We start from the raw sequence: 72,089 nt of genomic DNA on the forward strand, positions 1-72,089 counted from the left end.
ATTCCTGGGTTCTGACCCCTGATTTCTGTGGTTTCCCCTTTCAACCACATTGGTAGAATTTTTTGAAAAGAAAAGTGTAAAATCTATATTTTTTTTCCACTGTGAACAAATAATTTTTAATAGGATCTGACTGAGCACAGAGATAAGTGGAAAAATCCCCTTTGATTTCTGCAGAGTTCGAACTGCAAAGAAATGGGATATAAAAGTAATGTTTTCTTGCGACATGCCATTTCCTCCTAGAAACTGAGTTCCAGTGCAAATCCACCCTAATTCAGGGTGTTTGCCCACTGATGTAACCCAACACAGGTGAGCAGGTCCTTGGCGACAGCAGTGACATCGATGAGCCTTAAGTTGTACTGGGGTCAAGCATCTCGCTGATGCAGGGCCCTGGGCTTAGCAAACGCCGGGTTTGAGAGCTGCGATTTCCATTTGCGACACAAGGTGGCTGCAGAAAATCAGTGTTTGGTTTAAACTGACTCGTTCCCCACTCCTCCGCCCCCGTCACCCGTCCCCGTCCCTGTGTTTTACTGGTTTTCCGGAGGTGTATACTCTTGGGACTGGTGCATAAAACCACCCCCCCGGCCCTGAGATGTCAGTCTCACTTTTCAACCTCATTTACGTTCACTCAGCCACCTCACAGCTTTGGACTTTGTACTCATTACCCTGATTGTCTCTGTTCTCATTGTTTTTCTGTATACTTTGGTTTTAATTTCAGTGAGTTTATAGAGATAAGTTAAATTTTAGACATAAGTTGTTTTATAGCTAAGCACACAAAACTCCACCACATACATGAAAAAAGCAGCTTCTGTTCAATACTGAACTTTGAATCAATTCATGTCCAAGGAAGAAAGATATCTGAATATCACAACAGGAAACCCCCTAGGTTAACATACAGGTTTTCTTCCTTCGTTGCAGTTGCAACTTCTTCACTAATTACATTTTCACTCCCATGTGTTACACCCATTCTAATTGTCATCCTAAAAGGATGCCTGCCTGGCTGAACGTGCCCATGAGTTCTCAGAAACCTGTTAAGTGAAATGGCTTTTACGTCACGTTTCTCCAAGGTGATCTACAGAGAACATCACACCCTCTGTCAGGCTACAGGATTGCATTTTACAGCCTTTCATCTCTGAATCAGAGTGATCTATAGGGCAACCTGATACCAGGTTAACGAGTCACCAGGTAAGGGTCTGTCTGCTTCAGGTGGGTGTGCAAACATGACTGCAGATTCTTCGGGTAACAGCTAGAAAGTGATTATATACATACAGAAACACATACATATATGTATACGTCGAGTGGTCACAAAGCTGAAGAAATGCCTCGTGTTTTCGTGGGAGAGCACGTGGCACCTGAGTTTAGGCTTGAGCATGTTTTGCCATATTACAGATCGATCTGAAGAGAGAATATACATGAATTAATGGCTTCAACTCTGTATACCCAATCTGACCTACATAAGCGTTACCCCAAATGATAGTATTTTCCATTCTTCCATTTAACCTTTCTGGAGGCATCTTTGTCTTCCCTCTGCAGATTACAAAGTGAGCCGAGACGATTAGCTTAGGCTAGACACTGAAACTCTAGATGTTAAAACCAGGTTAAATAATGTAAAGGTGATTAAGTTTAGATTGAGTTTAAACTTAGAATGCTTTAGAGGCTGAAAATGTTAGAAACTGATGGAGAGGTTGTTTTCAATGTTACCCATCTCCTGTGGAGAAACTGATTATCACAAAAAGACAACAAGAAGGTATTAAATATTCACTGGCTTAACATAAGTAGGTATTATTATATTAAGTTTTACAGAAAACTTGCAACCTCCTTTAGTCTGCACAGGGAAAACTTTTTAGCTGGCAGCATTGTAATTATTGCTGTTTAATCTCTAATAGTGCGGTGAGTAGCAAATCAACCCTCAGTTATCTCTGTGTCTCCAAAATTCTCAGCTCTACCCAGACAAAAGCCAACCTGAGCCTTGGTTAGGCTTTAGTAACGCTGTGATTTTTAGATCACGGACATCATGGAATTGTCAGAGTTGGAAAGGACCTCTAGAGATCATCTGGGCCAAATCCCCTGCCAAAGCAGGGGTGCCCAGAGCACATCACTCAGGCCTGCATCCAGACGGGTCTTGAAGATCTCCAGAGAAGGGGACTCCACACCCTCCCTGAGCAGCCTCTGCCAGGGCTCTGGCCCCCTCACTGTAAAGAAGTTTTTTCTCATATTTAAATGAAACTTCCCATGTTCCAGCTTGTGCCCGTTGCCCCTTGTCCTGTCACTGGAAACCACTGAAAAGAGTCTGACTTGGTGGCCTATATGGGGATGAGTATTTTGTGACAAATACTCCAAAAATACTCTCATTTTCTGCTCTTGGGATGTCCCTGTACAGCTTATGATGTTCTCCATTTAGCTATTTGAAACCAGAAATTAAATTTTCCGTGAAGTCACATAATGCAAACTATGTTCCCTGGTTTAATGAATATCTCAGAAGTCCTATTTTTGGCTTTAACGGGTCTAGAACATGAATTTTACTGTCACCTCTCACACACATTTCAAGAGATTTCAATTCTGCTAGTATCAGATTTACAGCAGACAGGAAAAGATATGATTTGATATGTCTAAGATCGCTTTTCTTTCCCATCATACTTCAGTCCTGTTTGTTAGCTGACTGAGGTGAGGACAGTTAAAGGTGGAGTGCCAGCAGTGCTGGTAGGGCCCTTTCCTGACCTCATTTAAACTGGGGAGTGAGTTATTGCAGCTGAATAAATCTGGCTACAGCAGCAGCAAAGAGAGCATTAATGCCATTAGCTGATCTCAGTATCAACTCTGAAGATTTGCTCTGAAAATGTTAGGGAGCGCTTTTTAGACAGCTGAGCTACTGAAGAAAAAAAAAGTCAAACAGAACAAGATAATAATAAACATACTTACCACAAGCATCCATACAATCCTTGAATATTTTTTTATTAGTGGGGGTTTTTTTGCCATCATCACGTCTATAGACTATTTATCCTGTAAAAATATGTTCATCTTGAGACTATTATTTACTGGAAAATCTTTTGATATAGCTATAAAAAAATCATTAAAAAATACAACTTTTCATATAATACCCTATGAGCTCTTGTATTATACCAGCTCTGACATCCCCATTGCTTGCAGTGTCCCTACGCTCAGCTACACTTGGGGTGAAAGGAGCAACTGTTGAAAATCAGGGGATGAGGAAATCTATCACAGAAACAGATGAAAAAAAGATTAGGAATATTTCACCTGGTAGAGACTGGAAAGGGCATGATTTGCATGTAGGATACACAGAAAAGAGACTGTAAATGTCTTCGTACCTCCCTGTGCAAGAGCAATAACATAATTTTGATATCTAGGGTCAAAATAACTGTCCATCTGGAATGCAACAAGGACTTTATTTCCAAAAATTGTTGCAAGCCCAATTGTTGCATGTCCAACATACTAAGCTACACTGCACTGGACCATACGTGTCCTTTGGTGTGACTTTGCCACAGTTTATCTATTTAAAACATCCAAGACAGAAGAATTTACAAGCCTGGATGCAAGTTCCCTGTTTTGGGATGCACTTCCTTTATTGTCTACTCAGAAAGGGGAAATACTATAAATGAGTAATCGGATACAACAGACACTTTCTACATCCCTCCTCTAAAGACAAACATTTCTTCTGTACGAAAGAGCTACAAGCATGAGAAATCCCACCGCCTCTCCACATCCAGGCAGCTCAGCCCCCAGCTTCACAGGGCTTTCCAAAGGCGTCCGGAATTGCCTGGGGGTGTGCAGAAGCTGCGGAGCAAATAGCAGCTACAGATGATTTCAAGAGAAATATTAGTTCAACTGCAACCAATTTCCTGCCCTTTGCCACGGGACGCTATTTTGCACGAGCCTATTTTTAACTTGGGTTATTATTTCTTTACTATGTTGTGATAGCTACAGGAGTACTGCTTTCAGTTTATCAAAGCAAATATTAGCTTGGAAAAATTGACTTATTCAGATAGCATGTAAAGGCAGGAAGGATCCTTCTGCCCTTTAACGTAGAAGCAAAAATCAGAGCAAAGGATTGAAATTTTGAAAATGGAAAGTTGATTGAAATATCGAATGCACTGATGCAAAACATTATGAAATTAAGGTCCTGGGGACAGATAAGGAAAAACTTAGAGTAAGACAATCTGCCTGCCAGCTTCTGCAGAAGATGTGACCTGTCGTGTTAACTGCTTCAGGAACTCCCAGGTTAACGTCTTCCAGACAAGCTGCTGAACTTGCACATGGTGGACTTTCTACTGACAGTCGTTGAGGGTCCCACAAGCACCACTGGGGTTGTTCCTGTGACATTCCAAGTTTAGGGTTTGAAGGATCCTCTGAAACCGGTCTCTTGAGACCGCTTGCACCTTCAGATCTGCAATTTCTTACCTCTGTGTTTTGCCTGTAGAAGCAATTAAAACCACAACACAACTTGTTGTTTTAAGGAGTATGTGTGTCCCAACCCTGTTAGGAGGCCAGGCGATGCCCCAGCTGATACACCCGTATGAATGCCAGTAGCAACCATAGCTTTCACAAAGAGCTTCCCAGACTGTTGACAAGAAGAGTCAGAGGTGTGGAAGAGGGAAAGGATAACATTATAAAGAAATAGCAAGCAATACAGAGTAAGAAAAGCTGGTACACCTATTTGTTTTCAGTTATAATGCAGGCAAACGGGGATGGAATGAAATCCCCAAGGCAGTATTTAAAAAGTCATTGAAGATGTTTTTAAAAATGTATAACTAACCCATAAATTTCACTGTCTAAATACTGCAGAAGCATAACAATAGAGAAAATATTTTAGTCTTGAAGAACTTGATTGAACCAATTTTAGGATGATTGACAACACATAGTTAGCAATAGATGGGGTATGTTTTTAAAATTGAAAGACAAACAAAACCCTTTACCAGCCACCCCAATCCTCTTTTCCACTGAATTCACTACTCATCATGTTACTTGAAAATGTTCAGTGTGAAATTTATTCACTGAATTGAATATTCAGTGAAGTTAATTGCACCACAGAGTTCAGGGACTGAATATGGAAGACACCTGAAAGGCTATTCTATTTAGAAGGAGCAAAAGCTACCAGGAATTGAACAGCCTTAGGGCAAATACTCATCTCAAAAAATATACTACAAATGAGCAAAGAATCTCAAGGGAAGGGAAGGGAAAAATGTATTTATCACCAAATTAGTTGTATTTTAGATGTTAGGAAGCATAAGGATGAAGCGAGAATAACCTCAAATCAAGCAGATTTGGATGCTGCAAAAAAATTAAGACTAATATCAGGTAGTTCTCAAGACACATGAATAGAAAATGAAAAAAGTAGAAAGGCCATGGTGTGTAACTGCTTTCACCATGACTGCGTAATGACCTAAACTATTAAATCAATACTATGGCTCAGCTTTCCAGGAAGCTGATGATGTCATGTACGGTGTAAAACAGAATCACAAAGAGGGCAGACAGCACAGAAATGGAAATAGCCACCGTGAGGGAACTCATGGGCTCAGCTGGGATAATCTCTGTTCCGGAGAGGAAATGGCATCTGCAGCTCTGCCTGGAGGCAGCCAGTCTGAGACACTCTGGGTGCATCAGAGGCATCTGCATGCTTTACTTGGCAGAAAGAAAGGCACTCTGAATATTTTTGGATGTGAAGAAACTGATTGGAAATGACTCTATCATCTTCTATACTCGTGTGAACAGTTTAGGCGATGTTCAATTTGTTTTCCTGTTGATACGTATAAGAGGAATGAGGGAAAAGTGTAATTCAATTTGATAATTGGTAATTTAATTTCATGATCTCTTTCCACATCAGCAAAACTGGAATTTTAAATCACCAAGTTAAATAAAGAGAACCTTTCAATACATATCTGAGGACTTGCTTAAAGTTTCTTGTGCAACTTTCCTGTTACCTAGGGATTAACATGACCTGCAAATCCAGAAAAAAAAATACATTAACTGGTGTAATACAAGGCAACAGGGTCAGCTTCACCCGAATATTCTGTTTACAAGACATTTCAGAATTAAATCTATAACTCCTTTAAATTTGGATGGCATATTACATTGCATGAAGTTTGTGTTTAAGACTGATGTTTCATGCCACTACTACGAATGAGCAGAAGCTCAGGCCAGAAGTTATTATTTCATTGCTGCCTTTACATGGCTCTGAGGAGCACTTTTCAATTGAAGTGATGGACTGACTTACAGACTCATCTATATTTTTAATAATATAAATGCTACTACATACTTAAAATATATTTATATATTATATACTTACATCACATGTAATATATTAAATGTATTAAATGCACCAGTGCATGTGATATATACTTATACAGTGTGTATGTGCTATGAAATTCATATTTTCTTCTGGATGGACATATATGTGTTTCTGCAGAAAGACTACAGAGATTTGGGTTGTATATGGTATTTTTTTCATTAATTAATTACATCCCTGCTTTTAGAGTAGGACTTTGTTTAAAAAAAGTGCTGCTATATAATCAATTTTTCCATGTTGTGTAGTTGCATGCTTATAGACATGCTTTAGGCTTATGAACATAATTTTCTATATTTTTCTTTTAAAATACCAACAAATGATATTTCTTTTCTGAAGAGATTCCACCTTTCTTTCCCCAAGATTAATACTCTTGACTCCTACAGCACTGGAAAATCCTGGCAACTCTCCAAATGCTATGCTGAAAGGATTTTCTTATTAGCATTGGATCTGTGTTTCTTGGCGAGATGTTTGGTCCCGAGCACATAATCAATAGTTGGCCAAAACATGAGTTCAGTGGGATAGCTTCTTTGTTTTATACAGAAGCTTATCTGGATTCACACTTTTTTTTTTTTCCTATGACTTAGTGAATTTACAAGAGAATTTTGATGGAAATAAACATTCCCCTACTGCCAAAAGTGAATATAAAACTTATGGCCCTGCACCATAACAATCAGCTTCCTCCTTTAACAGAAAGCTTTAGATGATAGGGAAAATGTGCCTGAGGACAGCATGAAGCTTGGAGCGAGAAGATATTTATCTGAGATGATATAATAATTTATTTTTAAGTGACAAGCCTGTCTCTCCAGAATTATGAAAGTTGTTGTACTTGGATTATGGAAGACATGACGCATTTTGGAATAGGCTTTTTATTTAGGGCATTTATTCTGCAATCTGCTTTGATCTCTGCAAAACACATGGGTGAGCATTGCTGGAGGGGGACCTCGTGTTCCCGTCTTATCAAAGCACATTCTTTGCAGCACATACTGGAAAAAAATTAAGGAATTAAAAAAACCCACCCAACTGTGCATGCCCATCTCTCCTTGCAATAATGTTGTCCATCTTTAAGCCGTGAGTGTCTAATTCATCACCAGTGTCACTGTCTGTCAGGACTTTGTTTTAGGGACAAAATCACAGGTAAGGACTTCTTCCCAAGTTGAAGCTCAAACTAGCTTTGATACTCCAGAGAAAGACACCAAGCTGAGTTTGGAGCAAAATAGAAAAGCTGTTGGACTACCCTTTTATTGTGTTGTGCTTTTTTTTTTCCCCTCAGCTTTGATCTTCTAAGCTGTATGTATCATTTTAGCCCCTAAAACAGAGCTTAGTTTATAATCAGGATCAAGTGCCTCCAGCCTGGAGTTATCTTTTAAACCTACTTGTCTGGATTCACAAATACAACCAATATAGGAGAGCTGTAGACAACACTCAGATCGAAGCAGTATTTTAATTTTAAATAGACAAGGAAAGGAAGAAGGGAGTGAAGCTTTGTGAAAACACCTGTGGATTTGCGTTTCCTTGTCTTCAGCTCTGGCTCCAGTGACTCCTTAGTGAGAATGACAACTAGTAGGTTGATTACTCATGAAAAAGGGACAACCTTGTAACCCCAGGGGCATTATCATGTACCGCATGCATAAAACTCTTCACCCAGGATAGCTCTGATGCTACAGGTCTACTGCCCTGACTGCTCCCTGGGGATTTTCTTGCATTGCTGTGGAGGAAATCTACTCTCTTCTTCTAGAGGCAGCAATTTTCTTAGTCATTAGTGGTGAATGCATCAGCTACCACTTCTCCCTGGGCAACAGCAATGACTGTGACCACAACAGAAACCCAGCCTCCTCACAGTCCCTTCCTTCTCTGCTTTTTTTTACACAAGATTTCATAGTGTTCTTACCTTACGTTTCTTTCCAGACAGCTGATTTAGATGTGAGAAGGTTCAAAACTCATTCATACAATAAAGCTTGATTAGACACCACTTGATTACTAGTGAGTAAAGCAGAAATTAAAATCCACTTTAAAATCAATTTTATAAGATCTCTTCTGTTTTTTTCTCAAGCTTTTCTGATAGGACAAGGAAAGCAAACCAATGTCTCTCGGTTAAAATACCTCGTCCTTTAAGTTATTCCCTGCATCTCTTCAGAACCACACGGTGCCACGCAAATTGCTTGCAACTGAAATAATCAGAAACAGTTTTGCTGAAAGAAGGCTTAAAAAAAACCCTAACAAAACTAACAAAATTGGAGATTTAACTTGACTTAACAATGCTCCTGAAATACTTGAGCACATTGTATTCCAGGAACTCAGTTTATCCTCTTGCGTTGAACTGCACAGTTTCAGGTACAATTATGGAAATAGGAAAAGATCACCGGGAGTTAATAATAGTTATTGAACCACATACACAGCTAGAACCATTATTTTGGCCAAGCAGTAAGCAGGCAGCTTTAGTCTGAAGCAAACCTCAAAACACTTAAAACATGCCACCCCAAATCAGAAAAGATGAGAGTGTGATACAATGGTGAACAAAAAAAGGGAGTAAACCCACCTGTTTATTGTTCACAGTCAGGCAAGGAGAAGGTGACAAAGTCTCTAATGCCCACATGTTAACTATTTTCTTGGCAGCATCTCACTTACCCTCCCAATGCACAGGCTTATTGAAAAATAGACGTGGCAGAGGAACGGACTCTGAAGCTCTCTGGGGCTCTGAGGAAAATTAGTTGTCTTCCTCAGGAAAGTTACTCCTGAGGTATAAATTTTGTGACATTGAACGAGATGGGTCTGGCAAGACAAGTGATCAAAAAAAAAACCTAACCCAGGACTTCCAAAACTCATAACTCTGCAATTGCCTCATGGGCTGAGAAATCTTGGGCTTGAAGATCCCTATAGTTCCCTGGGGCTGGACTTAACACACAGCCTCAAGGACTTTACAGCCAAAAAGAAGAGATAGTTTTTACTAGCAGTCTTGTTTCTACCTGTTTGTTTTTTTTTTTTTTTTTTTTTTCCAGTTTTTACTAGCAGTCTTGCTTCTACCTGTTTTTTTTTTTTTTGCCTTGGAGAACCACTGGGTTCCCGAGAGAGTAGAAATTCTTGCAGTGAAGTCTCTTTCCTCTCTCCCCCTAAGCTAATGTGTCACAAAACAACATTTTTGCTACAAATGAAGGTTTACACAGGTGGAAATGTCTTAAAAAATAATAATGGGGGCATAGAATCACAGAATCTTCATGGCTGGAATCTAGTGTTCCCGAGGTGTAAATTTTGTGACATTGAGATGGGTCTGGCAAGAAAAATGATCAAAAAAAAAACACTTAACCTAGGACTTCCAAAACTCATAACTCTGCAATTGCCTCATGGGCTGAGAAATCTTGGGCTTGAAGATCCCTATAGTTCCCTGGGGCTGGACTTAACACACAGCCTCAAGGACTTTACAGCCAAAAAGAAGAGATAGTTTTTACTAGCAGTCTTGTTTCTACCTGTTTGTTTTTTTTTTTTTTTTTTTTTGCCTTGGAGAACCACTGGGTTCCCGAGAGAGTAGAAATTCTTGCAGTGAAGTCTCTTTCCTCTCTCCCCCTAAGCTAATGTGTCACAAAACAACATTTTTGCTACAAATGAAGGTTTACACAGGTGGAAATGTCTTAAAAAATAATAATGGGAGCATAAAATCACAGAATCTCCATGGTTTGGATCTAGTGTTAGTGGGGATTGCAGAAACATGGACTACCTGCAGTTTTTACTGTGCAAAGAAAGAAGACTGTTCCTATTTGAGACTAAATTTATTTGCATCTTAAGGGCAAGTTACCCAAGAAGCTCTTTGCCTTGCAGCCCTGTGGCTGAGAGTGGCAGTGTGTTATCACAGCAGTGTGCTATCACAACAGCATGGTATCACGACAGCATGCTATCACAACAGCACACTCATGGCACTGCTAACGCCGCCGAAAATATTGTGGGAGAATAAACAAGCAGGGGTCTGTGCAAAGTCTGTGTGCCAATAGATGTCAGTGTTGCATATCTTATGTGGTTTTCTAGTTTTGGCAAACAGCTATCTGACCTAGCTGTGGTGGGAAAGGTCTGTGCATGTGTCCTATTTCGTTTTATAGACCTGTGTCTACGCTTTTACAGTGTGCTATCACAACAGTGTGGTATCACAGCAGTGTGCTATCACAACAGCATGGTATCACGACAGCATGCTATCACAACAGCACACTCATGGCACTGCTAACGCCGCCGAAAATATTGTGGGAGAATAAACAAGCAGGGGTCTGTGCAAAGTCTGTGTGCCAATAGATGTCAGTGTTGCATATCTTATGTGGTTTTCTAGTTTTGGCAAACAGCTATCTGACCTAGCTGTGGTGGGAAAGGTCTGTGCATGTGTCCTATTTCGTTTTATAGACCTGTGTCTACGCTTTTTTATATATGAGCCTGTCTATATGACAAAAAGCGAGTAAACTGAGGCACCTGCTGGCTAGTGCTTCATCAGTTAGATAGTTGAAAATAAGTTTTATCTGTCACATAACAGCAAAAGCAGACCTTTACTCTTGGTCTGGTTGAATTAGCAGGCCTGGCAATTAGCAATACCCTCTGCAACACAGTTGATAATGGGCCTTTGGAGGGATAAGGGAGGTGAGACCGGGGAGCTGGGCAGAGCAGCCCCGGGGTGGCTCTGGTGCCTCAGCTGGTGCTGAGATCACATCTGCTCACGTGCTGAGCCGTTGTGGGCACATGTAACTGAGAGCAGGACTTGGCATGGCTTTTTTGGCAACCCCTGCATCTGACTCATGCTCCGAGAGAGAAATACCAGAACACTCCTCTGCTAAAGCACCGGGAAAAGGCGCCTCTTCCGCGCCGGACACATCAGCTGGAGACTCCGCTCTGTGGGGAGAATTTTTCAGGGGTTTTTATTCTCTCATGAGGGGTTTGCTTTCCCTTACTTGTCAGATCATTCATCCTGGCCATCTGCTTTTATGCTGTGGCTCCCCCTCGTGCCCCCGCATGGCTGGTTACGTAGCAGGGGGAATCACAGAAAATGTTACTATAATTAATGTGCCACTGCAGGATCCCGTCCTGCTTGTGCTCTCATTCTCGGCTAATGACTCAGCCCCTCTTTTATTCCCCCTTATGGCAATCAACGTGCATCAGTGCCTTTACCCCAAATGGCAATGTTTTTGTTAAGGCCATGGAGCGTATCCCCTGCTCGGCGATGCCAGGTAGGATGCAAGCGGTTTTGATCCCACCAGCACAACCAGAAAATCCAAAGAGGTTTTTTGGCCTCCTGAATTTCCTGCATCTCATTAGACTGTCCGGCGCACATCTGTAACAGCTCACAACCAGGCCTGTCAGCACATGGCTCATTAAAAAGCCATGGCTGCCAGCTTCTTTTTGGCCTAAATCCTTCCCTTCATGGCGTAATACAAATGCTGGTCTGTGCACCGAGTACCTTTGTGGGCGCTTGAGGGAAACAAAAGCAATCTCTTATCAAACAGTTCTGTTCTCTGTGGGTGTCAGTGTGTGCTGATGGGCAATAACCTTTGCAGTCCTCAAGAGTGGGGAAGTGGAAAATCCCTATGGATGAGGCTTTGACCCGAGGAATTTGCCTTGTAAATTACATAGAAAGGTCCAGCTGGTGAGAAGGTTTTGGGTTGTCTTCCCACATTTTTTTTTTTTCATTTCCTCTCCTCCCCCAAACATCACATCATATGCAACTGCTAAAGTATATACTTAAAAAAAGGGAAAAAATATTTCCTCTCCTTCCCCAAACATCACATCATATGCAACTGGTAAAGTATATACTTAAAAAAAGGGAAAAAATGTATGAGGATTTTTTAGGGCTTTTATTTCCAATCACCTTTTACCCTGTCCTAATGAAAAACCATTTCTGATATACTATTAGAATTTAATTCTTGAAGCATGTGAGCTACTAAACTTTAGTCAAAAGCCAGAATACCTCAAACTTAAGCTGCCTCGAAACCTTTGTCATCCTGGTAACAAAAGCTGGAGGTACAGATCGAGTATCATCACCTTGCCCTGCTAATACTGCTCTTCCTCAGGAATCTCAGACATTTCCTGCATTGAGGATCCAGAGAATTTCTCATGAAAACATTGCTCAAGACCTATTTTGGCTAAAAACATCTTGATTTATGGCAACCTAGAAAAACTAGAGTGCCTGTTGAAGCATTAGAAAGCACTGAGAGTTTTGCGGGCACGTATTGAGGAAGGAGGAAGAGTGGCTTTTTATTTAATACTAGCAAGATGGATGCTGGGGTTCTTTTTTAATAGGAAAAAATGCTAAAATCAGACAATCAAATCAAACATGGATGTGAACATAGGTGACACTTCTCCTTTCTCCTCCAGACCCAATATTTCACGAGTGAGAATGTCAGAGGGGCAAGGCCTGCTCAGAAGGCCCAAAGAGGGCACTGCCAGCAGCCCTGGATCCCAGCTCTCTTCTGTGGGAGAAGCAGGGGATGGAAGGAGTGTCCCACCTGGGACAGTGCTTCAGGGGGTCTGCTGGGCTGGTGCAGGTGGTGGCCGTGCTGGGCAGGTGCAGATCAGCATGGTGACCCTCATCACACCAAAATCAGTGTTTGAGTGGCGAGCACTGGGAGAGGCAAAATGAGGACAGGCAGCGGCCAGAGGTCGGGGTAGCACTGGACAAACCACGGGGGAACAGGAGCTGTGACTTCCTGTCATTGTCCTCCCTTTCCTCTTCCACACATCTGTCTCCATCCATTTTCCATAAATCTTTCTTTCCGGCCCTGTCTCAGCAACCTGGTGAGCGTAGGTGGGGTGGCCATTGAGGTGCTACAAGGAGCTACTACAAGGTTCACAAGCTCTTCCCGCTGCCAACTCCAGATGCTGTGGTCCTAGCCTGACCTCTCCAGTGCCGGGAGGGCTCTTTTGATGCACTTTCCACCCCAGCCCAGGATATTAAGCCAAATCCTTTTCCCTGGATGAGGCAGGCAGAGCTGGGGACAGAGCAGTCTCGCTCAGGGTGTGAGATGCACTACTGAACGTAACCAGAACATGAACAACTTTTGCTTTTTTAAATTAACCTGGTTTTCCTCTCCTCAGTCTCCCTTCCTTAACAGGTTCCCCTCGCTACAGATGCCAGAGTTGCATCTTAGAAACAGGACTGGGTGATTGACTTTGGGTATATAATTATCCTGTAAAAAGGGTGGCAGAGATTAACTAAAACTACCCACAGCTAAATATGGAAAATGGCTTTAGCCATGAAAAATTGCTGAGAAGATTGAAGCTTGTCATGTCAACATTCCTAGAACAACAACAAAAAAGATTTTTACCCGCAGAAATTGTTTTTCATCAAGGATTTCAAAACTAAAACCAAACTCAAAACTTTCAGTTTCTGCTTGAACAGAATATTAAAAATATTTTATTTAGCTGAAATAATTCTGTAGTGTGTGCACTTTCATTCTGGCTTCCCCCAAAACAATTTGAGGGAGAACATCTTTGCAATGGCTTTGCAATTACAATTAATGAATTAGAGGTGTCAGGTAAGACCCTGAGCTGATTTTGGAAACCTTCTGATACCCATCCCATCACCGACAAATATCTAACAAAGTAACTCGTCCTGCAGACATAGCTCACCTCCCTGTTTCCTCCTCAAGGCTCTCTTGGTGTGGTCTCAGGGGCTGTGGCAGACCCTCCTGCTCTGAAACTGGGTGGACAGATTGCTCATCTCAGCTGTCACGGGATGGAGAAAATCCCCTGTCTTGTGATCTGAGCATAATGAGGCTTCTTAGAAAAATATGACCTTTTGAAATCCCTGCTACTAATCACCCAGGGAGCAACCATACCCGTCAATTCCTCTGTCTGTTGTTAGTTTCCTGTAGCATCATTACTCACTACTTTGGGAGTTTGCTTTCTCTTTTCATGTGTGGGATTCTTTGTTTGAGAAGCTTTATTATTGTGTTTCATGTGCTTGAAAATATTCAGGCAGGACCGGAGCTGGACAGTGCTAGTCATTTCATAAGCAATTTGGGGACGTACCTCCCCCTCTCTTGACAGGTTTGCCATTTAATCTGAAGCGAGATAGGACAAGTGAATGTGACGAGCTGAAAGAGGGAAGGCCACGTGAAAGATGTATGGCTAATGTCCTTGTAGAACATCATTTACCCCTCAAACCTCATGAAATATTTCCAGAAAACACACACAAATGACGATCATTCAATTCAACCTTTAACAGTTGCCAAGTGTTTTGGAAGGTTAAAATGGTGCCAAGTCCTGAGGAAAGATTTGGAGATATTTCGGCTTCTGTGTATTCAGCTAACTCTGTACTTCAAATCTTAAAGGTTTGGGGTTTTTTGCTGTTTTGTTTTTTGCTACACTGATCTCATTTGGGGTCACAATTATCCCTGACTTTTCAGAAAGGAGCTGGCACACTTTAGAGGCAATTGTCTAAATAATAAAATTAGTAACAGTTGGGGCACTGCTGCCCCTGTGTTTTTCTGAGGACAATGGACATCTGTGGGATGACTTGGGGGGAGAATGAAAACATGAAGCCTTTCAGGAAAACTATACTTTCTGGAAGAAAGCAAGCCCCTGGCAAAGCAGCGAGATGAGGAGATGTTTAAATTTGCTGTAAGGAGTGTTTTCAGGGAAGCTGGTTTGGGTGGTGTAGCTTTTCATATACCATCTCTCATGGAAGCCAGGAGGCAGCTTCTGGGGTCTGGACAGACCTGCTGCTGCTTTCCTAGCGTGAGCTGTCTGGGCTTTTCAAATGTGAGCAGTTTAATTGCTTTCCCAGGAGGTACGGCTAAAAGGCCTACACATAAAAGTTAACAAAGGTTTATCTACTGAAAAACGGAATAAATCTGAGTAACTAACATCATGTGGGAAAGTGCAGTATGTGAGTCAAGAGTGATGGCTTGTGTCTGACTAAGCTGAAGAGAGAAATTGCATCATCAAGGCTTGATGACTGTCAGAAGAAAAAGCTACTTTTGACTCTGCAAGATTGAACAAAAATCCTGAAAGCAAATGGAATTTTCCCATGATTCATTTGAATTTTTGCTTGTATTCTTTCCAAACTTCTCATCATGAAGCAATCTCTAATATATTTTAATATATACATATATATATTATAAATATAAAACTATATATTCATTTAAGTATACTCACATATATTGCAAAGTGTACGCTCTCTTCTCTCCATAAGCGGGACAGATGAGACTTTTTCTCTCAGAAAAAACACCTCCATAACTATTTATTTATGAGAAAAAATTAATGCAAAGGTTATTTAATGATTGTGGGTGCAGAATTTATCAGAATCAATATACTTTGTCACACAGTGCAACTAAATGTATCAGTGGAAAATAATTATAGCAAGGTACTAAGATATACCAAAAAAAAGATAGAAAGAAAACATTAAAATGTAATGCTGGAAGAGTCCCAAAAGTATTGGCATAAATTCACGGAAAAAGTTGCTCCAGGTCTCAAAGTATGTGTGAAATAAGAAATTGAAGAAAATAGTCATGTGAGTCTTTATTGAGAACCCTATTTATTCCAACTAAAACTACATTACTGAATATTAAAAAGTAAATCACATTACAGATGTCTCTTCACATTTCTCTAGCATCATAAAAGTGGACCATTAGATTTTCATTTTCATATTCAGTGTTGCTGATATACACTTCATTTACAGTAAATAAAACACATGTACTGGGTTTATAACCGAGCCCATTAGTGCTGATAAAGTGATAGTTGTTTGGTTGAGTTTCCTCTGAAGCAACACATACGCTGCATTGCCAGGTGTTTGCTCATATGAATAGCAGATGTGAAAATGGGAACTCCACGTACCATTTTTACTGTGTTTTCATAAAAAACAGGCAATGTATGGGATTGTCAGAGACACCATTTATTTTGATCCCTGAAAATGTTAACTCCCTGTTTAAAATTCCCCTCATGCCATCCAAGAGGGAAAAAAAATATCCAGATTCTGCTAATTCACTCACTATTATAAGCCATTTTGGATGCTTCTGCAATCTGTAATTTTCTTTTCCATTTTACACATTTGGGATAAATAATTCCTGTTTCCTGAGTGCTGGTCCTTCACTCCAACCTTTCTGCACTGCTAATACCTAGACAAAGAAATTTCACCCTCCTGCACTGCAGACGCCCTTCCTCTTCCTCGAAGCACTTCTTGTCTGCAAGAGTGCGCTCCCCAGCGCCTTTCTGGTCAGGACCTCCAAAAATTATTTGCAGGACTGATAAGCTAACCCAGCAGTCTCTTTGGGAAAGACATTCAGAGTGGAAGTCCCTTCACCTAAGGAAAATGTATAATCTGTCTGAACAACATCTGAGACTCCCCATTTAGATTTATGGTAAGAAATGGGCACTTCCTTGGTGTAGCTCACTGTGTGCTCAGACAGATATGTGGAAACAGATGAGTCATATCCTAAAGGCACTTTAAAGGCAGTCTGACTGATTGCTCCAGCCCATAATGCCTGCAGTTGAGTGGTAACTGTCCCACAGCAGTGCCTGTTTCCCTCTTGGTAGAATACTGTGTGCGTTTTCCGTGAATACTGCCCGAGGTGGATCAAATACTGAGGATAGCCCTTTGCAACCAGGAGTGAGCTTGAACAGTGATTTCCATGAAAATATCCATATTCAGGTCATTCTTTCAAACCTCAAGGACTGTAACAAAAGGAATTATTCTAGCGGTGATTATCTGCAAGGTGGTTTTGCTTTGGACAACATTAGTCAGAGATGATGTACATAATGATTAGATAGAAATGAGGATGTTACACCTATGGCAACAGCAGAGCAAGGAAATATATCTAATGGTCAATTCAAACAAGTCCATAAAATCTATTTGTTGAGCTAACACAACTTTAAAATATCTTCCTGTGAAAGCGTTCAGTAAAATAAAGATTGGCATCTTCAGGAGTATTACAGGAAGGCTTAGTGAGTTTGCTTTGGAGCATGTGATACTGATGCCGTTGGACAGGCTGGGGATAACTGGAGCGGATGTGTGAGCTTCCCTAAGGGCACAGCAAATTATTATTTCCAGACGGAAAGGCATGCTTCAAAAAATAGTTTCTGGACATAACTGCTGATGCGCCAGGTAGGCAATAAATGCTAAAATGAGAAGATGACTGCCAGGGTCTCAGGTAGATAAGAGCTGCCTGCGGTCTAGATGACAAAGCACAGAGGCAGATGGAAGCAATCCAGTGTAAATGATTCACTTACTGGGAGCAATGACCGGTCTTCTGCTGAGAAATTTTTTGTTAATTTTAGGAAGTAGTCCTTTAGCATCGCTATTGCTTTTTGGCACTTCCCCTCTCATCTCTGTCTGTCCTTTTGCATCGTACCACATGGTGCAGCATCTGCTGTGTGTGCTGGGGAAGGTGCTTGAGGAGGAAAAGCAGCCCAGGCAACTGGAAGAGAGCAGCCAGGGAGAGCTATAACCCTGGAAAATGTCAGGGTGATGGGCAATCTGTGGTAAGGCTAAAATATGGGGCAGTTGGAGGCTGGTAAAGAACAGCAAGGCAACTGGATTCTTCTACCTTTGCATAGAAAACTATTAGCCCTTTACAAGTACCTAAGGGACAGAACTTAGCAAAATAAGCCCCTCAGGTATATTTTACAAGAAGAAAATGCATATATGTTGTTAGTGGCCTTGTCGCCTAGTTATTTCTTTTCTTGCCTAACTATGTTGAAGATCTTAGAAACACCTTCATGTCTCAGACACAGAGAAAATGTTTACTAAGTCAAATTTGTCCTACATACAGCAGTGTGGATAGACAGAAAGAGGTCACATAATATACTGACTTTCATCCACTGTCTTGACCAGTTCATGGACAGTTTGGATATAGCTGTAGTGACTGCCAAGCCACATTTCTCCAGTATAATCCAAGTCCATTTGCAAACAGAAGAGCTTGGAAATGCCTTGAAAAAGCTGTCACTTTATATGCTTCTTCGGCAAGATGCAACCACGGCTCCAGATAAACTGTATGAACTCTTCTACTTTTGGTTGTTTCTCCTTAGAAAAAACGAGTTCCCTGGGCAGAGTGCCCCTGGTAACAGGTGGTGGGTGAGCACTAAATGCAGGCAGAAATGGAGCATTGCTGTAACAAAATGCTTCTTCATGGAAGGGGAGGCACAAGCCTCGTCCAGAGAAGATATTTAACCCTTGAAATCCAAACTCCATCAGCACTGCCTTACCAGCTGCCTTACTGCTATCTATATGGTAGGAACTAGCAGATCAATATCTGCCTTTTTTTTCAAACTGGAGTTAAGAGGGCAGCTATTTTCCTAGAGCAGACACAGTCCAGGAGAGCAGTTTCACTTCCAACCCTCCAGCAATGTCAGGTGAGCAAACCTTAACGATCCCACATATTTTCTTAACATTTCCCTTACTAATTAGGTGAAATCACTGACCATTAATATTCAAATAGGCCCACTCCCAAGTGTGACAGGAATTTTCCTACAGCTCAGTATGACAAGAGCCCTGTGACATGTTCCCACTTGCAAATACATGAGTGAAGTCAGTGGCACAACGTGTGTTGATGGCAGCCGAGAAAGGACAGGTTAGAATTGCCTGCCACAGATTGTTTAGTGGAATTTTGCAAACTCTGTGAATTTTAATTAAACTAATAAATCTAGAATTAGAATAATGAAATCATAGAATTGCCTCAGTTGGAAGGGACCTTTAAGATCATCTAGTCCAACCATCAACCTAAGTCTGATAAAAACCATCACTAAACCATGTCTAAGCACTATGTCTACCTGTCTTTTAAATACCTCCAGGGATGGTACATCAATCACTTCCCTGGGCAGCCCACTCCAATGCTTAATAACCCTTTCAATGGCAAAAATTTTCCTAATATCCAATCTGAACCTCCCCTGGTGCAACTTGAGGCCATTTCCTCTTCTCCTGTTGCCTGTGACTTGGGAGAAGAGACAGACCCCTATCTATTCCTGGTACACACTGATGTACTAGTATTTCAGCTGACCCTAAAAATACTCCAATTGTTCTTTCCTCCCCACTTTTCAAATACAGAAGACGGTTTCTAAAATCACCTGCAAATTCCAATTTTAATGGAAGCTTTCCTTCTTGCCATACAGCCAGCATTATTTAATAACTTCTTTATGATGATGTGCACTTTACAGGTTTTAGATGAATATAAATTGAAATTTTATAGGCTGAAGAGGAAAGCAGGAATTTGGGTAAAAGCATGTGATAATAAATATTATATTAATTTACTGTTTTGTTAACAGCATTATTCCTGAATTGCCGACAGGTATTGCAGACTGAAATAGAACATCCAGGAATGGAAAACATCCACATCCACTGGGATTGGTGTACTCCAATTTTCATAAAAACAAGAGGACAATTAAATCTTTGAGGCCATAAAGAGAATCGGGTTTTGTGCTGTCTAGTTCGTAGGCTTTTGTCAACTACTTATCCCATCTCTGGCACTTCAGTCTGCATTAGTAATTTCCATTATAACTAGACTAATAAATTTTATCCAAATTTAACAGCTATGTGTGATACTACAATGGAGTCAAGTGGTTAAGAGACACTCAATTATCTCTCCAAAATCCCTTAGTAATGCCTTTTCTGACATCTTCACTCTCTTTTTTGGGATATCATACCTTAATAATTCCATAAGAGGCTTGGATCAGCGCTGACATAAAGCAGGTGTCTGGGCTAAGTGCTTCTCGTCATGAGCAAGGCCTTTGGTGTTCCTTGACAAGCATGGGCTGATGTGTCTCCTTCATCACTATCCTTGTGGCAGTCCTTTGAGGGGTGAGGTCCACAGTGACAGCAGCAGTGACTCACTACCTTGTGGGCATGTTTAGAGAACACCAGCCCCTGTTTTTTTTAACTCTAGCACTTGGCGTAGATGGCAGCACAGGACCCAGAGCGATGAGACCAACAAATCCTCTGCTCTTAAGATGTGTCCTCACAGGCTTTTCTTTTCTGTCAGGGCTATTTCTTCTGATCTCTATATCAGTCTAAAGTTTTGTGCTGAAAAGGTGCTTTTACCATCCATTTGTCTCTGAATTTAGGTCTGCTTTTAATCAGAGCCAGCCTACCAACTGTATGGGCACATCTAGCTGGGAAGGTGACTTAGATGGTCTGAACTAAACCATCAGAGTTTGTTATTAGTGCCTACAAGCTGAACGTATCAATCTATTTATATCTCATAGAGTCACCCAGCTCAGCCTGTCTTCTAGCAGGCATATAATAATGTGCTTTTTTTTTCTGTCACTCTTGCAGGTGGCTGGGATTTTGCTCTGCTTCCTTGCTCACCGTTTCTTTTGTGTTGGGTAGGACTTGTTTTCACCTAGTGCTTTTCTTAGATCTGCCGCTGATCTTTTAAACAGGGCTGTGATAGGAGTGGCTTTTAGTATGTTTGTGTTGAGATCAATCAGTAAAGCGTGTTCTTATGCTACCTAACATGTCACTTGTGCACATAAGCAAATCAACACTCTTTACTCCAATTTTTTACCCTTTTTAATTCCATAAGAGCCGAGGAACAGCTGTCAGGCACTGACTGCTCTTTCCCCACGTGGCTGCCACCACCCTGGGCCACTCACACACGCTCTTCTCTATCATGACATGGCCACCTGCTCCTCCTGGTCCTGGACAAAACCCACACCCGCCTTTCCATAAGGAACAAAATCACATGGTGCTGCCAAACATCTGACTTAGAGATCTTTATCTGTTTATCCTTAACATCCATACTTAGTCTGTCCAGCTATTGCAGCACGAGAATGCTCTATGTAAACAAGGGTGAGAAGAACACGCCAGAAGGGATGCAAATGTAACCACTTTTCTTTCCATGCTATGTAATTGTGACCTCTGAAAGAGTAAATAAGGGGAAACACGAGTCACAGAACTTATTTTTCTAGGCTGACCTTGTTGCAGCTCTTTCAGCACCTTCCAGGTCAGATAGTGCATATTACCTCACTCCTCTTGCCCTGTGCTAGTAAATAATTCCAAGCTGCTGGGAAGGAAGCATGTTTTGAATTCTTCTCCATAATCTGCATGGATGTGAATGCAGTATTTTCCACAAAGATGATCCATAAACTAGCCCCAGATGTTAGATGATTCATTATGTTACCGAGCCTTAGCCTAGTGACTGCTATCTCCTTTAGTTATGTACTTAACTTTCCCATTTTTACTTCATTTTACTTAATTGTTACTGCAATAGATTGTAGTGAATTGTAATATTACAAAAATTTATTATTCATTACAATTGTAATAAAAACCACATATCCATCTAATCAAAAAGTACAAAATCAACCCTTTCTTTCCTCAAAAGATTTCTGGATTAAGAAGAAAGATATTTTATTTTTAAAACTGAGAATCAAACTCTATGGCTTGCAATTTCAACTCCAGTGCACAAACAAAACAGGGAAAAAGGAACTAACTAGACCCCACATTGGATAATTGGGAGTGTAATGAGGGTAGCAGCTCCTGTAGTATCTGCCTATCACAATAAAGTGAAGAGGTTGGAAAAGAGGGGTGCCTGAATGAGTGATAACTCCTCTTATAACAATCTCCGAGAAAAACTGTGTGAGGGAGAGCCACGGTATTTGTTTTGGCAAAGCTGAGACCAGAATTTGTTTTCTTTTGTGTGTTTTATTCCCCTCATGGATCCTGATACCGGAAAACAATTGAAGTGAGCAAAGGACATAGTCATTACTGTAGGTTTTGTCTGCTACAATTGAGCAGAGTTATCTGGAAATTATAAAGTACTGCAGGTTGCTCCAGGCCATAAATCCTAACCCAAAGCCACGTGCAAAGCCTTGGAAAATTAAAATGCTGCAATTGGGTTCAACCAGCCAAAAAACCCCAGCTGCTGAGTCACTCTGACTACACAGTACATATTCTTCAGCTGCTGAAAGATGTATTGCAGCACCCTGGGGAATATATCAGAGGAAAAACCAGTAATTAAAGCATATGTGTAAACGAGTTTCACCAACACTTCAAACAATCTTTAAAATTATTCATAGAACCACAGAATCATTTGGGTTGGGAAAGGTCCTTAAGATCATCAAATCCAGCCATTAACCTAACACTAGCAAGTCCACCACTAAACCATGTCCCTAAGAGTTATGTCTATTCAAAATAAAGGATCTCATATTGAAAACCACTTTTAGTTCATTTTTTTTTTTTAAAGAAAAGTTATTTACATGGCTGACATGAGTCCACTCCAAAATAAGCCATCCTGGCTCCCCCACAAGACTTGAAATTACCCTTGTGGATGCAAAGAGTGATTAAACTTTGTTAGGTCAGCAATTGAAAAATGCTAAACAAAACAATGGTATCTTTTATGGCAGTTTATCTCCATATGGAAAGCTTGTCACTATTACAATTACTGTCTGAAATAGAATATTGAATCTCCAATAAGTCTGTGAAGAATAATAATATTAGGAATGTGGCATAAAGTGGGTGAAAAAACCCCAACCCATGCAATCCAGAGCCTTCTATCTAAATGTAATACAAATACCTTTATTTGGAATCTCAGCAGTCAGAAAGTCATCTTTAAGTAATAACTGGTGAAGAAACCCCCAGGGCCAAGCACAAGCACCAGATCACTGCTCATCCATGATGCTTAACCACTGTCGTACGCTGGTACCTGCCTGGACACTGTCAACCTGCTCTAGGTGGACCTGTTCCGGCAGGGAGGTTGGACTAGATGATCACCAGAGGTCCCTTCCAACCCCATACCATCAGCATGGGTATCAAGAGGATGGAAGTCAGGCTTTTCTCTGTGGTGCCTGGTGACAGGACAAGGGGCAATGGACAGAAGCTGGAACACAGGAAGTTCCACCTGAACATGCAGAAAAATTTTTTTACTTTGAGGGTAGCAGAACACTGGAACAGGCTGCCCAGGGAGGTTGTGGAGTCTCCTCCTCTGGAGATATTAGAAATACACCTGAATGCGTTCCTGTCCAGCCTGCTCTAGGTGAACCTGCTTTGGCAGGGGGGTTGGACTAGGTGATCTCTGAAGGTCCCTTCCAACCCCTATAATTCTGTGGTCTATGAAGCCTGGTATGGGCCAGCGTTTGAGAGGACAGTGCGAGCAGGGTGCCTCACCTAAGCCTTGGTGTGGATGAGATGACTCCAGGTCCTGCTCCCTCCAGATCATGCAATCCCCACAACTGCCCAGGAGATCCAGCCCCTGGGACTCCTCCTTGCACCTTCCATGACCTACCCCAAGGCATGTCCCCATGAGTATGTGGGGGAAGGGCTGCACCGGGTAGAGCAGCCAGGCTGCAAGACATGGTCCCTGCTCCATTAGCCAACAGGCACAGCCAACGTTCATTCTCTGTAAGCTTTTCATGTCTTTCTGGAAAAAAAGAATAATAAAAAAATCCCTGCAAACAGCACTAACTAGAGACTTGTGCGTTTACAAGGGCATAGTAGTGTCCCTCCTTTGCCAGTAACTGGCTGTGGGTGCCCTGCTCAACCACCCTGCCGTTCTGGATCACGGCGATGATGTCTGCAGTCTGCACGGTCGTCAGGCGGTGAGCGATGACGATGCAGGTTCGGCCTTGCCGGGCGTTATCCAGAGCTTTCTGGACGATCTGAACACAGATGTCATGAAAATGGTTAGTGCCTGGAAAGCCTTCACTTGGCATAAGAACTACATTTTTTTTTTTCTTAGTCGTTTGTTATCACCTGAATATGTCTCCCACAGATATACAAGTCAGTGCATGCACAAGACTCAGTAGGGTTTCTCACGGAGGTCAGTGGGACTGTTCAAATGAGCATGAGCCATTGAAAAGTGGATTCTTGGGCATCCCGTTAGGGTCAGAACACAAATTCAGTATTTACCATCAAATACAGCTGATAGGAAGACAGCGAAAGAGTATTAGTTCCCCATGGTCTTTTCTATTTAAAGTTTTGAGGTTTTCTACTTGTTTATTTAGTAGATATGCACAGCTTCCCAGTATCATTCGTAGTTGGAAAAGCTACCATGGTAGACCTGCCCTGTTGTTTCACAGCAGAGCAGTTGCAACATGTTTGCCTTGGTTTTATTCTACAGAAAGCAACTACATAAATATTTCACGTAATCATTACTCACCTTTTCACTTTCTGTGTCAAGAGCAGATGTAGCTTCATCCAGAAGCAGAATGGCAGGATTACGAACCAGGGCACGGGCAATTGCGATTCTTTGTTTTTGACCTCCAGAAAGTTGTGTTCCTTTCTCACCCACCCGGGTATTATATTTCTGAATATTAAAAATTTAAAAAGAAGGCCTGTGAATACTCCTAGAGAAGGGAGATTTAAAAAGTTAAGTTTTACGTATGGCTATGAAAATGATTAGATATTTCCATCTTCAAATAATAGTATAGTGGCAAGTGGTTTTAATAAAGCTAAGGTTTTATAAATACCTCTAGTATAAATAGTAATATATACAGCCACACACTTATACCTGATCTGTCATTTTACTTCCCCGAAGACTGAAATAGGTCTTGAATGGTACCACCAGTGATACAGCAGTAAGGTGTCCACAGACATCTGCCCATGAGCATATGATCATAAGAGTAACTAGAGATTTAATGCTTACTGACATATACATGAAGAACTTGATCCTGCATTACTTGTGAATAAAGAATCCCAAATGTCATAACTAGTTATGAAGATGAAATATTTTTCAGCATCATTACATCATTTTCAAGTCACACAGAACTACAATGAAAACAAACCATCAAAGCATTTTTCCTTGTTAGAACCAAATTCTTGGCAGGCATGAAGGTCAAATGCCATGTCATTCACTTTTGATTTATTGCCCCTATGTATTTGTTAAGAAATACTCCCTGTGCATGGCCATCCAATTAGAAATGGAATATTTAGTTTTACTGAATTATTTTTGAACAACAAAAAAAAAATGTCTCTCAGAGTAACCTGAGAAATTTCAACTGTCAAAGGAAAAAATATTAAAAAAAAATTATGGGAACTTATTCGTACATAGATTGTCCTCTTATTTTCCCCCTCTCATATTCTGCTTTGTCTACCATTATGTTTAGTGGAACATGGACCTTTTTTTTTGAACAAACTAAGGAAGATTTTAAGCTTGAACATAAATTCTATACTTTTTCTCATTAGTGGAAACAAAAATGTTTATTTTTAATTTGATTTATGCAAATGAGCATTACCTAGATTTCTCCCTATCATTTAAAATACCTAATGTCACTGAGAAGAGAAGATTACTATGTCTTACCTCCGGCAGTTTTTCAATGAAGGCATGAATATTTGCTGCTTTAGCTGCTGCTTCAATTTCCTCCTGACTAACCACCCTACTGTTGTCTCCATATCGAATGTTTTCAGCAATGCTGCAGTCAAACAAAACGGGCTCCTGTGACACCAGGCCCAGCCTGGACCTCAGCCATTGTAAATGCAAAGATCTGGTGTCACATCCATCTGCTAACTAGAAAGAACAACAGAAAAAAAAACGATGCCAAGTTGACTACGGACACACAGGGTAAACAGGAAACATGAAGTGTAAGAGGAAGCCTGTTACATTTTAGATTCCCTGCTGAAATCAAGTAAATTTTGCATGCAAAATGGAAAAGAACCGGCAGTATAGATGAAATATTTCCTCTCATTAGCTTGTGATTTTGTGTGTGTGTTTTTCCCGGCAGACAGAAACGCCGAGTGCAGATCACAGGCTGCTCCTTCCAGCCCTACTGACCACGAGAAGCACCGGGAACTTCATGGGAAAGCCTATCTCTAAGAAGCTAAATAAAACAATAAATATCCACAGCTGGAGGTCTTTAATTAATCTTAAAACTTCCAAGAAGGTTTCATTGGACTTTCCATACCCTTTAACGGGGATTGCATCAAAAAACCCATTGCAACCCCCTGACCATGATGCAGCAGCGTCCCTGTGGGATAATTTTTGTATTATTTGAAGCTTGTATCTGTCTCAAATATGTGAATTCATATTAATGACATTACTCACTGACAAGCAAGTGACATGAACGTTACATGCACCCCTGTGCGACCAAGCTGTGAGCAGTTTTAGGGAGGCAATGTGGTCTGACTTGGTCATTCTCTTCCCTGGTGAGATCCATGCCCTGAGCCAGCACAGGACATGGATCCCGTGCCAACACGGGTGCCAGTGCTGACACGTGTGGAGAACTCATGGGGCAGGCAGTGACATGGGTCTTGAGGTTGTCTACAGCTCCACTGGAGCCACAACCTCAGTAACTTATACCTCTAAGGAAAGGCATCTCACCAGATATTGGCAGGATTTTTTAAAGCCTCTGAAACCTTGGAAGGCAGAGAGTTCTGTATATAATTGTTATTAATAGCCACACAAGTCTATTTTTACCACTTGTCCTTCCACGGGGTCATAAAATCTCTCCAAGAGCTGAATGGATGTGCTTTTGCCACAGCCACTGCTTCCTACTAATGCCAGGGTCTGTCCTTTGTTAACCTTCACGTTGAGTCCTTGCAAAACTTGAACTTCTGGCCTTGTTGGATATACAAAGTGGATGTTTCTGAATTCAATGTTTCCTTCAAAATGGTTCTGAAAAGTAACAGAGAGTTCACATGCTCATATTAGCATTTATTAGCTTTAACTGTAATAACACTTGTACGACTTGTTATTGAAGTAAGAGAACTGACAAAGTTTGGGAAGGTGTTTTCAAAGCTACTTTTGAAGTCCTTCTTTTAAATTACATATTGGATTGAGTGTAGCATCATTATTTCTGGGATCATCTGCAGATGTAAGTTGCTAGATCTTTCCGCAGAAACAGTTTTCTGCACCTCTTGTATCTATTTTTCACTTCACCTTTGAAAAGAACATCTTTAGACAAAAACAATGTTAATCTATTTCCTTTCTGGCAAATGTAATTGAGGCACTTCTACTCTTGCTCTAACCTATAGCATTTTCTTTCCTGATCTCACGCTGCAGGTAGCACAGTTTGAACGAATGCAACTAAAGGTCAAGACCAGCTATCAAGAGGGAAAGCTAAATTCTTTGCTAGGCAGCCGTGTAGGACAAGCTGTGTTTTAAACAGCAATGATAGCTGTTAATTAGCCATTCCAGCCAGGCTGATTTCTAGGCACAAGTGGAAGGATGAGGGCACACACTAAGGCTATTGCTTCTCCTGTTGCTTGGAGCCAGAGCCAGCCCTACATCAGCACAAAAAACACCACAAGGTACCCTGCCCTTCACAGCAGCTGGTGATTCTAATTTAATGGGCTCAAAGTTTTGCTTTGCAGAATTCACAGGCATAATTGGTATTCAAGTCCAAGCTATACTAGAAATATTTTCATTTAATTTTTATTTCACCAGGGAGCTTCTGCCAAATCTTTCAAGGTCTGTGCTAGACGGTCCTGGTTCTAGAAGATGCGTAAAGTGTGTTCATAACTTTAAAGGCTGAAAATCCTGCACATAAATGTAAAGTTATAGAGACTGGATTATGGTTTCCTGAGTAGGGACTACCATCTAAAACATACATGGGAAGTTAATTTTAAAATTAGATGAATGTACAAATGTCATCCTTCCAGATCAGATAAACTGAAAGCATTTAATGCAGAAATTTGACAAGTACTGTTGTCAGTTTCCTTAATGATAATTTTGGTTTAGAGGTGATTTTGGGGGGATTTTTTTTAGTGTGCTTTAGTTTTTTTTCCTTTTTCCTTCTCGTTGTTTTCTTTTTCTCTTCCTCCCTCTCCCCCCCAACTTTAGAGCAAAACAGATTATTCATTAAGTTAGTTTTGACTTCACAAGAGCACATTTTTACTTGTAAGAGTTTCCACAGTTGTAAGAGGGTGGATTTTGATGGAAATTCTCTGTCTCCAAAGGATTTACTCTCTCTTATCTACAAAAACAGTAGGAAAGTCCACTTATATTTTATTTCTCCTATAAACTCTTAAAAAGGCAACACAACTGTGAGTGGAACTGTCGTTGCTAAGTGTTTTCCTTAAACCGTTTAAGAAGTGGGTCAGTAGAATAAAAAGTAATATATTTTTTTAGCTCATTCAGAGCAAAACTACATTTAAGGATATACAATTCTGACTGAAAAACCAAAATAACATGGCCCATTAAAAATAATGAGGCAGTACCATTATTTTATATGTCTGTCTTTTGTGCCAGCAAAAGAAAAGGAAATTATGAATACAGTTTTAGACAATAAAACATTAGTAATTTAATTTGTTTCATGTTTTTTGTGCAAAAGGCCTTACCAATTTTTCACCTTCTTCACTGTAACTGTCAATTAGAGGTTTTCTGTCCAAAAGTTGAAAGATTCTTTGAGCTGACATTCTAGCTTTGCCATAATCTGGTGCCAGGGAAGCAGACTGGCCAACATTCATAGCTGCAAATATGACGGAAGAGAAGACTCTAAAAAGCAAGAGATAAAGCATCATTCATTTCAGATAGAGCAACGCATATTTTTCCTTGTGTGTAAAACAAACTCTCAGAATAAAGCTTTTTAGCATCTTTAGATTGACATTTCTGAAGCTCCTCATCCCTGAAAATTTCATCCAGTATTAGGAATTCTGTTTATCCCTGTAACTGCTTTATAGATGAGCAGTGGTGTCACTGCTTCTCTACGCAATACCCTCTGCCTGTAAGGAATGTCAAACAAAGACTTCTCCTGCAGAAGTCCACTGAGCATGGCCATGCAGTTGCTGCTTCACTGCCCAAATACACACCTTTCCCCAAAACAGACCTTCTGCTCAAACTGCACTCCCAACCAGACCAAATTCTTGAACCTCTATGCCCCATTACCTCTATAATTAGATGAAATAATTTGCATGTATTGAAATCACTATCACATGAATGAATTATTATTTTTTTTTACCTTTTATAAAGTATACTCACATAAATACATTTTCAAAGTTGCTCAGACAATGGGCAATGAGCCATGCCCCAAATCTGAAGACTGCTGCATTAATGAAGTAATTTGCACACTGAGCTACTCCGTAGGTAAATCCATAGAAAGGGGCTTTTTTCAGGGAATCTCTGTAAAGGAAGAGATTTTCCGTAAATAACTTGTAAAACAGAAACAGCAGACACTGGCTGGGGGATGGCCAGATGTCTGGGTTAAAGCTTTCAAGCAATACACCTCAGTCCCTGAAAACACAACAAATCAGCTCAGAATAGATGCACACTCACAAGAACCCCTGCCAGACCCTAAAAACATCCCGCATCCTGACACGGAGCTGCCCTTAGGACTGAAAGTTAGAGCAATGAGATCCTTCAGCCTCAGTTATGCTACCTTGAATGTCTTCCTTTGCTTTTCTATAGCAGGGCAGGCAAATAAAGCAGTTAAAAAAATAATAAAGTGTAACAACTACCACTTATAACCCCTTTTATTAAGCCAACAAGCAGGCTCCCAGGCTAAGAACCCCCTGAGGGCTCCTGCCAGGTCTTCCCATCCGAGCAGAGACCTCTCATCCTGATTCAGAGCAGGAACATACTGCTGGGTATCCCCGGAGAGGTTTAGGCTAAGCCTCTATTTCTCAATCTGTCCTTCTGGAGAAGTTTCATTTTGTGTAGTTAAGTGAATGCACACTGAATCAGAGTCTGGAGAACTCTGTCCTCATGGTTTAGGATGGTCTCTGAGGAAATGAAAATCTCCTTTCTATTCCAAGCTCTGAATCAGAGACTTTTGACAGCCCAGGTGAGCATCCTGCCCATGTCTGGGGTATCATCAGTTCACCAGACACTGAATTTTAGCACTGTTTTGGCTGAGGAAAGATTATACAATGCATCTTTTTCAACTCCTCCTTTTACATTTCCTCCTTGAAGAAAGAAAGAAACAAATGAGATTTTGGGCTATTTTTTTTAAATAAAATGAAGCTAGAAAAATCTGGCATCCCTAATGATCCAAATGCATTTCAGAGGAGAAAAGTCAGTGAGATGTAGCAGGTCAAACAAGGGAAACATATGAAGTTTATTTCAAGGTTTCAAAATCATCTAAGGGGAATAAAACTGGATTTTGTTATAAAGGATGTGGTATGGGAATTAACAGTCAGCTCCTGAGTTAACTAGTGTCAATCCAATATACAGAAATGGAGTAAACATGTGTCCTATATTCTAGGCATACACAAGAAAACACAATATTGTGTAACACATATGGAGAGAATGCAGTTTATAAAGTGTTTGCATAATGAAAAGGCAAAGCCTGCAAATGTCTTTTCACTCTACATTTAAGAATTTATATTAAAATATACCAAGTAAACAAATTTCAGAACTATGTAAATGGCTATTGATATCCTTCCCAATCTTTTGGATATTGGATAGCTTACAAGAAATATACTTACAATAAATCTGAAAGACTATAGTGTACAAAGAAAGAATTGTTAAAGAAAAAAAATCCCACCTATATGGACCGTTCAAGCTTGTAACATATCTTTCATAAAATGCTTCTTCCCTGGTCAGTGAAGCTACAGTTCTTATGTTTTCAACTGATTCTGTTGAAATCTAAATTAGGAGATAAAAAAAATAAGAGGCAATTCCTTAAAACTGCAATCTACAACACATCTCCTAAGCACTCAATCTCTTCTCTGGCACTTATTATTTTAAATGAGAAAATGTTTGTTTAAGAGAGGAGGATCGGGGTCTACTACCAGGTGAAGCAAAGCCCAGAAGAATGAGATTATTCACTCCATAGTCACAAGACAAAGGGGGTAAACCCAGAACTTTTTTAGGTTCAGGGCCTTGGGCCAGCATGCAGGAAGTCTCAGCAGCCCCTGCCCTAACCTGTGGCTTGTGACCCCGATGATTTAAGCCTGATTTCATCAAATAGGAACAAACCCTGGTCATCTGGACACAGCTTGCACTTTGGCATGGACTGCTTCTGTCTCCTGGAAGAATTGCTATCAGGCCAACGAAGGCAGCCCTCTGAAACTCTTGAGCACGTAAATGGTTTGCATTTTATGATGGGGTGACAAGGTAGCAACGTCAGTGTTTGGTGGCTCAGCCCTGCAACGCTCCCAGCCACTGCAGAGAGCAGCGTGGGGCTCTGCTGCTCACCCTCAGCTCCGGGAGCACCAGTGTCAGGGCTGATGCTGTTACAGCTACCCAGAAATCCGCCACGGAGGCTTTCAAATGCATTTTTTATAGCCTAATTTACAGATGTTCTGTGTTATCTATGTTTTGCTTTTCTTGGGGATACATAAACATTCCCTTCATCTCCCACCCTGTCCGGTCCTGTCCTCTCCCCTCAGCCCTTCGTTTTAGCTTGGCTAATTGCGTCAGCTGTGACACAGCGACAGCGCTGCTCTTAAAAGTGATCTCACACCATAACCCTGCAGTTAAAATTGGAGAACTTACTCTCCCGGCCTCTTCCAAAGCTTTTTGATCTTTTGCGGCGTGACCGGAGACGGAGCTGACTCTGGCGGCGTTTGTAGCAATAACGAAAGGAATGCAGGCCAGGATCAGCAACGTTAACTGCCAGCCGTACACAAAAGCAATAATGATGGCAGTCAGAAGGGTAAAGACGGTCATAGTCATCAGTCCAAGTCGGCTTCCAGTTGCCTAAGAAAACCCCAGACACCCCCAAATATCCATCATTAGATTTCGTTCCTTATATCAGCACTTGAAGTCGCTAATCAGGCAGGTCCAGCTGGGAAGCAAAACCCCATGTGGTGACATGCCTGGACATTATGCACCTACTTAGGTTACAGTTCCTAGATGTTCCTCTACCTGCCAGTATTCAGGCCTTCAACTGAGGTTAAAGGAGTCTAAACAATCGGTCACGGCAGTTGTTTAATGAAATATCTGGGACTTCTTGCACTACCTGAGGCACAGAAGACCGTGGCCACTGTCACAATAGGGCAGGCTGGTTGTTGGGTGCCCAGCATTAAACAAGAGGGGCTTCTTTCTAACAACAGTCATCTATCGACCCGTCCCAATAATGGTGGTGGAAACTACTCATCCTCAGATTCTCACACTGCTGCACCCAGGGCTGGCTTCTCAGAAAAAAACCCTGAACTTGGCCACCCTGCAGAAATGCTTTATATCTCAGCGGGGATAATAAGTGGGAAAGATGAACTCATACTGAAGAACTCCTGTCTCCTCCCAGGCTGTGTAACCTTTTCATCAAGGAGTTTTAAAATGAGAGATGATTAGCATCCAGCATCCGGGTGGGCTCTGATCTGCAGAAAAAAGGTCTGAAAACAGCCCTGTGGAAATAGTTCATCTTCCAAAGTTTGGCTTGATGGAAAAAACAAAAATCCTTGGGCAGGAAGCGAAAATTCTCTCTTTTGCCAAAGACTTTCCTGCCCTGAAAAGACTTTTCTTGTTCAATAAAATTTAAAAAAGTAATAATTAAACCAATGCCAAGGTGAATTGTTGCCATATGTTCTAGGGGCTGCACATAAAGATGGATTTGGAAACTTCAGCCAGCGCAGCGTGAGGCACGGTACTTACTGACACTCTGTAGTGCTCCAGAGAACACAATAGCTTTGGAGAGCAATTCATGCCCTCAGTTGGTTTTTGCAGTTGGGGGACCCTGTGCACCCCTCCTTTCTACTGCCTGGGCAGAGTGACCTAGTTCAATGCCACTGAAACAAACTGGATCTTTAAAAGATGAAAATGACTAAGTTTTGTCAAAGACTATTTTCTCACTACTAACCCATAAGGAAGGAGGATAGGAGAAGGAAATAAAAATCAGTATACTGAGACTGAAAAATGTATGGATTAAAGGATTTTTGATGTACAAATTTGAAGGAAACAAAGACATCTTAAGACAAACCAGTAAACTTTTCCCCCACAAGTTCTGCAGTGATTTTTATTTTTTTTTTCCTTTCTTCCCAGGGAGAAGGAAAGAAATGGAGATACATTTGGCAGATTGTCAGGGACTGCTGATGAGGTGAGCAGAAGGAGTAATTGTGCAGAATTTGCCATATTCTCTTGCCAGTGTCCAGTGGCCACCTCTTTCATACCAGCACCTTGAGTCATTCCCTCCCTTGGCCATCAGCCTCCCTGGTGTTCTTTATTAATGCTGGGCCATTCCTTACTGTTTGGTCTGTCTGCTTGTGTGTGAAACACATTTGGTGAGGGTGGGAAGAAGAATTCTCTTCATTAAGGTCAGTAAGGGTTTGTACCATTTGCAGATGCAACCTCTTTGTGATATTCAGGGGACACCTATCATAGGGCATAAAAACTTGCTGATTCTGCTCCCCAGCACACATGCAGATTTCACTTTGTGTGGTGAAGTGGTCTACAGCTTAAAGACTTGGTGCATTTTTGATAGTTTTCATGAATTACCAGCTGGGAAGCCATTTCCAAGGTGCCGACAGCATGCTATGTAGATGCATCTGCCAGTTTTGTGGGTTAGATTTAATACCTTGTGTTCTGAAATAATTTCAGTGTCCCTTGCCAATTGCAATTAATATTTTTAAGGAAAAAAAATATTTCAAAAGCACAAAAAAAGAATCAGCATACCCCTTTGACTTGGGAAGCATCTGTAGCAAGCCGAGTTAGCAGAACGCCAACAGCATTTTTCTGATCATCGTACCATCCAACCTCCTGCAAGAAGAGATGATAATTTTTGTTTCAAATAATTACATGTTTTTACCGTATTTCAGATTTATCAGGATTATTAATAAAATGAACAAGCGTTTCCAGGTCGGGTAGCATACAGGGAAATGGAAGTACAAGTCATGATGGCCAACTAATATCCTTCCTCTTCATTCAGTGTCTTCCAAGTAAACTAAAAGAAAAAGCTTTAAAAGTATTTTTTTGTTGTGAACATACAATTTTTCACAAAGTGTTATTAGCTCTGCTGTTTTTCTGAATGTGCTTATTTAGAAATAACTCCTGTTACTCATTTCTTCCTTGGGCCTGAAGAGGTTAACTATTCTCTTACAAGATACCTGTTCCCATTAACTATAGAAGACCAATTGCTCATCTATATTTGCACATACAGAAAGTTAACGAGGCCCTTTTACCTCCAAAGGCTATGGCAGGGTTTTTTAATTGCTAATTTTCCTTCTCCTAGTTCCTTTCAGATGTTTCCAAGAACACAGAGGTTCTTGTCCCCAGTGGGTGTGTGGGATGCCAAGTTATGCATTCTCAAAACTCCTATGTAACCAACATGAAATTGCACAAATTAACAGAAAGGGTTTAATATAAGTAACTTTATTTTTCTCATGGGTAGTTCCTGATGCAATAGGGAAATTTTTATTTTTTTTTTTTTAGGAAAAAATTGTCAGATTGTCTATTCGCTATGAATTGCAGTATCTAGATTTAAATCTACAGAAACCTAAACAGATTAGATTTAAATCTATATATTACATACTTGCATCATGACCACCCAAGCAAGGGAAGATTAAAATTTTTTGGTCATTCTTGCACTAACAGACAGCTGCAAAGTGTGTGCCTATTATAACATGCCAGAAATATGCACATTTGCATGACACTCCTCAATTAGAGTATTTGTAGCAGCAGCATTGGTCCAAATTGCGCACGGATTAGGAGATTTTCAGAAAAGTTATACTTTTTCCTAAACTAGTGGTAGAAGAGACATATTTTGTTTGCTTTTCTCCAGACCACACAATTAAAACCCAATGTGTACCTTATAACAGTCTGCAAAAGCCATCTGGCTCTCGTGATAGCCTAGCTGCATAATTCATACCTGCTGAAGTAATGCTCTGAAGGACAAAGAGCGCAGCCTCATTGTTAGTATTTCCCCAGACTTCCCAAACGTGAACCCCTGGGGGAGGAAAGAGAGTCACATTTTCTCATCTCATGATTTAACTCTGTTTATGGAGCTGCACAACAAAAGCAATGACACCAAAAAGTCTCCTACAACCCCCCTCTCCCCTTGCGCATACGTAAGTCTTGGGAAAAGTGCCATTCTCATTCCTGGAACCTGAAGCTCTATTTTCCTACAGAAAGGAAGAAGCATGGCAAAGGCGGCAGGAGCTTCAGTGTAGCTCCTTATTCTTATGCCTCATCAGCACCAGATGATAAATCAGCCTATCTAGTCATTGACCTCCCTAATCTGACTGCTACCAGAGACATTCACTCACAGCAGTTGCACCAATGGATTTCACGACATGGACAGTCTGCAGGAACTGCTTTGGAGCAGTCGTCAGAGGAAAGCAAATGATGGAGTTTGCTTAATGCTATGAAAAACACCATACTGTCTGCTATGGAAAGAGTCTATTTTACACTGACGTTGGCAAAAGCCTATAGACTGTCAATGAGAAATTTCAGTCTTAGCTTTGACTTTCAAGGCCAGACCCTCAACTTTGATTTCGATCATGCTGAATCTGCATTGCCTTCAGGGGCTTATTTAAACCAACAGCAAAGACATCCACAAACCTGACATATCTCAGGAAGAACCCTGGCACTGCTGTGTGTTTTTGTAAGCCCTGATTGGTGTTTTGCTCCTGACCGCGTTGATACAAGTTATACCTGCAACCTGCTGGGGAGTTAAGAAACTTCTAACATTTCAGTGTAGTGACACTTACTTGGATTATATATGCCACTAAGGTAATCACTCCAAGTAAAAGAAACATTAAAGAAAGCACCACAGTGTTTTTACTCCTCTTTTCTGGATCGGTTTCTTGAAAAGCCTATGCAAGAAAAAACACAAAAATGAGTACGTAGACAATGTGTGCCAGTTACACAACCCAGCCTTCATCTCAAGAAACTTGTCTACTTCAATTTCTCCTAGTAAGCATCCTGGATCCTGAAATAAGTCTGCAGTCAGCTTTCTGTTGAGGGCCAGAAGACAGTCTCCAGCTTTCCATTTAACCTACATCTTGCTAATTTGTTCCCCCCAGCTCCAACTATTGCTCCTCCTTTCCTCTGCTGGTCAGATGCGGTTCCGTAGGGTTCTACCTCTAGAGGGTCACTTCAACATTTATCCATTTTTCATTGGATTAATTTATACAAGCGAATCCCACCCAGAGTCCTACACAGGGAGAATTGGCTGAGCATGAGGGAGGCTCAGGACTGCAATGTCCATTTGCCAAAAAAACCCGAACAACCAAAAAACCTTACCCCGATGATTTTTCCAAATATAACAGCGAATGCAGGATGGACCCCACCTGAGATGGCAGCAGCAATCACTCCCACCAGTACATACAGCCACTCAGGTCTGTTGAGAGCCAAGATTCTTGAGTAAGGCACAGCAGGGAGATTTTCTTCCTACGGGAAAGAGAAAACTGCAAGTTTTCCTTGGAAAGCTGCAGAACAAGAAATTCCCCAGACAGTGGGTGTTCATTAGGCTTTGAGTAGTGGACTGTCTTGGTAAATTGCTGAAAGCCCTCTCTGTGCACTCGGAGTGAGCAAACACGCTGGATATCTGCAGCTTTGCTGTTTCACGTCCTAGAGCTTCAGCCGCCCTGTAAAAGTTTGGAGGCAGAAAACTTAACAAAAGGCTAAGTCATGAGGCCAGGAGAAAGGCCAGGACAGTTCACTGGAAGTCAGAGAGGGCTGGTCACCATGAATGGCGACTAACACTTGAATCTTTATGAAGAACTAAAAGTCTCAGTGTTCAGAGCAGAGCAAAGATCCCTCTGGTTCAGCTAAATGCTGGTGGGCTGGCGGTAACACAAGTGGATAGAGAGGTCATCTTTCTCCTTTGCAAACTATAGCCTATGCATCATTACCAAAAGCATGAAAGAGGCATATGTAACAGTCAGTTAGCCTGCCTCTCCTTTGGAAGTACAAAAAAAAGCCCTGTTCTGCTTTACTAATTTATTCAAGTGCCTATGCCTCCACAGGGGCGGTTCTGGAAAAGCAAAAAATGAAAACATGGGAAATGAGACAAAATTAGGATTAAGTTGCTCTTGCTTCCTGGTTATTTTATCCCATGTTTCGGATGCTGAATTAGGGTGGCTGAGCCTCAACCATAAAAGTGGTCTGAGCTTTCTGAAATAACTCCAACTGCTGGATTCTTGATTTCTTAATTTTTTGTGAATGTGATGAATACTGAAGTCTTGAGTGTGAACACCAACTAGTTCCTCTGAGGTCTTCAGCAATATTAATACACAGACAAAAAGGATCTTTTGTAGTTGCATAACCTTTCTGTGATAATAGGAATGGATCCAACTCCTTCATACTATTTGAAATACATATTAGTTGGAAGCTATATTTTAGTGAGAAGGAATATCAATAGATACAAATTACACTAAGGCTTCCATAAGTATTTTAAATAATCAGATGCAGTATTACAGATGAGATCCTAGCTTCCATAGTTTTGAAAGGATCCATGGTTTTACTTCAGAATTTACATTTTATTTCTTCACTTCAAGGGTCCTAAAGTCAAGTAAAAAAACCAATCCAACACCACAACAAAACAAACCTCCAAACCACCAAACAACTTTTCCAATACATTTAATGCAAAAAAAAATATGCTGTAGTTCAAGCAGTACAAAATAAGAAATCTACAGCACAGGTTTTTTCCAGCTCCTCACTAAGTCAATAGTGCTAAAATGAATTTTTTTGTTAAGACGTACACAATTGTCCCCATATTCCTAGGACAAATACTCATCATGGTGAGTACTGAGTGTAATAGCACCAGAGTAGAGGTTGCATAGCAGCCAGCTATCTAAAAGTAAATAAAATTATGTGCTTTGTGTTTGTCCTTACATGTTATCATTAAAATTCTAAACTAAAGTTTTAATACCAACCTGTAGCTCTTTTTTTTTCTTTTTCCCAGAGGACTTTTTCTTAGAAGAACATCTCTTGCTCTTATATTTGCTGGATCTTCTTCGAATGCTGCCTCTCCCAGAGATCACAGGTTCTTCAAAGTGATCTTGAAGTGTCAGCTTCTTCACAAGATCATTTCTGCCATTTTCCTCATATTCCTCAGCCTCTGTGTCTTCACTTTCTTCTGACGTCCCATCATCTTGAACATTATTGCTGCAACCCTAGTGAGAATTCAGGATATACAATCACAAGGCGTTTTGAGTAGGGAGATGTAAAAGTTTTTCCTCTATTACTCTTTCAGTCCTGTGATCAGTGTTGCCTATAGGTCACTTATATTTCAGTCTGCAATGGCAGAGCAGTAGATTATTTGGTCCTGATTTCCCTCCCCTTGCCTTTTCTCTTTTTCTCTAAACAGTCTATGGAATCCACCTGGAATCTAACAATTCTGTGGTTATGCCATAATTATGTAGTTTGTGCCTTCAACTTGCTTATGTTTTTGACATATTAGATTGTACAAATGTGAAACACTTTTATGGGTAAAACCCCCAAGAATTCCAAGCCTGTGTCCATGCCCAGACAAGAGTGACTGAGCTGCTGCCAGCTGGACAACACACAGGAACTGCAGAGAGAAAACGGGTCCACATCCCAGCATTTCACAACTTTGTGAAGCAGAGAAAGAAAATAAATAAATTTGCTCTTACCTGCTGCATTACAAGAGAATAGTAGACTCCCTTCTGCAACATGAGTTCACTGTGTGTGCCTTGTTCAACCACGATGCCTTTCTCAAACCCAGCAATAGTGTCAGCTGTCCTGATGGTAGACAGTCTGTGAGCAATCACAATGGTGGTACGGCCAGCCCGAGCCTTACAGAAAACCAACAAAAGCAGTTTACATTAAAATGGGCAATAAAAAGAGCACAGAAATAAAACGAAGTTATTTTGGGCATTTATAATATAAAATAAATCCAAACTTTAGAAAGAATTCTTTCTTCTAAAGCAAACATTTTTTTTTCCTGGTTTCATGTCTGTTGTTTACCTGTCTGAGGACACTTTCACTTGCTTAATTTAGGCAGAGAATACCACATTAGCCTTATTAGGCAGGCAAGGGATGTATTGATGGCTATAATTAAGGCTACTTGACATTTTATTAAACTTGAACTGCTCGAGCTAAAGTTGCCCAGAAAATGTTTCCATGTATTTCTACACATGGGAGGGAAATGCAGTCAGCACAGCTAGATTTCTCTCAAATTATACTTTCTTTATATACTGTTCATGCATATTTTTGGATGTACAACGTTAGCATGACTTCTGACAAGACTTAGCAGGAAAGCGTAGAGGAGGGGAGCACATCTGGGTTCAGAAATGGGTTTTAGCCACTCCCTAAAGCTCTTGCTCAGTCTTTTGAAATAAGCTGCAACTCAAGTTGTCAACTAATACATTCATGGCAGGCACCTGCCTGCTGGGATTTGGCAGCCAGAGCTGTAGAAGTCTCCATCTGCAGGTTACATGCTCCATCCCTCTCCAGCTCCCACACACACAGACCAGTGGCGCGCACAGTCCTCATGCAGCAGACGAGCAGAGGCCAGCTTGTGGCTGCTGGAGAACATCTGGCCTCCTCGCTGACGCCTGGAGCAGACAGTGGCTTGGGGGCAGGAGGAGAAATCCAAAGGGACCTCAAGCAGCAAATACATTCTCCAGTCAAGGAGCCTGTTGGAAACCACTGGCTACAGAGGTTGCACATCATTACGGGCACAGGAAGAGGGGCGTGAAGAAGATGACAGGTTCAGTAGATGAACACTTCTGTGGAGGTTTGGATTCTTCCCCTACACCTGTCTTCAAGTTCTCACAGATCAGAGTCACCCAAAGCCTGTCACATGATGTCTATCTCCGTGGCATTTTCATGCCTGTGCCTTAATGTGCAGAGGTGCAGAGCCTTCACCACTGCAGCTGGGAGCCGAGATCAGAACAAGCCAAACGCTTTAAAAGATGTAAAGTTTTCTGAAAAACAGCAGACTACGAGCATCTGCATATGACTGCTCAGAAATGGCGTGCGTTTGTGAGGTTAATATCTCTGCTCCTCAGCTGTGAAAATACCGATTGATATTAGCACTGCTTTTTCCACTCAGAGATGGTGAGAAGAAATTTGTAAATCCCGTTTGGGGACTACACTGAGGGACATCAAAAAGCTGTGAAAAGATGAATAAATTATGATTCAGGGCTCATTTTGGTGTGTTCTGGGAACATGCTGAAGGATGAGGAAAAGTCCCTTTAATTGAGTGATCTGTCTCTATGTTATGCACTAAATGAAGCAATAAACTTCTGGAAAGGGTTAGTATTTGATCACGGAATTAAAGAACATGCAGAAGAAGGCTAAATTATGGCTGAAGTGGCAATCTTTTAGTGCTTAACTTTGCAGCAATAATATCATTTATACATAAATTTGGATCGATGAATATTATTTTTGCATCCACGTGTTACCTCAAAACTAACAATATCATTACAGTCATGTGAATACAACCAACAGCTACATTTTACCTCAGATTTAAACTGACTGGTAATGAAGGTGGTAAATTCTGTATTTCACTTAAGCCATACTTGTAACTCATCTCTGTGTGCATAACTACTGAAATGAAAGGCACGATTTTTCAATTCGCTCTTAAAAATACATTAAAATAAATATTAGATAAATGAAAAAGCCTTCCAGCCCAAACATGAATTTCTTTTTTAATCAAAGCCTCCAGGCTCCACTACATCCTTGTGGAAACTGCTGACAAAGGAGGGTTGTGAGGAAGGGTCAGTAAGCTGGTGGGACAAAGACACGTGTATGAGCTCTGACAGCTCTGCTCCTCAAAAATGTCCACCCTGGAGCTGCGGGGCTGATAAAAGACAAGAGAGAGGAGGAGAGACTCAGTATTTGTGACTGGCTCTGCTGTTATTATGTGATTTGCATTCAGTCTCTGTAAAGAAAGGAAAAGACTGAATTCCAAGAGCTTTCTGGAAACTGTTCAAAGAAGAACAAATACTAGGAATATTATACTACACATTTCTATTAATCTACCTGAAAAAAGTCATTCAGTCCTTGCACCTTGCCTTGATGAGATGCCATCCATTCATTTCACCAGCAAATGAGCAATTGTGATTTGAGGAAGGGAGTGCAGGAGACCCAAGTTACACTTATACATGAGTGTGTCTTGGCATTTAGCAATAACCCTAAAAAAACCAAATAGACATGACTTCCAAGTAAAATTTTGATCATTTCAACTCCCTGTTAAAACATTGATATTGAAACAACTATCCAAATTTTATTTTCTAGCGCTCTTTTATCCAGTGGAAACCTGCACTGAAAACGGAATGTTAATTTTTCTTAAGTGCTGTTACACCTTTTTGTGGTGACTGGTAGCTTCAACAAGATGACTCCTACCTTATCGAGAGCTGCTTGCACTATGGATTCACTCTGAGTATCTAGTGCGGAGGTAGCTTCATCCAGGAGAAGAATCTTGGGATTTCGTGCCAGGGCACGGGCAATAGCTATTCGCTGCTTCTGTCCCCCACTCAGCTGAGCTCCTCTTTCTCCTACCATGGTGTTAAATTTCTGAGAAAGGAGAAAAAAAAACAGAAGTTGTGAAATGTCTCAAATGAAATCTGTGCTTCTCAATGCAATCATAAATACTCAACTTCTAGAAAAGACATAGATTTATCTCGCTGAGTTGAGTATGGGCAGAGCAAACATGCAACTCCATCCATCCATCCATCTAGCCCTTAGCAATGTCCTCCTACCCCCGTTGCATACTTTACATGTCTAACTTTGAACTTGCAGCTCTCTAAAGTCCTGATCTTTACTTCTTGCTCAAAGAGTGCTCCAATCCCTGGGTTTTCTCAAGACAAGCCCATAAAAGACATCTCTTTATTTACTGATGACTACCTAGCTTTCCAACTGGGTTAGGATCATAGGTACCCACCAGGACCTCTAATGTTGCCTCCTCTAAACCAGAGACACCCCACTTGGAGCCAAGGCTTGGTTTTTACTGGCTGTGCCACTCACTCCAAGGTGGCAAGTCTCAAAGTCTACTGTAGTCTTTTATTATATAGCTGTTTAAGAGTAAATATGATCAAATAACTCTTCCTGACAAGAAGAAACCTTGGAACAGACTGACACACCAGAAATGGTATATGCTTGAGAGATGGAGGTTGAGGTCCCTGCAGTAGTAGAAGAATTTGAAATCAAATCCCAGGTGGGCACTTTGTCCACATCTTTTTAACTGCAGAACCAAAAGGGAGGCTGTATCATCATCCATTCCTGAGGATGTGCTTTGAATGACTGATCTCACTTCCTGCCCCCATACTGCTAGGAAAGGGCTCAAAGCTGTCAATCTTAGGAACAGGGAGAGCTCAAACTCCCAGCTGCTAAAAATGGCCTCGGTTCAGGGCACGCTTATTTACTTCCACCCTCTATTTCCTATAGAATGCACAGACAGCTCCTGAAAAAGGTTTTTGGGATCTTATCTTTAAAAGCCCAACTCTTCCCATGCCTCATAAAATGGGTAGGAATGGTAATGCAGCCTCCTTTCTCCTGAGTTAGGGCACTGACATTTTTTTCCAGATTTAGGCACAAAGCCTTTGAGGGTAACCAAACAAAGGCACAATATCTAGCCCAGAAAGTCCCTGAACTGAAAGCTGCTGGAGGCTATGAGAGTATTTTGGGAAGTTATACTACAACTTGAATTCCCATGCTCGCGCTCTCTCTCAGAAACAAGACACCAGCCTAAATGGATCTTTCGTTCTTACACTCAAAAGAAGTTCATGAACTCACATCAGGCAGTCTAGATATGAAGTCAAAAGCATTGGCTTCCTTGGCTGCTTGCTCAATTTCAGCATCAGAAATATCTTCTCGGCCATAGCGAATGTTCTCAGCTATTGTTGTTGCAAACAAAACAGGCTCCTGGCTCACAATACCAATATTTTCTCGTAGCCACTTTACATTAAGAGTCCGGATATCCTGACCATCTAAGGTAATCTGAGAGGAAAAGTGTCAAAATTGAGGAAATGCATTCTATTAGTAATAACTCAATTAATTACTATGACTTGTTACTATGTTACAAAGACAAAAAAAATATCTAAAAAAAATTTGTTTTCCTTATAGAAAACTATGCTGGGGGAGAAGTTAAAACTATAGCTTTTCCATCCCTTGCATAAACTAGAAAACAGTGAGAAGCAGGATAAGCAGAGAAGACACTGGAGGATTTTTTGTTGACTCTTTCTTTCCCCCTTCAATAACCAGGCATACTTTTTACCCTGTTCTCATGCCCCTGTGCCAGTTTGCTGCCCTCACAGTTGTGTCTACACAATTGCCTCTATGGCTGTGCTTTAGATTAGATCAAAGAAATAATCCAAGATTAGTAAAAAAGAAGGGAAAGTTATTTTTAACCTAGATCATCTGCAATGTGGTCCTATGAACACTGACAGAAGAACAGCAAACTGAGGCATGGGGGCAGGGATGAACAGCTACAGAAAAAATAAGTTTAAAAAACAATTTTGTTGATAATAGATAGCCACCTTGATAAATTATGTAGTGATACTTCAGTGTTTAATATTTGAAATGCTTATCTGGTTCCAACCAGAAGTAAAAACTACTAAGTAGCAGTCTTCAAATATTAAGTATAAAAAGAAGACTTTCCTTAAAAACATATTGTTTATTTTCCTCCCTTTTTACTTCAGAAATTTCTTATGAGAAGTATTTACCATTTACTGACTGGATCAATTTTCAGTGGTAGAGCAGATGTACAGTGTGTAACAATGGAAACTTTTTGTTGTGGGTTAGCAGATAGAGAAAAAAGAGCCAAGAAAACAGCCATTTAAAATAGGTAAACTCTGCAGATTTTAGTTTACATTCAGTGAAAAGGAAGCAAAATGCAGCAGAGCACTGCTTGATTAAAAAAGTTTACAGAACCTTAAAAGCCAATTGTTGATGAAAATATTTTTAAATTCAGATCTTGCATATATTCAAAGATTTGTGGCATTTACTACTTCTGGCATAGTACTGCAAGAAGGAGAATAATGAAGTCAAGCCAATAGAATGAGATAGTTCATTTGAAATTTAAATTGTGGAAATACTGAGCTATGCAGAGATATGCTCAAATTCAATAGGAAATAAAAATAAAAATCAAGGTTCAGTCAACATGGGAAACATGTGCTTATCCTGATAGCTCTCAGTTTTCAGTTTTTTTCAGTTCACTTGCAGGCACTCACTTCTCCCTGGACAGGATCGTAGAATCTCTGCAGCAACTGAACAGTAGTGCTTTTTCCACAGCCACTGGCACCAACTAAAGCAATGGTCTTCCCGGTTTGAACTTTCAAATTTAGACCGTTGAGGATCTGGGGGGGAAAAGAGAAAAAATAAAAAATTAGTTTGATAAGTTTGATTAGAGAACAGTCCATCAAGGTAACCGTAGCAATAATCAAGGCAGTGGTAAGGGGCTCAGTCTGAAGGTACAGCAATACTAGTGAGTTAATTGTACCTGGGAACATTCTGGGGCACTGGTATGGAAGGGCCTGCATCTACACTTGTGAACTGTATCAGCCTTCAAAACAGGACGGCTACATCCAACCTGCCTTTTGGGAATGGTTCCTGGATCCTTCTGGCTACCAAAGCAAGCCTGGGAATTATTTGAGAAGATTGATAACTGGAACAGGCCAAACTCATGCCAAGAAACATTTTAAGAGTTCCCTTGCATAGACCATTGCATTCCAGTGCCTGGGAAAATTCCCCAGCATGCTCAAATCAACTAATATAGACACAGCCACAGTACTCTAAACTTGATAGCTCATTATCTCCAATATGTGTGATCTAGTAGCAGGCTCAGGGTCTTGCATTCTCCTGCTCTCCTCTGTTTTCCAATGCTTAGATAATGGCATAACACTTAGTTATGAATCTCACAGAAAAGTACTTCTAGGGTGCTAAACATTATTGCTGAGAAACAAGCCTGCTTTCTTCTATTTTTAGACTATAAATGGCTGTTTTGACAAGGTATATGGTGGAAAGCCCTTAATAAATCCCAATCCTTATTGTTAACAGCCTCAGCAACCTGGGGAATACTTACAGATTAATGGTATCTCTGTTGCCACTTTCACATTTAGGAACATTTTACCTCAAAAGATGTCATGTCATATACAAGTAATGCTGTGTAGTTGCCAAAATATTTGGCTGCTATGGGAACTCCTCTTGTTTATACCAGGCTGATTTATAATTTTGCCTACACATGTTTTTGCAATGAGAGATTAAAATAGTTGCAATATTGCTCTCCTCTCCCTGTGTTAACATCAAGCAGGGTTTGTGTCTCCAAGCAGCTGATATCCTGGTGCCTGCATTATCAAGCAAGAACTATATTCTGGATACCATAATTTCTCCAGATGCAAATAGTCACAACCACCCAATAGGCTGTTCCTAACTTTCTTTTATCAGGCAAGGTGTTGTCAAGATTAAAACTGACAATGACTAGACTCCTTAGATCTCTTTGATTTGGTTTAGACTAGACAGAGGAGATTACACTGTGTTACATCAATTGCTTGAGAGATTTTGGGTAACTTCTACATATCTTTGCTGATTCCTTTCTGGCTCTATTAAGTAACATTGGTACTTTTAGTAGGGAGAGCTGCTGACTCAGTAGATTTGGGAAAGATGACAGAATATTTCTTATTTCCCTCCCATTTGGCGTGCAGACCCACAACATAGCTCATCAGCCTCATACAACATTTTTAGGAAGAAGGATTAAGTCTGCTTTGTCACTTTCTGCTTCTGAGCCAAGAGTGAAATGAGATGGATTGCACTGACTTCAGACAGGCAGAAAGCCTAGCTCTGGGTCTGTCCTTCAGCAGCACCAGTGTCCTGGAAATAGCTTTGGTGAATGATGGGACAGACCTCCTGTGACTGAGGTGGGAAGAGCCATCTGAGGAAACAGCCACAGTGACATGAACTTTCCCATTCTCACCACTTAATCAGCATGTCTAGCATTTAAATGACATTTGAAATCTCTATTTCTACCTTTTTCTTCATCAAGTAACAACAGCAGCAAATCCATTTTCTTCTCACCCTTATCAATGTATTCAAAAGGTTATAAACTAGTGGAGTGGTCAAATCAACTGTACAGCCACTAAAGTAATCCCCATGACAGGAGGTGCAGAGCACCGCACAGTGAGGGGACTAAGGGAAGTTCAGTTGGCAAAGAATAGGGACATCTGCTTATTGAACAGCAGTTTTAACATCTGCCCCAAAATAACATCTGACTTCCAAATGCATATTTAGGCTGATGTATTTCAATCCATTTGATGGCATATTGTTGTAAAGCCTCTCTCGCAGGTCATTTTTCACATGGGATATCACAGCAACTCAGAACAACTAAGGGGCTGAAAAGAGCAACTTCCTGGTTTAACTGTGTAAAGTCTGGAAGTTTTAATGACATGTCTTAAAAAAAAAAAAAGTAATCTTATTTGGTTTATCTGACCTCTTGCTCACAGAAATTCAGACTAGGAGCAACACATATCCTTCTTAGCTTTGTCCAGCAGAGGAGAATGGTGAGGAAGTAGCCAGTAGCAGTAGACCTACAGCTTTGTCTCTATGCAATATTGGGGGAAAAAATAATGTCCCATCTCCCAAGACAGAAATGCAATTAACATTCAAGTACAACAAAAAGATTAGACAAATATCACAGACATAGGTTGCAGAATTTCAGTACAGTAGATTAACCTAAACCAAACACTTACTTTAACATCAGGTCTGGATGGGTAACTGAAATGGATGTTTCTGAATTCAATTTCTCCTATGAGTTTGTCTGGTTTGTAGCCTTCCTTAGAACTGCTATCAATGAGCCGTTTCTGGAAAGAGGTTTTTAAAATATTTTCTGGTTATTACACGTTTTGGACTGTTATTTCATCTGGATATATTCTCTCCTTTATTTTCTCAGCTGCTGATTTAGACTGCAGTACACCATCGCAGAGCTGCCGTGTTTTACTCACAGGATGCTGAGTGCAGGGGAACATCTAACTGTGAGTTCTACTTTGACAAATATAGTACATTTTCAAATGCAACAAAATCCATGGCAGAAAAATCTGTAATTGCAGAACTTAACTGTATTATCTTGCAGCCAAATCACGGCCCTCAGCTACCCATACGGGAGGATTTTTATACTCACATCAAGAAGAATGATGCAGCTGTTTCTACATGACCTTTCTAGTCCTACTTTTTAAAAATATTTTATATACACAGATATCAAATTGCTGCGTAACGCAGCAAGATCAAGATAGTAACAATGTGGAAACCCTTTTTCATAGCAGCATCAGCACTGCAGATTTATATTATTATAGCTTTCAATAGCAGTGTTAATCCCCTCCTTACCAACTCTTCCCACCCCCAAGCCACCCCCCAAGCTCAGCTCAGGTTGTGCATACATGCATTTTTAAAAAAATGGCATAATGCCTTACTGCTTTCCCTCTGGAGTTGCAAGTCTAATATTAGAGAAAGACTTCATCCATAAATCTCAGATACACATGCCAGGCCTCCCGACATTCATACTAACCAATAAAGAGGCAGTTTTCTTGATATGAATGGAAATATCATGGGTTTCAGTGGTAGGTGTCTATAGATTTTATGGTTTAGGAGATTTTGAGTGCTTTTGTGACATCTTCCAAAGGAAAAAAAATGATAAAATAAGGCAGGGGGAATTAAGTGTGGTTGAAAGTCTTCTTTTCTACTAACTTAGATACTTACCTTATTGATAATCTGATATACTTCATAGGCAGCCCCACGTGCGTTAGCCACGCTCTCCAGGTTGGGAGCTGCCTGGCCCAGGGAGAAGGCTCCAATGAGCACAGAGAAGAAGACCTGTGGGAGATGGAGGGAAACATCACAGGTAACAGTGATGACAAAGCCACCAGTGCCTGGCTGTTAAATGCCCAAGTCTTTCTAATGCACTCTTTCTAGGAGAATTAAGTACAAAAGTGAAAGGTGCATTTTAAAGTCCCTTCTGTCCACTCCCCATTTTCCTGAGGTGACACGCTCTCCAGGTTGGGAGCTGCCTGGCCCAGGGAGAAGGCTCCAATGAGCACAGAGAAGAAGACCTGTGGGAGATGGAGGGAAACATCACAGGTAACAGTGATGACAAAGCCACCAGTGCCTGGCTGTTAAATGCCCAAGTCTTTCTAATGCACTCTTTCTAGGAGAATTAAGTACAAAAGTGAAAGGTGCATTTTAAAGTCCCTTCTGTCCACTCCCCATTTTCCTGAGGTGAATGGAAGATACTGACACAAGCTTTTGTGACATGAATGGCTTTTCTTTTTGATGTTTTTGCATTTCCTATCTTCTACAAATAGAAAAAATGTCTTTCTCTGTTGCTTTCCAGATGTTCCCAAAGAGGAAAGTTAAGAGGCTTGCAAAACTTAGTCCACAAATGTCTTTCTCTGTTGTTTTCCAGATGTTGCCAAAGAGGAAAGTTAAGAGGCTTGCAATACTTAGTCCAAAGTTTCTTGACTGAAATCCCACCCATGGGACCAACACACTATTAACCTGACGTGCTGTGAGGGACCGTACTGAGGAGTCAGACAAAAGAATTATGGAAGTTAAGCCTGTAGCCAAACTTTTGACAGCAAGAAGACAGTGAAATACCCTCAAACCAATACCAACTTAGAGATACTGGTAATGTACGGTAAACGCTTGCAAGTAATCATGAAAATGTCATGGGACCAACACACAATTAACCTGACGTGCTGTGAGGGACCACACTGGGGAGTCAGACAAAAGAATTATGAAAGTTAAGCATGTAGCCAAACTTTTGACAGCAAGAAGACAGTGAAATACCCTCAAACCAATACCAACTTAGAGATACTGGTAATGTACGGTAAACGCTTGCAAGTAATCATGAAAATGCAGAGAAGATGTTGTGGCTAAATGAGATGTTGAGGACTTTCTGGTGGATAGTTGGAATTTTGCTGGCAGTCCAGATTACTTGTCTTTGCTCCCTAAACTCCAGCTCTAAGTTGCTCATCCTGCCCTACAACAGCATCCAAGACACGTGAGGAAGGTAATCCTCTGCAGATACATCTGTCTCTGCATTGATCAGAGTGGGAATTCAAGGTGGCCTGTTCAAGCTTGGTATATTCAAAGCTAGGTAAGGTGAATACCTTCTTTTCAGTTTTTTTTTATACCAAGTGAGTTTTTAACAGCTAATTTATCAAGCAGAAAATAGAGATAATTACATATACCACTTACATAACTATTTTCTTGAAATTACAGGGCATTTTTCAAAGCCGCATTGCTGTACTTACGATTAACACACGGCCAATGTCATAATTTTCCTCCTCAGCAGTGAGCTTGGTTCCATACCAAAATGCAAGTGCATAGGATCCAAAGATAAGAAATTGTGAAACACCTAGAGATGTGTTTGTGGTAATGGATTTTTTCACTCCAACACTTCTAGCCATCTCTAAGTTTGCATCATATCTGAAATTGGATAAAAGAAACCATTTATTTGACAGGTACCACATACTATTCTGATTGATATTTCCCAGTATCCTTTTTTAATTAAAAGTTTTTTTTTGCCATAAAAGAAATTAAAGTCTCACAAAAAGAATACATATTTTTTCTATTTTTTGAAAAATGACCAGTAGATGTATATAATTCCTTTGAATAAATCTGGCCTGACTTATGGAGGAGGAATTTGAGTCTATGCTGCAGTGATAACACAAAATACCCTGTATTCATTGACTAGGTCTATTTACAGATCTTTAATTTCAGGTGAGCTGTCCACTTATAGATAGAAAAAACCACACTAGGGAGAATCCCATTCCCCTGCCCTTCCAAAAATCCCCCAACCAAACCCACAAACCCAACCCATAGTCAAACTCCTTCTCCATATTTTAAATATAATTATTGTTTCAAAAACTTACTTTGCTAATGCCTTTTGCTGTCCATTGAAAGCCACAACAGTCCTGATTGCTGTCAAAATTTCTTCTGCCACAGCTCCTGCTTTGGCATAAGCAGACAGCTCTTTAGCAGTAAGGGATGCCAGGAGCTGGAAAGTTGAAAACCAGATGTTATTGTAGCCTACTGGAAGGGTATGCACAGTGTATTGTGGTGAAGGAGAACTGTGTTCAAGGCATGAGGCAAGGTTTTGGGAAAGGGGGGGATGGGAGTGGCTGACTCTGCCCTTAATTTCCCCCAGATTCAGCTAAGTCTTTTATTGTGTCCTCCTTAAAGAGAAAGACTAAATGAGCTTCATGACTGAGCAGTGGGGTCAGGCTGAGGATAGTCAATGCACTGTGATGCCTGTGGGGTCAGGGAAGTGTGATGTGGCTGCTCTGGGTTGGGGGGCTGAGGTATTCAGAAGCTAGAGCAAGAGCAGACATTGAAGACAGTCACATTACAGCTTCTTATGCTCTTCTTGCTAGCTTATTTGAAAAGCTTTCAGTAGAAAAAGCTTCTTAGTATTCTATGTAAGTGATGACCCAGGAATACAAGCAGTACCCATTAATGTGGCTATGACAGATCACAAGGGGAAAGTAGTTTCCTCTTTGAAAGGAAAACCTCTCCAGATATTTCACCAATTTGTGTCACTCCAGTCTGCAGTAGCTGTGTATGTGCCCTGGTGCTTACCCTGTGCACACCACAAAACATGGTAAATTATGTGCAAGAGGTGTGGTATCATATGTGGCAGATGGAAAGAGCTCAAAGGACGTTCGTGTTAAAAGTAAGGGTCATGAGTGTGTGCCTGGGCTTCCATCTCTTATTGTGTCCTCCTTAAAGAGAAAGGCTAAATGAGATGAGCTTCATGACTGAGCAGTGGGGTCAGGCTGAGGATAGTCAATGCACTGTGATGCCTGTGGGGTCAGGGAAGTGTGATGTGGCTGCTCTGGGTTGGGGGGCTGAGGTATTCAGAAGCTAGAGCAAGAGCAGACATTGAAGACAGTCACATTACAGCTTCTTATGCTCTTCTTGCTAGCTTATTTGAAAAGCTTTCAGTAGAAAAAGCTTCTTAGTATTCTATGTAAGTGATGACCCAGGAATACAAGCAGTACCCATTAATGTGGCTATGACAGATCACAAGGGGAAAGTAGTTTCCTCTTTGAAAGGAAAACCTCTCCAGATATTTCACCAATTTGTGTCACTCCAGTCTGCAGTAGCTGTGTATGTGCCCTGGTGCTTACCCTGTGCACACCACAAAACATGGTAAATTATGTGCAAGAGGTGTGGTATCATATGTGGCAGATGGAAAGAGCTCAAAGGACGTTCGTGTTAAAAGTAAGGGTCATGAGTGTGTGCCTGGGCTTCCCCAGTGCTCTGCACAAGGAAAATGTTTCATGAGGAAAGGTGGTCTGACACAGATTATCCTCTGCCACGTGGCATGAGGACAGAGTATATGGACAGAAGGAATATGACCTGGAAGTACGTATTTAGGAACTCAGAGAAAGAGCTACAGGAGGAGTGGAAATCAAGAAGTAAACACGGGGCCAACCTCCCAACTTAGAAACCACACTAGGTTTCTCCCATTCTCTCCTCCTTTCCTGCGTGTGTGTGAGATGTAATCTTTCTCTGGTTTGTTTGGTTTATTAATCCCCACACACTTACAGTTGACCAAACTGCTGCTGATGCAGCAAGCAGAGGGCTGACTGACAAAATCACCAGTGTCAGCTTCCACCCGTGGATGAATCCTATAATTATCCCTGCCAGAAATGTGGCAAAAAACTGTACAAATATACAGATCTTGTCTCCGATGCCTTCGTGGATGGTGTTGATGTCACTTTAAATAACAACAACAATAAAAAAGATTTGTTAGCTTTGAATGCCTTGCATTCTAACTCCCTCCCCCTCTGTTTCGTGCTGTGTGGCCTCGTGTCAGAAGCTTTGCCATTTCCTAGCTGGCACAGGGAAATTTCTAACCACAGCTACTGAACGGTACCATTAGCCTCTTCTGCGGCCAAAACACAGCAGAAACCTCTTATTTTCTAGGACTCACTTTCTGTATTTTCCATCATTCTCTGCTATATCTGTGCCCTGTCACTAGGTCATAGATGACCCAGTTTCCTTATCCAACATCCACATAGAGCAATACAAGTAAACAGCCTCCTCACCCCCCGTGACCATCTACATCTGATTCCTCCCGCTCAGCTTTCTGATGCATTTTATGTTCTTAATTTTGGCTACAGGCTCAGATCAAGAGTTATCTCCCTTCTATCAGAACAAACATTGTTTGAAAGAAACCTCTGTTTTTCATACAAATTTCCTTCCCCATTTTTACTTCCCAGCACACACAGTTACTAGAGCTGAGAGTGGTTTCATCTAAGCTTCTCTTACACCTTTCAGGACACAGCTCCATCCAAAGCTACCTTCAAATTCAGAAAAAAAATATCTGTGTTCATGCATGTAGTCCCATTGCATCTTGGGGAACACAGCCCTCATCCCTAAATCTATTTAAGTCTATGGAAAGGCTCCAAAGACTTTATCTGACTGGAAGGAGTCCAGTCTGAGATCTGGCTGGATGTAAATGCAAGCTCATTTCCATTCAATAAAGTGTCAGAGCTTCCAGTGTCAGTAAACTAGCTGGAGGCAGCAGAGCTGTGGATCTAGTGCTGTCTCCTATGAAATTCATGGACATTAGAAAGCTGATGTCAGGCACTGAACAGGAAAATCCCTTCCAATGCAAGTACCACAGAAACTGCACAAATGAAGCTGGAAAGGGTGATGAATTTCTCCCTCAGAGATGTAATATTCCACACTGTAGGTTTGGATTTGTTTGTGTGATAGTTGTTTGCTTTTTTTTTCCCCCCCTAAACTCTCTAGGCTGTTCCACAGAAGATAAATGGCAGTTTTCTTTTAAACATCATACTTAGAGGGGTAAAAAATGAGCAGAGCCCTCACTCTGTCAGTCTGGTGTTCAGCGTTCCTATCTGGGTAGTATCAAACCAAGCCATCTCCTGATGGAGCACTGCAAAAAAGAACTTCTGCCGGATCCTGGCTGTCTGCCTCGTAGCAGCGATCAGAAACGTCCACACCTGGATGGTGCTCAGGAGCAACACAGCGCAGCCAATTCCCACGTAGTAGTAAGCAAACCTGTGATAAGGGAACAAAAGGCTCTATGACCCCACTGCACCTCCTGAGAGAAGTTAAACACACAGAGCAACAACCCATCTTCATTTACCCCAGAGTAAACACTGAAGCCTGTGATACATTATTTGGAAACCTTTCTGAGAAGGCAAACGTTTGGCTTCTGCTCAAAGGGATAACACAGTAAAAGAAAAATCTCCAAATACTCTGTTAACAGAATAACTACAAAGTCTCTTACTTTGTCATTTCGGCTTCTATATCTATGCCTGGAATTGATGGACAGCTGGAACTATTTACTGAAATATCTGTGAGGGGAAAAAAAAAGTAGTAATATTTATAAAAGTATTATATGTAGAAGATAAATCATGGCAATCTAGGGTCATCAGGTTCTGAATGTTTTTATTTTGCAAGAGGGGTTTTACAAAATGCAAAATCATTTGGCAAATACACATTTAGTTTTTATGAACTTCTAGTAATTACAGTGCCTGATAACCCATGGTGCAGAAGGCGGTCATGCTCCTTACTATCTCACCAAAGTTGAAGTTCATTCATAAATACCACGGTCAACACACTGCTGTTGCCCTGCTCAAGCCATTAAAGATTGCTTAAAACAATCGGGTAATTTGCAGCAGGATGCATTGTCCTCATTATATACTTGTTCACATGTGCACCAGTGCATCATCTGGGAAAAAAAATAAATCTTAGTTCCAATAGCAAACCATAACTGGTATGTAAAGAAGTTTAATTTTAACTTTTTACCTTCTGACACATTTGATTTCACGCCACTTAGCACAAAGCTGTTTGTCATCTCTCCAAAGACAATGATCATAAGTGGCAGTCCAGTACCATTTGCAACAGCTGCGATCAAACCAACTACCATCAAAAGGACATCCACCCCGTCAGCATAGCGAAACTATGTGAGCATAAAAAAAAAAAGATAACAAAAAAGGGGGAGTTATGCCTGAGAGTTCACGTATTTGCTACAGTACAGCAGACTTACAGAACACCCCTTATTTCCACCTACATATTCTAAGCAGCATCAACACTTTAACCAAAGGTAAGCTCAGAACGTGAATTTTGTAGTAGGTCCTGCACATTTTTAAATCAGTACTCATTAAGGCTGCTAAAGGGATATTGGCAGGACACGTGGTTCTTTCCTAACTCAGCAGGAAAAAAAAAACCCAAAGTGTACGTCCTACATGTTTCTAAGTGATGATCTTCTCTGTACAATATATTGCATTTTCTGTTCCAGTAAGTTACATATTCACTAAGATAATGCCTTTGAAATGTAAACAATAATGACTTATCGACCAGCACCTGGGTTATATCTACCAGTAGAAAATGTCTGCAGCAGAGATTGTATCTTACAGCTTGTCTACTCTTGAACATTTGTTTGGTTTAAAGAAAGATATGAATTTAAACTGCCATAGTTATTCCTGGATGTGGTTAATCTGAAATCAGAACATTTTATTCCTGACTGTCCTAATCCTCTTCCAAAGTGTAAATAGACATGGAACAAACCAGAAAAGAATAAAAGTTCTTATTCCAGAATAAACAAGTCCTCGTGTAAGAGTTATTTGGGAATAGCTGTTGTACAGAAAAATAACACAAAAACACACCACTGGTTCTCTCAGACAGCAGATCCCTCGAAGGTCAAAGATGGGATAAATTCATTATAAATAGAACCAAGGCAGGAGCCTAGACAGTATAAATATCCTAGATCAGCCTCAGCAGAGGTGAGCTTCAATCTCCAATGGCACTAAGGTTGGACTTCTCTAAGTGTTACCAATACACTGAAGTGTTAACCTGAAGTAACAGGCCAAATTTTAAAGAGGCCTTCTTCTCCAGTTTTGATTGCCTATTAATTGCCATTCATAAATAACCAACTCACAATGACAAATAAGGAGAAGAAAATATAAAGCCGACCTTCAAACTGGACACTAACCAGCTCAAAAACGCCAACCACCTTTTTCTCTGGCTTCTCATTTTCCTTCCTAGAGGAAAATACAAGAGACTAATTAAGATGAGTTTTTTCTAACAAAGCTGTGTTGCCTTCCCCCTCCCCTTCCCCCTTCAAATACACCAGTGGCCAATGAGCTAAGTTCAAAGAATACCTACTTTTTTTTCCTGGGCTTTAACTCGTCACTTTGTTCAAGATTTTCATCATGTTGGAAAGAAGAGTTGTCATACCCCTTTCTTGCAGATTCTGTGAAATAAACCCCAGACTTTTTAAGCATAATATCCCATCTTTTTACCAGTTTTATGCAACTCTCACTGCTGATTCTGTCTCATTAAAGCTTAAAGACTAGTTTTTCCTCATGTTCGTGGAACAGTCTGGCGAATTTTTCTTGAAATTTCCTTTCAATTCAGTTAATCTCCTCTACTCCAGAAAAAAGCTTCCAGCTGCATTTCTGAGAACAAATTTCATTCCTACAATTACAATATATTTATCCAGAAAGGATATAAAAAATGAAAAGCAAGAACTAATTAATTCTGCAAACACCTACACAATTGAATGCAAATGAGGAAAAGCCCTATTGAAATAAGCGTAAAGGTTATAATTGCTGAAGTTAACACAGAATAGATGCGAGTTAACTGAAGATCATGTCTTTGCCTGTAATAACCATCTTCATTATTTCTTCATATGGCAGCAGTTGCCATGCGTCCTACTTTTTTGCTAGGGGTTTTAGAAATCTAGACAAAAGAGGAATCATACCCCAGAAAAGTTATGATTCTAAATCCACGAAATATAATAAATGGATAAAGAAACTGATGAGCAACCACAGTAGGGACCTGGTTGTGAATTGCATGGGGACAAAAGGGCTCCACGCACCAGCTATCCCCAGTTTACGTTTACCTTACATGCTGACTCACTATGAATAGAATTATTCACATGCTGTTTTTAATGTCACTCGGTCTATAAAGACTAGTTTAGTCAACAATTCAATGGCAATAATGTGCTTCCACCTTACTGAGCTTATTTTAGGAGCATTTGCATGCCCAGGCTAGGACCCACCTAAATAGTTTTAGCCATGTGAATGAATTTTCTTCAACTTGGTGGAATGATTCATGCATAAATGTTTTCTAGGTGGTGGCTCTCTTTCACTAGAAACTCATTGTGGTATCTCCTATAAAACCACTGTGGCAATCAGGAAAGTCTTATAATGCACCTTTGGATTTGGAGCTGTGGAATATATTCCTCAGACACATACACTGCTTTCATGTCTGTGGCTTACCAGCATCAGAGAGGTCCTTTTGGTCTGTGGAATTTACAAAACAATCCTTCATTGTTCTTTGTTGTACGGTTATGAGATAAAGTCACATTAATCGAAATCTACATTAAAAAAGCAACAAAACATTTAGGAATAATTGACATGTAAAGGGTTCACATTAAAATATTTGTGGGTTTTTCCATGACTCATTACGTTTTTGATCTCAGCATTATCCTACTTAAAGACTAAAATAAACATGTAACAACATCGTAAAGAACTACTTTGAATGAAATATTAAGAACAGTACAAACCAGAACAATGTAGCCTAAGTCAGCAACCTGTACTGGCAGTCATTTCTGCTAAATCCACAGATCATTCATAAACAAACTATTATGGGTGACCTATTACAGAATAGAGGATTTCCCTTGTGATTCCCTTGTGTCTGATTAAAACTTATTGAAGAGCCATAACAGGATTATGATTATAATGATAAAGACTAAAGGTACATGTATGTATTACCACAGAATGATTAGAGCTGGAAGGGACCTTAAAGATCATCTAGTTCCAACCTCCCTGCCATGGACAGGGACACCTCCCACCAGACCAGGTTGCTCAAAGCCCCATCCAGCCTGGCCTTGAACCCCTCCAGGGATGGGGCAGCCACAGCTTCTCTGGACAACCTGTTCCAGTCTCTCACCACCTGCAGTGATGATACACCAGCTAAGCATGATTTAGAGGCATAAATAACTGATGCTCCAACTTTCCCTAGGTTCTTCTTGACGTATCACATATACAGATTTTAAAAAAAATAAAAGGCAGAAAACCACACGTGAATTTGATGTAGGCTAAAACAGTAAACTTGAAAAAAAACACCAACTTTTTTCTCTGGTCTCTCCTCCCCCCCCTTCCATGTTATTTCAGCTTACCTTTCCGACCCCCGCCCCAGCCCGGTCCCTGCGGGGCGGGCTCCCCGCACCCTGGTCACTGCCTTTATAGCAGCGGGCACCTCCTTCCTCCCTCCCTCCCTCTCTCCCTCCTTCCTTCCCTCCTTCCATCCATCCCTCCCTCCCTCGGCTCGGGTTTCAGGTGAAGGTCGGTGCCGCAGCCGGGAAGGAGCCCAGAGAGACCCCGGTAGGTGACTGCGGGCGGTGGGCTCCTACCTGATAAGCAGAGGGTAAGGGGGGAGTTGAAGAAAAGTCACTCCTCTGGTGAAAGAAGCAGGCTGGCAAAAGCTCACAGCAACTTTGGGGAATCACTTCACTGCATTTGGTGAATTTCAACTAAAAGCAACGATGCGTTGCTGATTTTGAACTGAGAAATGTTATTAAATCAAAGTGCTTTCATTTCCCACTTCTAAGTGACACGAAGCTCAAGGTTAACTAAATACATTATCGCTTTTGCAGAAGCTAAGAATCACATCTTGGTCACTTAATTCCCACCTCCTCCCCACGATTTGTGTGTGTGTGGGGGTTGTTTTGGCAAAAGTAAAACTGTTTCTTGGTTTGGGTTAGCTCAGTGGATGGTATTTTTATTTTCCCCTTTCAAAAAATCAGGTAAACAAATTACAATTTCTGCACAACCCTAAAAATAACAGTTTTTCAAAAAGTTATGATTCTAAATCCACGAAATATAATAAATGGATAAAGAAACTGATGAGCAACCACAGTAGGGACCTGGTTGTGAATTGCATGGGGACAAAAGGGCTCCACGCACCAGCTATCCCCAGTTTACGTTTACCTTACATGCTGACTCACTATGAATAGAATTATTCACATGCTGTTTTTAATGTCACTCGGTCTATAAAGACTAGTTTAGTCAACAATTCAATGGCAATAATGTGCTTCCACCTTACTGAGCTTATTTTAGGAGCATTTGCATGCCCAGGCTAGGACCCACCTAAATAGTTTTAGCCATGTGAATGAATTTTCTTCAACTTGGTGGAATGATTCATGCATAAATGTTTTCTAGGTGGTGGCTCTCTTTCACTAGAAACTCATTGTGGTATCTCCTATAAAACCACTGTGGCAATCAGGAAAGTCTTATAATGCACCTTTGGATTTGGAGCTGTGGAATATATTCCTCAGACACATACACTGCTTTCATGTCTGTGGCTTACCAGCATCAGAGAGGTCCTTTTGGTCTGTGGAATTTACAAAACAATCCTTCATTGTTCTTTGTTGTACGGTTATGACACATTAATCGAAATCTACATTAAAAAAGCAACAAAACATTTAGGAATAATTGACATGTAAAGGGTTCACATTAAAATATTTGTGGGTTTTTCCATGACTCATTACGTTTTTGATCTCAGCATTATCCTACTTAAAGACTAAAATAAACATGTAACAACATCGTAAAGAACTACTTTGAATGAAATATTAAGAACAGTACAAACCAGAACAATGTAGCCTAAGTCAGCAACCTGTACTGGCAGTCATTTCTGCTAAATCCACAGATCATTCATAAACAAACTATTATGGGTGACCTATTACAGAATAGAGGATTTCCCTTGTGATTCCCTTGTGTCTGATTAAAACTTATTGAAGAGCCATAACAGGATTATGATTATAATGATAAAGACTAAAGGTACATGTATGTATTACCACAGAATGATTAGAGCTGGAAGGGACCTTAAAGATCATCTAGTTCCAACCTCCCTGCCATGGACAGGGACACCTCCCACCAGACCAGGTTGCTCAAAGCCCCATCCAGCCTGGCCTTGAACCCCTCCAGGGATGGGGCAGCCACAGCTTCTCTGGACAACCTGTTCCAGTCTCTCACCACCTGCAGTGATGATACACCAGCTAAGCATGATTTAGAGGCATAAATAACTGATGCTCCAACTTTCCCTAGGTTCTTCTTGACGTATCACATATACAGATTTTAAAAAAAATAAAAGGCAGAAAACCACACGTGAATTTGATGTAGGCTAAAACAGTAAACTTGAAAAAAAACACCAACTTTTTTCTCTGGTCTCTCCTCCCCCCCCTTCCATGTTATTTCAGCTTACCTTTCCGACCCCCGCCCCAGCCCGGTCCCTGCGGGGCGGGCTCCCCGCACCCTGGTCACTGCCTTTATAGCAGCGGGCACCTCCTTCCTCCCTCCCTCCCTCTCTCCCTCCTTCCTTCCCTCCTTCCATCCATCCCTCCCTCCCTCGGCTCGGGTTTCAGGTGAAGGTCGGTGCCGCAGCCGGGAAGGAGCCCAGAGAGACCCCGGTAGGTGACTGCGGGCGGTGGGCTCCTACCTGATAAGCAGAGGGTAAGGGGGGAGTTGAAGAAAAGTCACTCCTCTGGTGAAAGAAGCAGGCTGGCAAAAGCTCACAGCAACTTTGGGGAATCACTTCACTGCATTTGGTGAATTTCAACTAAAAGCAACGACGCGTTGCTGATTTTGAATGTTATTAAATCAAAGTGCTTTCATTTCCCACTTCTAAGTGACCTGAAGCTCAAGGCTAGCTAAATACATTATCGCTTTTGCAGAAGCTAAGAATCACATCTTGGTCACTTAATTCCCACCTCCTCCCCACGATTTGTGTGTGTGTGGGGGTTGTTTTGGCAAAAGTAAAACTGTTTCTTGGTTTGGGTTAGCTCAGTGGATGGTATTTTTATTTTCCCCTTTCAAAAAATCAGGTAAACAAATTACAATTTCTGCACAACCCTAAAAATAACAGTTTTTCATCTGCCCCACCCACACATACTGGTATCTGTATCATTTGCTTTCAGTAAAGCCTTTATTAAACACTTCAAAAGTGTTTGTGAAAAATAAACTCTTAGTTATCTTCCTGTCCACTCAAATGCCATTATCCCAAAGCCCAGTCCCAAACAATTGAACTGGTTACTCAGTTAAAGTGATTCTCAAGTAACAAGTTCAGGACTCAGCCTAATTTAAGCTTCCCTTTTGTGTCTTACCCAGAGGATTCAAATCAGGTTTTACACATTGGTTATGATGCTCTGAAAGGATCTCAGAGGAAAGATATTATTTAGCAGCATCATCTCCTGCCTGTGGGGACCCTGTATATTCACTTAGATTCAAATTTCTACATGTCAGACCTATTATTTTTTCAAATACTTTCTTATCCCATTAGCATTACCCAGCGTTTATATTTCAGATTCAGAATTAAGCCTCCATAATGTACATTAGCTCCTCCGTAATGCACATTAACTGCTGCATTCTCTGTTCCAGAAAATGTATGAAAAGATTTGGCTTCTGCAGCCATGAAGAGTTGGCATTTAGAGATTTTGGCAGAAGAGACAGAGCAGCAAGCTGAAGTACTTCACTGTCCCAGGCCCAGGGTTCACAGCTGTATGCAGCACCTCCTACACTGAAGGCAACAGGTTTTTTCTTATTCATCTCAATGGGAGCAAGTACAACTCCTCCCCATGTCTCAGTTTTTGTTAAAACGGGTGATTGACTTTATTTTCAGAAGAAACTATCATCACATGTAAAATTTTAAGCATAGGGACATCCCACTTAGAAAGCAAACACCTGGATCTATAGCACATAGATAGCAAAATACAGGAATATAGGTAGTATGAGCCCAAAAAAATCTTAGAGTAGTTTCCAGAGCTGCTAAGTACCCAAGCATCTTAATGGGGATCACTGGCAGCTAGAGTGTTTGATACCTCTGAAACACATACACTTTCACTTTTCAAAGCTTTATTATCAGTTATTCACACACAGCAGCAGTAAAGTGTCACTAAGGGTTCAGTTCCATTGCTCTCCACACTGCATGGTTGGTAAGAAAAACCCTCAAAGCTCCCTCGTGTAGAAAAGACAGTCCAAAAAGGGTGTGTGAGATGAGCAGGTGCAGAGAAAAGAAGCATGGGGTGTTGAGAAGTCGTTTCCTTCATTTCCCCCTCCTTTTTCTTCTTTTGGGAGTGATGTTATGCTTTGTGCAGGTTAATGAGCATCTCCAAGTGGGGAGAGGGAACAAAAACCATAAACAAACAGATTAAAAAAAGAAAGAAAATGAACAAAAGTAAGAGTAAGAAATAATCTCCTAGAAAAAGATCCTGGATCTAACCTACTGAGAAACACGGACTTGCAGTCTAATTACAGCTAACTACTCTGTGCTTAAATAAAAGATAAAATAGCACAATTTGACATTTTCACAGAAGCAGAAGTGTACATGTGTCAAGTAGAGAAGACTGCCATCAATAAAAGAAGGCAGAGAAGCAACACAAGAAATGGTAGTTTACAGTAATGCCCTTATAGTTTTTTGGGGGGGCAAGACATTACAATAAAATATCATGATATGATTTGGAGGGGAAATACTATTTCTTCTTTTACCCAAAAATAGTTGTGTAACTTTGGAAAATACTTCCTGCATCTGAAAAGCATCCTATTCCAATCAGAAAATATTCACCTATCCCTCCATGCATTTGGTTCATCTCTCCAAAAGCAGTCAATGACAGGAAAAGCAAAATTAAACACAATCAACTATCAGTAATACCAGCCACAACTGACTGAACTAGAAAAGATATCTACTTTAAAGAATTATAAAGACATCTGCTTTAAAGAATTATGGTTAATAACCATAAGCACAATATTATGAAGAGCAAACAAACAAAAAAATCCCACCAAAAACCCCCCCAAAACACAAACTCACAAGAACTCATTTCCCCAGCAAAGGTCTATGACTGAAGAGAATACAATGTTTGGTATGTGAAAATAGCAGACACCTAACTTTACTGGAACATCTCATCTCCTCAAAACAACAGTCAAATACAAAGAAGGTGCATTATGTTTTACAAGTATCGTATCTGCTTACTGCTTTTTGATTTCTGCAGCGGACCAGAAGAGCACCAGGAAGACACCCAGCCTAAACTCACAAGCCACACACAGGCTGTCAGGGCTAGTATTTGACCTGTTACCTTAATTGCAGCTGATCACCTACTTTCCCCATGCAACTGGGTTGTAATTAACAGGATGGAGCTATAAAAGATGTTTATCTTTACTTACTGCTCTTTACTCTTAGTCGTTTTGTGACTAAATTGTTCTGAAGTACTAAGTCAAAAATTTTAGGGATTTTAATCACATCTGCAGACTAGAAGTTAAATTTTCTACTTTCTTTATATGGAGCAGCTAATTAAAATGTAATTCTAACTGAAACCAAATTATACATATGCTACTATAGCATTGGCAATTGCAAAGCTATCAGGGATTTGGTGCAATGGATGGAGAAAGTCTGGGTAGAGGTGAGCATTGGAAGAATTAAAAATCAGGCAAAGAAATATGTCCCAATGTTTCTTGAACTCTCTGTGAAATAAAGAGCAATGTTTTCCAAAACCCCCAATGCTGCAACCAAGCAAAACAAGTATTTGTAGTTTTCTGGAAGATGTGGAGCAGGAACATATCCACCTCTCTTAGTGAAACAGAATTACATCAAAGATATCTATTTAATCATAACTGTTTATAACCAGAACAACTTGCAAAAATTTATTGGGCCTTAAATGGTTTTGCAAGTTCTTTGTAGCACACATTTGCTCAAAGAATAAAACAAGGAAACGCATTTTATTCTCTCCTATGAAGTCTTCATGTCTGTTTTAGGAGAGACTTAACTGATAAGTGTGAAGAATTTTCAGATTTCTCAAGTAATTACTAAAATTCTTTTTGCCTTTGGAAAAAAAATCAGGTCAGTGTGGTTCATTGCTGTCTATAACAGAAGAGAAGTACCTTTTTTTTTCTTTTTCTTAGAAATAGAGCAATATAAGTAGTAATATCATGGGAAGCACAGAAGGCAGTCATTCTGTCAAAGCCTTGATACAACTTAAGTAGGAAAACTTCATACATTATCAAAGTGGTGACTTAGGCTGATAAAGACCTACAGAGATAATATCACAGGACTGAATCTCAAGGTATACACCTATTTTGGAAAGACAGGAGAAGAGAAAAGGAAAAGTAGGAGGAACTGCCTTATGTAAGCAAGTCACTAATTCTAGGGCCTTTATACCAGGAGAAAGACAAACCAATGTTTTAGCAGGGCCTGTTGTGATAGGACAAGGGGTAATGGTTTTAAACTAAAAGAGGGCAGATTTAGACTAGTTATAAGGAATAATTTTTTTATAATGAGGGTGGAGAAGCACTGGATCAGATTTCTCAGAGAGGTGGTAGATGCCCCATCCCTGGAAACATTCAAGGTCAGGTTGCAACCTGGTCTGGTTGAAGATGTCCCTACTCATTGCAGGGGAGGTTGGACTATATGACTTTTAAAGGTCCCTTCCAACCCAAACCATTCTATGACTCTATTCTTTGATTCTAAAACTACCTCCTTTTCCCCTTAGATCCTGACCCAGCCCTGCAGCTGACAGGTAAGCAATGTTTAGGAGCATGTTTTCTCCGGCCTATTCTTTAGCAATTTTTGCTCACAAGGGTGAAGGAAACCCTTCTAACAGACCAGGGAGTACTCAGGCAACTAAGGGAGCTAGTGAGATACAGATCCTGGTTTTGTACTGTTGATGTAAACCCTAGATCAGAACTGTCCGTACTGTTTTCATGCAGTGCTGAACTTTTAGGTCTAACTGTATTTGCAATATTAAACTAGTTATGTAAGTTTACATTTCTTTATGCATCACTGCACAGTCATGCCGAGGCTTTCACCAAACTTTCCTCCTGTTGTACGACTTTCTAAACAGATTACAAGAACTCTGCTGAACTTCTGGTTGGATCTAAATTAACACGGGCATCAAAAAGGTCTGATGAAGGATATTTTCTTTTAATGAGGAGTTTGTGCTTCCAAGGTATGCACAAGAACATACCTGAATAGCTCTTAAAGATTCAGGAAACGGTTAGGCTTTTCTAGTTAGCAGCAGACTGCCAAAAAAGATTAGACTATCAGAGACTAGCTTTTGAAATATATTGATCTTCCTTTATGTGCCTTGATTATGAGAGAAAGGGTAGGAACATTGAAAAATAACTGTAGCTGCTACCCTGTATTTTTTAATATTTTATTATTTTCAAAAGGATGTCGAATTATCTATGTTACCAAAAGCTATTTGAAGCTCTTGAATGGTCTCATAATTGTCTAATGAAGGACTTAGTATAGGAATTAATTCAGGTAGCATATGAGTTAATTAACTGGCCCATAAAATAACTTATGTTCAGAGAAGCAATACTTTGTTTTAAGGGATCTTTAGCTGCATTGCAGAATGATAGTAAAATAGACATTCTAAATAGTAGACTTGGGATCAATTTCGCCAAAGTCAAGTCAAGAAGAAATTCAGTTTTAAAATGTTGTTACTCAAATATTACTCTGATTTATTAATGGTTATAAATTTATTTAGGTCAATGAAAAAGGAAAAAAAAAAATTTTTTTTCCTTCTGTTTCTCCTTATAACAGTCTGTGTCAGTCACTAGGTCACAGTTGTACTATTCTGATGAACTGATGCTTATGGAAATAATTAGAAGATCCCAGCTGCACTACTCATTACCAAATATCCTTGAAGTCAATATGCACTCTGTGTTTCCCTTTTTGATGTCATTCAAAAAAGCTTTTAATGAATTGCAAGTAAACTCATACCATATGTCCAAGACAGCAATCAGGAGGAACTTTAGGACAGTGTCACTGTGAATGCATTGGATTTTTGTTTTTACTCTGTTTATATTGGATGCTATCCTATAACCAATAAAAAGACATAATCTGAACATCTGTCATTCACTTTTACACCTCCAACCCAGTTGTATTGCAATGCTGTGGAACAGCAACGTTCTGCAACATTCCCCTACCTTTAAACCTGGTAAAAATGAAATGAATCGAGGCTCTGAACCAGTTATTTCTCCTGAGAGCTGGGAGATCTATTTATTTTTCAATCAAGAAAGCTATTACTGTCTCTCTTCCAGCCCCAGACTCCAGTGTGAGTTTATGATAGCTTCAACCAGAGCCCAACAATCCCTCCCTCACCAAAACCATGTAAAAGCCCAGCCATAGAACAGGACACAGCCAAGATTTACTGAACTGCCAAAAAGGATCAAGAAGGAGGGCAAGAAGCCCTTCTCACCCCCAGCAGCTCAGAACACGGTGGGATGCACAACATTTAAATTCCTGCTCCCCTGGATGTGGGTCACGGGTCTGGCTCTGGGTCTCCCAGGGGAAACGGGTGCCCCAGTGCCAGGACACAAGCTCTGGTGCAGCGGGAGAGAGGAGATGCAGGCATGCTGGTGGGATGTCCAACAGCTGAAAGGGCTCTTGGAGACCTGCTTTTGGTCCAATTAATGCCAAATTACTTACACAGCACGAAGCGGTTTTACGGGCGAGATTAGACACCTGGTGATTAGCAAATTCTCCTTGCTAGTGGGGGAGGATTAAAATTCTTTTTGGAAAATTACAGGACTGCACTTGGCTCTTCTTCAACCTACGCTGGGAATGGGATTCAGCTGGCAGATAGCTGTGTTTATGTAGCTACATGTCGGTGCCTGCATACGAGCTACAGGTCCAAATTCCTGTTATGGCCAACAGGAGTCTAGTCAATAATATCGATATCTACTTTAATGTGAGCTGACCAGATTTCTGCATTCTGGATATCTCAATTGTTCTACAGGCTAGATCTTCGTCCGCAGTAATGGGAGCTGGATATCTTCACAAGCAGACATCTAAAAAGATGCGTCTGAATGTGGAAACTTTATCCCAACTTGAATGTAAGTGGTACATCATAGCATTTTTGCAAATGTCAACCCAATTTTTCCCCAGTTATGGTTCAGGATGATCAAAACTGTCTGTATTTATGTTATTTGTTTAAATAAACAAAATACAGAATCCATTCAGCTCTGGCATCCTCTTGAAATATACCACTGGAGGAATCACAGTAGTCTTAGTTGACATTCTAGGGGAGACCAAAAATGTTAGGCCGAGTTTAGAATAACAGTTCTTCTTGCTGTCTGAGGCTCAGTACATAAGGCTCATTCTTTCAAAAAAGAGCATCTGACTTAGTTGAACCTTGCATTATAAAAAGCTGTACTTGTGTTTGTTTCCTTCTGATGATTTCCTTCTTTTTACATGTCAACATGTGTTCTGAAAATATTATGAGTTTACAATAACACCAAAGAATTTGATAAATATTATGGACTTATATTTAGTGTTTTGAGTATTTATATGCAGAAAAGTTATGTGGCTTATTCTGTCAAGGGTCACACGCACAAAAAGAGACTAGGCAAAATCCACAGTTTTTAAACTATATGTGTTAATTTCTCCTGCTTTGATGGTCTATTTTATATGAAAGCAGGAATGTTACTGTGTTGGAGAAAATTTGCTGTTACTGATGTCCCCATTAAAATGTCTTCATTGAAGAAGAAAGACTTCAGTGTCACCGGCAAGACTTATCCTACTACCCATTAATTCAATCAAATAAAATAATGAAATTTGTCTACACCAATGTAGCTTAATATTGCCACCATAACTGAGCATGAAGTGGTTTTACAGGCGAGATTAGACACCTGGTGATTAGCAAATTCTCCTTGCGTGTGGGGGAGGATTAAAATTCTTTTTGGAAAATTACAGGACTGCACTTGGCTCTTCTTCAACCTACACTGGGAATGGGATTCAGCTGGCAGATAGCTGTGTTTATGTAACTACATGTCGGTGCCTGCATATGAGCTACAGGTCCAAATTCCTGTTATGGCCAACAGGAGTCTAGTCAATAATATCGATATCTACTTTAATGTGAGCTGACCAGATTTCTGCACTCTGGGTATCTCAAATGTTCTACAGACTAGATATTCATCGGCAGTAATGGGAGCTGGATATCTTTACAAGCAGACATCTAAAAAGATGCGTCTGAATGTGGAAACTTTATCCCAACTTGAATGTAAGTGGTACATCATGGCATTTTTGCAAATGTCAACCCATTTTTTCCCCAGGTGAAAGCCTATAAAGAATATGGTTCAGGATGATCAAAACTGTCTGTATTTATGTTATTTGTTTAAATAAACAAAATACAGAATCCATTCAGCTCTGGCATCCTCTTGAAATATACCACTGGAGGAATCACAGTAGTCTTAGTTGACATTCTAGGGGAGACCAAAAATGTTAGGCCGAGTTTAGAATAACAGTTCTTCTTGCTGTCTGAGGCTCAGTACATAAGGCTCATTCTTTCAAAAAAGAGCATCTGACTTAGTTGAACCTTGCATTATAAAAAGCTGTACTTGTGTTTGTTTCCTTCTGATGATTTCCTTCTTTTTACATGTCAACATGTGTTCTGAAAATATTATGAGTTTACAATAACACCAAAGAATTTGATAAATATTATGGACTTATATTTAGTGTTTTGAGTATTTATATGCAGAAAAGTTATGTGGCTTATTCTGTCAAGGGTCACACGCACAAAAAGAGACTAGGCAAAATCCACAGTTTTTAAACTATATGTGTTAATTTCTCCTGCTTTGATGGTCTATTTTATATGAAAGCAGGAATGTTACTGTGTTGGAGAAAATTTGCTGTTACTGATGTCCCCATTAAAATGTCTTCATTGAAGAAGAAAGACTTCAGTGTCACCGGCAAGACTTATCCTACTACCCATTAATTCAATCAAATAAAATAATGAAATTTGTCTACACCAATGTAGCTTAATATTGCCACCATAACTGGCAAGGAAGAGTTGCAAGATGAGTAGAGAGTCAAGGAGAGATCTATAGCTCATTTAGCATTTTTGCAAATGTCAACCCAATTTTTCCCCAGTTGAAAGCCTGTAAAGAATATGGCTCAGGATGACCAAAACTATCCATATGTATGTCATTTGTTTAAATAAACAAAATACAGAATCCATTCTGGATATCTCAATTGTTCTACAGGCTAGATCTTCGTCCGCAGTAATGGGAGCTGGATATCTTCACAAGCAGACATCTAAAAAGATGCGTCTGAATGTGGAAACTTTATCCCAACTTGAATGTAAGTGGTACATCATAGCATTTTTGCAAATGTCAACCCAATTTTTCCCCAGTTGAAAGCCTGTAAAGAATATGGCTCAGGATGACCAAAACTATCCATATGTATGTCATTTGTTTAAATAAACAAAATACAGAATCCATTCAGCTCTGGCATCCTCTTGAAATATTCCACTGGAGAAATCACAATAGTCTTAGTTGACATTCTAGTGGAGACCAAAAACATTAGGCCGAGTTTAGAATAGCAGTTCTTCTTGCTGTCTGAGGCTCAGTACATAAGGCTCATTCTTTCAAAAAAAAGCATCTGACTTAGTTGAACCTTGCATTATAAAAAGCTGTACTTGTGTTTGTTTCCTTCTGATGAATTCCTTCCTTTTACATGTCAACATGTGTTCTGAAAATATTATGAGTTTACAATAGCACTGAAGAATTTGGTAAATATTATGGACTCATATTTAGTGATTTGAGTATTTATATGCAGAAAAGTTATGTGGCTTATTCTGTCAAGGGTCACACACACAAAAAGAGACTAGGCAAAAGGAAAGGATATGTTATAACTTTAAAATTCCATATAGATGAATAGTAGGAGTGAGAAACCGTGAATAATTCTAAAACACTGATGCCATGATAGCATCAATATGGTGTTGAGTAGAGCTCAGGTTATTTCCTGGTGGTTGTCACCTCCACAAAGAAGGAATTTCTTCCCATGGATTTCAGTAGGAAGAGCACCTTGCACTAAATGTAGCATTCAGGGAAGTTTTAAAAATCTGTTTCAAATTATTTTGTGGGCAAATTAATTTTTATATAGCTACAAAAAGTCAATGGCTTTTTGATACATACTTTTATTAAAAAAGATTCTCCAAATGGCTAGATTCTTTTTATAGTCTTCAAAATACCACACTCCAAAAGCTTTCCTAAAAGCATTGCAAAAGGAAGGTTCAAAGTAGCTTCCTTAAGATAGTGTTTGAAACTTAGAGTACAGCAGATATGAACGTGGAAATTAAAGAGTGTAATTGTATTACCAGCATCTGCTTTTATGTGCATAGCCTGAATTAATCCAGACTGAAGTTCTTTCAGCAGAAGCTAAAGGGTTCATAAGAGAGGCAAAGCAGACATTGGAGTGGTTAATTCAACCTTGATTCAAGGAAGTGAACGTGGAGAATTAAACTGTTCCTCCACAAAACCTTCCTTATGTTAGATCCCTTATTCCTGTTATTTTGTCATTTCCCTGGGCTTTTAATAGGAACTCTGCTCTGAATCTTTTAGAAAACAATTGTTAGAGATGACATGGTCTAGAAAGTTAGGATTTGTTTTCTTTCTTAGCTCTCTTACACTAACTCGCATGACTTTGGGCAGATAATTTTCTCCCCCCATTTATTGGGAAAAAAAAAATAATTATTGAAGTTATTAAGCATTTTTCTATTTAGGAGAATTAAACTGTTCCTCCACAAAACCTTCCTTATGTTAGATCCCTTATTCCTGTTATTTTGTCATTTCCCTGGGCTTTTAATAGGAACTCTGCTCTGAATCTTTTAGAAAACAATTGTTAGAGATGACATGGTCTAGAAAGTTAGGATTTGTTTTCTTTCTTAGCTCTCTTACACTAACTCGCATGACTTTGGGCAGATAATTTTCTCCCCCCATTTATTGACAAAAAAAAAAGGATTTTATTGAAGTTATTAAGCATTTTTCTATTTATGAAATACAGCTTTCCTGATCCACAGAAGTGCTGTGAGAATGCAAAAAATGCCCAGGTTGTACAGACAGAAAAGTTGGATGTGTGTCTGATACTGAACAGGTTATGCACTGAAGAATTTGGTAAATATTATGGACTCATATTTAGTGATTTGAGTATTTATATGCAGAAAAGTTATGTGGCTTATTCTGTCAAGGGTCACACACACAAAAAGAGACTAGGCAAAATCCACAGTTTTTAAACCGTATGTGTTAATTTCTCCTGCTTTGATGGTCTATTTTATATGAAAGCAGGATTGTCACTTGTTGGAGAAAATTTGCTGTTACTGATGTCCTCATTAAAATGTCTTCATTGAAGAAGAAAGACTTCAGTGTCACCAGCAAGACTTATCCTACTACGCATTAAGGCACATTTAATACAACCAAATAAAATAATGAAATTTGTCTACACCAATGTAGCTTAATATTGCCACTGTAACTGGCAAGGAAGAGTTGCAAGATGAGTAGAGAGTCAAGGAGAGATCTCTAGCTCATTTTCCTTTGCTTTATTTCTAAGTGTCACAGTGACAGTTATAACTTTAAAATTCCATATAGATGAATAGTAGGAGTGAGAAACCGTGAATAATTCTAAAACACTGATGCCATGATAGCATCAATATGGTGTTGAGTAGAGCTCAGGTTATTTCCTGGTGGTTGTCACCTCCACAAAGAAGGAATTTCTTCCCATGGATTTCAGTAGGAAGAGCACCTTGCACTAAATGTAGCATTCAGGGAAGTTTTAAAAATCTGTTTCAAATTATTTTGTGGGCAAATTAATTTTTATATAGCTACAAAAAGTCAATGGCTTTTTGATACATACTTTTATTAAAAAAGATTCTCCAAATGGCTAGATTCTTTTTATAGTCTTCAAAATACCACACTCCAAAAGCTTTCCTAAAAGCATTGCAAAAGGAAGGTTCAAAGTAGCTTCCTTAAGATAGTGTTTGAAACTTAGAGTACAGCAGATATGAACGTGGAAATTAAAGAGTGTAATTGTATTACCAGCATCTGCTTTTATGTGCATAGCCTGAATTAATCCAGACTGAAGTTCTTTCAGCAGAAGCTAAAGGGTTCATAGGAGAGGCAAATCAGACACTGGAGTGGTTGATTCAACCTTGATTCAAGGAAGTGAACGTGGAGAATTAAACTGTTCCTCCACAAAACCTTCCTTATGTTAGATCCCTTATTCCTGTTATTTTGTCATTTCCCTGGGCTTTTAATAGGAACTCTGCTCTGAATCTTTTAGAAAACAATTGTTAGAGATGACATGGTCTAGAAAGTTAGGATTTGTTTTCTTTTTTAGCTCTCTTACACTAACTTGCATGACTTTGGGCAGATAATTTTCTCCCCCCATTTATTGACAAAAAAAAAAGGATTTTATTGAAGTTATTAAGCATTTTTCTATTTATGAAATACAGCTTTCCTGATCCACAGAAGTGCTGTGAGAATGCAAAAAATGCCCAGGTTGTACAGACAGAAAAGTTGGATGTGTGTCTGATACTGAACAGGTTATCAGGTTCTGAATCACAATTGCTTTAAAGGCTACAAAATAATAGGCAGTAAAAGCAAAAAAAAAAAGGAAAGGGGGAGAGCTAATATTGCATTATACGAAATGCCTTCTTCATATGCTCTCTTTTATGTTGAATTTATTTAAAAGAGAAGGAAAAGTATCCTTAGTAGCTAAAGCTGTTTCTTACCTCAGCAACAACCCTGCCAGGACAGTAAAAGGGCCGGGACACACCAGCGGAAACACTGTTAAGAAAAAGCTGAACAAATTGGTGAATTATCAGTATGCAAGGACACGCACATGTACCAACATGCTCAGCCTGACTTTGCAGCAACCAGCACTTGCAGTCCGGGCTCTCACTGAAACATGTGATAAAACTGTGAAGGGCAATCTAATTAAAAAGCTTGAAGCCCTGCGCTGAGGTCATTCCTGTTTACCTCCCGCTATAAAAGACGTGCCCTCTGTTGCATGCTGTATAGCAATAAACAACCCTATAGAAAGGCACCGTGGCAACCAGGGTAGCTCCTGCTCTAATTCCTGGGGCTATTCTTTCTCCCCTCTGTCCTCAACCTCAAATAACTCCTCCTTTCTGCCACCACCAGCCTCACCAGCAGCTTTCTGGGCCGGTTCCTGGCAAGGCTGGGCTGTGCTTGTCCCTGCCTTATGCCTCGTGGAGGTCACTGAGGACAGGTGCCCTTGCTGCAGCTCTGCGTGCCACCGGTCAGAAAGGGCAGTTGGAGACACAATCTTGGCTCTCTTAGAACACAGCAAACCGAAAAAAT

The 72,089-nt window shown here is 40.3% G+C and overlaps 1 protein-coding gene across 2 annotated transcripts; it reads right to left on the bottom strand.

The window, feature by feature from the left end:
* Nucleotides 1-23,290: 23,290 nt before the first annotated feature.
* Nucleotides 23,291-56,286, bottom strand: ABCB5 (ATP binding cassette subfamily B member 5). Of its 2 annotated transcripts, none has more exons than XM_014937643.1 (28): nucleotides 56,217-56,286; nucleotides 55,099-55,186; nucleotides 54,926-54,974; nucleotides 53,740-53,893; nucleotides 53,219-53,276; nucleotides 52,795-52,986; nucleotides 51,505-51,676; nucleotides 49,827-49,951; nucleotides 49,206-49,380; nucleotides 47,653-47,766; nucleotides 46,650-46,760; nucleotides 44,139-44,264; nucleotides 42,703-42,906; nucleotides 41,314-41,484; nucleotides 38,595-38,756; nucleotides 37,875-38,114; nucleotides 36,241-36,387; nucleotides 35,706-35,810; nucleotides 34,865-34,942; nucleotides 33,673-33,756; nucleotides 31,558-31,761; nucleotides 30,605-30,705; nucleotides 29,101-29,241; nucleotides 28,461-28,617; nucleotides 26,599-26,796; nucleotides 25,486-25,692; nucleotides 24,346-24,492; nucleotides 23,291-23,845 (listed from the first exon to the last, which is right to left on the bottom strand). In XM_014937643.1, the coding sequence occupies exons 1-28, from the start codon at nucleotides 56,266-56,268 to the stop codon at nucleotides 23,648-23,650; spliced, it is 3,960 nt and encodes a 1,319-aa protein (XP_014793129.1). In that variant the 5' UTR covers nucleotides 56,269-56,286; the 3' UTR covers nucleotides 23,291-23,647. The 2 variants fall into 2 exon arrangements, with proteins under 2 accessions (XP_014793129.1, XP_014793128.1); XM_014937642.1 differs by having other exon boundaries at nucleotides 53,219-53,285.
* Between the last annotated feature and the right edge of the window lie 15,803 nt (nucleotides 56,287-72,089).

Source organism: Calidris pugnax, unplaced genomic scaffold, assembly GCF_001431845.1.
Source record: "Calidris pugnax isolate Ruff unplaced genomic scaffold, ASM143184v1 scaffold11, whole genome shotgun sequence".
Classification (NCBI taxonomy): domain Eukaryota; kingdom Metazoa; phylum Chordata; class Aves; order Charadriiformes; family Scolopacidae; genus Calidris; species Calidris pugnax.

What these genes read in the sequence shown, in the direction of transcription:
- ABCB5 (XM_014937642.1), bottom strand. Translation starts at nt 56,268, where the DNA reads ATGAAGGATTGTTTTGTAAATTCCACAGACCAAAAGGACCTCTCTGAT. An exon ending in ATAGAAGCCGAAATGACAAA is followed by an intron (nt 52,987 to 53,218) that starts GTAAGAGACTTT and finishes CCCTTATCACAG; the next exon opens with GTTTGCTTACTACTACGTGG. An exon ending in TATATCAGATTATCAATAAG is followed by an intron (nt 46,761 to 47,652) that starts GTAAGTATCTAA and finishes ACCTCTTTCCAG; the next exon opens with AAACGGCTCATTGATAGCAG.